The sequence below is a fragment of the Folsomia candida genome, unplaced genomic scaffold (assembly GCF_002217175.1).
Source record: "Folsomia candida strain VU population unplaced genomic scaffold, ASM221717v1 Fcan01_Sc010, whole genome shotgun sequence".
NCBI lineage: Eukaryota > Metazoa > Arthropoda > Collembola > Entomobryomorpha > Isotomidae > Folsomia > Folsomia candida.
In genome coordinates, this window is record NW_019091202.1 from 3,696,353 (window position 1) to 3,768,441 (window position 72,089).

The 72,089-nt window shown below is 36.7% G+C and overlaps 5 protein-coding genes and 1 long non-coding RNA gene across 8 annotated transcripts; 2 read left to right on the forward strand and 4 right to left on the reverse strand.

The window, feature by feature from the left end:
• Window positions 1-797: 797 nt before the first annotated feature.
• LOC110854668 lies at window positions 798-4,431 on the reverse strand. The gene is made up of 4 exons (XM_035855404.1): window positions 2,903-4,431; window positions 1,455-1,579; window positions 984-1,089; window positions 798-906 (listed from the first exon to the last, which is right to left on the reverse strand). The coding sequence occupies exons 1-4, from the start codon at window positions 3,037-3,039 to the stop codon at window positions 888-890; spliced, it is 387 nt and encodes a 128-aa protein (XP_035711297.1). The 5' UTR covers window positions 3,040-4,431; the 3' UTR covers window positions 798-887.
• A 2,907-nt stretch (window positions 4,432-7,338) lies between these two features.
• Window positions 7,339-15,431, forward strand: LOC118436752. 2 transcript variants are annotated; one of them, XR_004835684.1, is made up of 5 exons: window positions 7,339-7,542; window positions 7,628-7,704; window positions 8,313-8,981; window positions 9,532-10,024; window positions 14,528-15,431. XR_004835684.1 is itself a non-coding variant. In XM_035855339.1 (4 exons), exons 3-4 carry the CDS (start codon window positions 9,892-9,894, stop codon window positions 15,040-15,042), a joined length of 648 nt encoding a protein of 215 aa, XP_035711232.1. In that variant the 5' UTR covers window positions 7,339-7,704; window positions 8,313-8,981; window positions 9,532-9,891; the 3' UTR covers window positions 15,043-15,431. The 2 variants fall into 2 exon arrangements, 1 of the variants encoding a protein (XP_035711232.1); XM_035855339.1 differs by having other exon boundaries at window positions 7,339-7,704.
• On the reverse strand, window positions 12,305-14,049 carry LOC110854743. The gene is made up of 6 exons (XM_035855338.1): window positions 13,576-14,049; window positions 13,277-13,498; window positions 13,074-13,217; window positions 12,800-13,005; window positions 12,571-12,730; window positions 12,305-12,489 (listed from the first exon to the last, which is right to left on the reverse strand). Exons 1-6 carry the CDS (start codon window positions 13,793-13,795, stop codon window positions 12,329-12,331), a joined length of 1,113 nt encoding a protein of 370 aa, XP_035711231.1. The 5' UTR covers window positions 13,796-14,049; the 3' UTR covers window positions 12,305-12,328.
• A 10,884-nt stretch (window positions 15,432-26,315) lies between the features above and the next one.
• Window positions 26,316-29,648, reverse strand: LOC118436721 (gastrula zinc finger protein XlCGF57.1-like). 2 transcript variants are annotated; one of them, XM_035855298.1, is made up of 4 exons: window positions 29,562-29,648; window positions 28,291-28,434; window positions 27,428-27,826; window positions 26,316-26,847 (listed from the first exon to the last, which is right to left on the reverse strand). In XM_035855298.1, the coding sequence occupies exons 2-4, from the start codon at window positions 28,414-28,416 to the stop codon at window positions 26,458-26,460; spliced, it is 915 nt and encodes a 304-aa protein (XP_035711191.1). In that variant the 5' UTR covers window positions 28,417-28,434; window positions 29,562-29,648; the 3' UTR covers window positions 26,316-26,457. The 2 variants fall into 2 exon arrangements, with proteins under 2 accessions (XP_035711191.1, XP_035711189.1); XM_035855296.1 differs by lacking the exon at window positions 29,562-29,648 and having other exon boundaries at window positions 28,291-28,530.
• Window positions 29,649-52,247: 22,599 nt separating this feature from the next.
• LOC118436820 lies at window positions 52,248-53,343 on the reverse strand. The gene is made up of 4 exons (XM_035855449.1): window positions 53,171-53,343; window positions 52,952-53,111; window positions 52,746-52,876; window positions 52,248-52,666 (listed from the first exon to the last, which is right to left on the reverse strand). The coding sequence occupies exons 1-4, from the start codon at window positions 53,270-53,272 to the stop codon at window positions 52,346-52,348; spliced, it is 714 nt and encodes a 237-aa protein (XP_035711342.1). The 5' UTR covers window positions 53,273-53,343; the 3' UTR covers window positions 52,248-52,345.
• A 10,659-nt stretch (window positions 53,344-64,002) lies between these two features.
• Window positions 64,003-64,720, forward strand: LOC110854706. The gene is made up of 2 exons (XR_002548351.2): window positions 64,003-64,352; window positions 64,467-64,720. It is a non-coding gene; the product is annotated as an uncharacterized LOC110854706 (long non-coding RNA).
• The last annotated feature ends 7,369 nt before the right edge of the window (window positions 64,721-72,089 follow it).

Genomic DNA, 72,089 nt, shown 5'->3' on the forward strand with positions numbered 1-72,089 from the left:
GATATATGTGTATGTACATACATACTTTAAAAAAAGGTTCTGCTCTCAGTTATATATTTACTTTTCAAAAGGGAAACATTATCTTTAGGGGTGTAATAGGAGATTTGTCCAACTTAAAAAATCCACATGTCCATCCAGCCTGTCTGTCCCGAACAGACCAGCATTCGAGTGATAAAGGTCGACAAAGTGGGCGTCGCTTTTGTCAATGATCCACTCTTGGGGGAAGGGTAAAATAGTGGACCTGCAGGGTCCAGCCCTGCAAATTTCCAGGATAAAGAACATTTTTAAGTGTTAAATTTATGTCAAAATACACGCGTTGAACCATTTTTGCCATAGTTACGGCCAAATGTATAGATGTCAAGATTTATGTACATATATCCAAGATTATGTAACAATCTGTGAAGAAATTTTCTAAACTTTCCAAAATTGACGTATGGAGAAGATTTGGAACAAGTTTATGCAACAATTTATACAAAAATCATGTGGAGTTTGTAAAACTTTGCGTCAAACTTTATGCAAAAATCTATCTACAAATTTATAAATACAAAAATAAATATGGATAAATTTGAAAATACATAAATGTAGACAAATTTATGAACAAATTTTAAAATATAAAAATATGCACAAATTTATGTCAAAATTTGGACATGAATGACAGATTGTGGACAAATTTATGAAAAAATTCTATCATACACAATTCTGAACAAATTTATGTCTGCATGTATGTACAAATTTGCACATATCTACAAAAAATGAAGATAAATCAATGTCCAAATTTGAATTCACCTGTAATTCGCGGCAGCTTCCTGCCTCCCATCCCGAGCTGGAAATCACTTCCTATCCGTCCCGCAAACTGGGCTCCTAAGGATACTCCAATCACGTGAATTCTATCCAAATCGATGACACCTTCATAGTTGAGCCACTGTATAAAATTGACTGCCCTTTTTGCCGCCGTTTCTATATTATTCTTCGCTATTACATACAACAGGGGTAAGTCGAGAGGTGAAATTACCCGCCCTGAAAGAGCGGACCAATCGACAAAAATAATATTTGGGTTCATCGAGCTCATCTTGTTCTTGATAAAACTTCCTGAAATTAACATATAATGTTTTATGATATTTACAATATCTTGAAGAAACTAAGGTCTTTTGGGGAAGATATGTATGGTCAATGTTAATGAGATATCGAAAAAAGCGGTTTCCATGAATATTTATAATTTTTCAATATATTATCGGACGGTCGCCAAAAGTTGGAATCAGAGTATATATAAATTTGTTAAGGTTCGCGAGACCAAGTAAACTCTTCAGAGCCAAATGTTCCCCGGAATTTAACAAAGCAATATATTCGAAGTTTTAATCCCATGAGTGACATTGAGGAAACTTAAAAAAACATCTCTATTGTCTATCCTTCCCAAACAAGCAGACCATACAAATTTGAAATTTTAGAAATCTTACCACTATTTCCCGTTATATTAACTCTTGTTAGAAACCCATGGATAAGAAAAACTGTTAATTCTCCACGTCTGTAGGGACTCGAATTCAAAGAATTGCTGTCCATGTACCTAATTTCTTCGAGACCACTGCAAAAAAACGAGGAACAATTTTTACTTTCCACATGTAAGGGAGAGCACTCAGAAGGAAGAGGCAACCCTCGTAGGGTTGTAGAGGGAGCGCGACCAAGAGCGTTACGGTTTGTGGTGAAGCGAGTTGAAGGAGAGTGCTACTTACATATAGAGACAGCGAGCGGTTAGAACCCTGTGTCTGCCTGTGAGAGTGAGTAACCAAAGAACAAGTGGAACTTTGGCTCACTGGTTAATAGTTATGGCAATGCTTTTAAGCATGGCTATGTATTTAAGAATGGACCAATGGTGAACGAGAGAGAGCTCAACTGAGCAGTGGCGAAGGGGGTGAGTGCGTATCTTACTCTAGTTATACCGAGTCCTACTCGTGTTATATAAGAGTTATGCGGTGGACTGGAGTCGAATCAGGAAAGTGGTGGTGGCACTGGACAGTAAGTACATACTTAGAGATTTATTTAGGTAAGAGTTATTAGTTAGCAAGAAAGGGGCTTAGAGCCTCTACCTCTGTCCTCAGTGGTAGTGCCAGCCGCTGGCTTGTTAGTAGAGAGAGTAATCATACATACATGTGCATGGAAGTTGACTCGTCGCGAGTCAAGAACATAGTGCTCGGAAATGGGAGCTCGGACGCTCCTTAAATAGTGGGCTGCGGGTATCTCACCCGCATTAACTTAGCTGGCCTTCACGGCCAAGCCAGTCTATGACCTCGTCTAGACTGGTTAATTAATTTAATTAAGTCGACGCGATGGAATTCGCGTTGTGTAGGCTTTCAGCCTTGCACACACTTAAAAATAACGTTACCCTTTTGAAAAATAAATGCACTCTAAATTTTAAATTGAGTTCACTATACTAAATCTACTAGGGTAAAGTTAAATCTTGATCAATTTGACTTTGTACTGGATTTTTGTTTACTTCGTTTAATATCGAATTCGGGGTGCATTTACTTTTCAAAAGCGTGACGTTATTTTTAAGCATGTATTTAATAATCGTGCAATTTCAGGTAAATCACACATAATTTTATAAATATTTATACATTCGGAGGCATATGTTGGAAAACATTGTACAATGGGCCGTCCTTAAATTACGTAAGGCAAAAATATCGGTTTTCTAGACCACCTTTAACATGATTTGCCAGACCCCCTGTCCCACCTTTAACATGTGTAACAGGTACGATATCATTGGAGCCTAGATCCCCCAGCCCCCTCTTGTGTTACCTAATTTATGGACGGCCCCAAAATTGTATTGTATGAATTTATCATGGCTGATACATAAACGGTGATTTCGAGACCCAATACTTTGGTTCCCACGTGGTTTCTATGTACACACCTTTGAGAATTCCTTATGTAGAACTTCACTTCATTCGGATTGAGACTAATTTCAAACGGGAGTAATAAATTTGAACAGCCTGAAAACACACTAAAAGTGAAGCTAACGAAGACAATCCATCCCGGAAAAGAATCCATAGTCGATGTGGAAGCAATTAATCTGCATACTTAATAATTTGGAGACAAATCGTAACTCGTAAGGTGTCTTATTTTTTGGTAATGATTAAGGGGTTGTTTTATTCATCACCAAGGGAAAACATGTCAAAAACTACTGCACGCACATATGTATCATTAAAAATTGAACATTTTTATTATTTGAAAGTAAGATTTTTGTAAGTACTAAATTTTTCTCACATTATTAATTTGGAGGGTGACGATTAAGGAGAAGTTTTATGTATTTATTGCGGATGAAGAAAAATCAGAGCTCATGATCCAAACACAGGTGACGTCGTTGTTACTAAAAAAAACTTGAGTAATCTTGTATAAAAATTTTGAATAATTTTTCTTTAATTTTTCTTTCATTACCAAAAACCTATGCGTACAGCTTTGCTTAGCCCGAACCAGGATTGATTAGTAAACCTATGTTTGTCAGAATATTATACTGTTTTTCACTAATTCGTGCATTAACTAACGTCACTTCAAGTGACTCACTTGGTAGTATTGCTTGGCACCAAATACCACGAGCAGTGGAGGCTGTTCGTATATAAATTTCGAAATTCAACCCTCCTAAATTCTAATCCAAATTTATTTTTCGACTCTACACTAAATTTTAGCTTAACATATAAACTCTTTGAAATCGGTATTAGTAGCCCTTCTGGTTATTTTTTGTACATCTTTCACTCCATTTAATTTCAGAGGAAGCAATTGAAGTATCACCGTTCCGAATTTCGGCTTTTTACGACAAGTTCTGAAAATCGATATGGGGCCCACAACGGGTCCCGGCTTTAAAACCAACTACTAATAGTAGTTGGTACCGGTCATTATGGGGAAATTTTTGTCGATTGCGAATTATTCGCAATCGTCGCTGCAAAATTGCAGCTTCTTTAACCAATTCCAAAAACCCCACTGGGTCCTCCTGGCAAAAAAATCTTAAAGTTTACTTTACATTTATTAAGCTAATCTAACCCTGCAGGACCACGCCAACTTTTAGTCGTCTACGCCCGTTTTCCAAACCAATGGGGGTGACCAGTGTGTGCAAAAAGTCAGCCTTGTTGCTATTTGTTGCTATTTGCCTATTTGCCTTTTTGCGTGCCTTTTTGAACTGTATAGAAAACGCAATGAATAGCTTTCACTTTAATTTTATTTCTTCTCATCTCGCCAATTCAAGTATGACCAATTTCTCGAATATCAGTTACCAATTTTTAAAATAGCTACTTTTAACGGTATGGGTCACCCCCTAGGCTACTCTGGTTCCACTTTGTTCGCTTTTAACTTGATATACTTCCATACGAGACCATTAAGTATCACCATACCGAATTTCATCTTTTTAAGACAATTTATAAAAATCGGTATGGGCCACCCCCTAGGATCGCTCCACATAAAAATTTTACTAATTTAACTTCATATTATTTCATTAGGAGCTATTAGAAACGTCAATGGTAAATTTCAGCTCAATTAAATGATTTTCAAAAATCGATATGGGTCACCCCCTCGGGTCCCTCCAGATAAAAAATTTGACCAATTTCATTTAATGTTCTTCCTTAAACCCCATACGCAACCTATCTACCAAATTTCAACTCGATATGACGATTTTGACAAATCAGTATGGGTCACCCCCTAGGGTCTTTCAAAATAAAATTTTTTCCAACTTAAATTCATACTCTTTCATTAAACACCATTAGCAACCTCAGTGCCAAATTTCTGCCTTCTATGACAATTTTGAAATTTTGATGCATAATACCCCATCCACCTATATGACCCCCACTGGTCAACCACTTGACCGATTTCGCCCATCTTCGAACTTAACTCCTCATTTGCCCCATACTACATGTGTAGCAAATTTCAAGTCGATAGGATGAGTTTAACGAGAGTTATCGTAAGACGGACAGACGGACGGACGGACGGACGGACGGACGGACATGATGGTTCCATAAGCCCTGACTCGGGCTAAAAATTTTTACCAATTTCACTTCATATTCTTCCATTAGGAGCCAGTAGCAACCTCTGTACCAAATTTCAGCTTTCTACGACCATTTTTTGTAATTTTGGTGCATGATACCCCACCCACTCCGATGACCCCCACTGCTCAACAACTTGACCGATGTCGCCCATCTTCGAACTCGTTTCCAAACGTTGTCCAGTATGCATATGGTAAAAACTTCAAGTCAATCGGTTACCTCGTTCGAGAGTTATCGAAAGACAGACAGACAGACAAGCAGACAGGCAGACAGACAGACAGACAGAGGACATGACAATTACATAAGCCCTGGTTCGAGCTAAAAATTGGAGTGTGCGTAACTATGTGTATACCTCCGCCGGTGACGATTTGTCTCCAAGTAAGTGACACTGGGGATTATAATATTTCGATTCTTTTGTACACTCTGAAATATAATGTTACCCTTTTTGAAAGTGAATGCACGCTGAATTCTAAATTAATAAGCTGTTCAACATCCAGCGTAAACTTTACTCTGGATTAAGTCAATTTTACTCTGGATTTAGGTAGAGTAGAATGGTTTAAACAATATTGAATTCAACCTTTCAAGAGGGTAACACTATTTTTAAGGTGGTAAACTCTTAACTCGAAGTAGCGAGAAATTCTCAGGCAGAATTTTCCGATACGAAAAATTATTTGTACAAGTTGACTTTGCCAAGCCTGACTGCAAACTAAAATTTACATATCACCGTTGTCAAATTCGTGTCGTGTTTTTCGATTGATAGTGATAGAGAGTATTGGCTTCTTGCAATAAATATGTGAAACTGGTTTGGGAAAAAAACTTGTCGAAAGGTTAATACATTAAGAAATCCGGTTATAGCGTTACTCAACCAGCTCTGGTGATATGGTTTTTTACCGTGTTGGTGGTGGTGTGCTTCCGTATGGTTATTCAGTACCACTGAGCAGATGGTAGGTTATTTCCATACTTGACCAAGTTGTCACCTATCGGTGGCGTACATATGTTCACTATTCCCATAGAGTCGCATACCGTCATTAACAAAATGGCTGATGCAACGACATATTTGGTATTTCGATAGGATATCATAATTATTCATAGAATTTACATATTTTTGGCCGCTCATTTTGAATCTTATAAAGAATTCTGACCTTTGACCTGTCAGTGACATTCAAAATTGACGAAGCGGAAATTGTCCGTGGATACTTTTGACATTTGATTACGAAGTTCTGAATTCTAAAAGTTATGATATCATATCGAAATAAAAAATATGTCGTTGCACCAGCAATTTTGTTACATACTGTATGCGACTCTATACGGGTAGTATAACTATACACTCTTAGCAAAACGGTATTGAATCTTCACCAAACGGAGTGCATATATGACTTAACCGGAGCGGTGATAACGGGCAACACCGCATAGTGAAAAATATACACAATTTTGTTGTGATGAAAACTCATCACTTGGAATCAAACTATTACCAACCCGGGGAGAAATTATCATCAAATCAATACCATCGCGGAGTGTACATATGACTTCACCACTTTGCTAAGAGTGTATGTACATATTCGCGCAGTGCATATTTTTGTATGTACAGCTACGTACGTCGAATGTTTACTCATGTATCTACATACCCATGTAAATACATAAATATTTAAAAATGTCAATTGTTATTTAACAAAGAGTGAAAAATATTTTTACGAAATAACTAATGATCTCTATACGCGAAACCTTTCACAAGTGCATATTCATATTGAGAATTTTGTAAGCTTTTACTATATATCGTTTTTAAAAGTGGAAGAAATTCGGATTTGTACATTTCTTAAACAGTTGTGAGAAATGTAGCAATGGATAATTTAATGATCAATAAAATCTCAGCAGGTATTAATTTAATGATTAATTGCGTAATATAAAAATAATAATTTTTAAAAGTACATGGGTGCATTCACTTTTTACATGCAAATTTGGTAGGCATAAATTTGTAATTTGGTAAAATTAACTAAATAAATCAATTCCTACGTAAAAATTAGGCCATGCATTTTGTCAATTCCTCCGTCAGTACATACATATTTATATGTTTTGTTCTGTCGCAAGTGGTCGAGCAACAAGTATTACATATGTACATTCATTCCAATACGAATCACAAATGTACATATCATCCCTCTATATTATTCCTACTATATGTATGAAAGGTACAATCCTTTACTTGCTGAACAACTCTGAACCCCTCCAATAAGTTCAACGATATGGGTAGCATATATTCATGCAGTGCATAAATACGTACATATGTATGAACAGCGATATACATACATACATACATAATATGTATGTCAAAATTTGTCCGTTAGAATATAGAATATCAGTGGTTATCTATTTAACAAAGAGTGAAAGATATTTTTCCGACATAACTGATCCAGAAACGTTAAATTTCCACTTTACGTACATACATACATATGTACAAAAACTTGTTCATTAATTTAAATTGTTCATTGAAATTTGCAAAAGTAATATTGAAAAGTACCAATTCCATGAAGTAAATTAAGCATTTGATTACTTATAAGTTCTATTTAATACTGACGTTGACTTGATTATTACTATTTTCTGAATTATTTATCTAGTTTTCCGGTGATCAAAGTGTTGTTTCCGGACTAATTGTTTAACTCGGAGAACTTAATTCTATTTACCCCGACATTTCGTAAGTAAATATATATCTACGTTTTTATGTTTCCCAAGAGGAAATAATTTCGCATTGGTCTTTTCTGCATATGTTTATCAGGGGGTAGACATGTATCTAAGTATTTACGCAAAATACATGAAATATTTATTTAGAAATTTATGAAAAAACTGCTAAAAACTTTTGCGAAAAAAGATAATAAAAATAAGAATTATCGCAAAACCTATATTTTTAAATTTAATGATGAGGTCTTTTTTTATCCGACTTCTTGGAGTAAGATAATTATGTCATATTAAATAGTAGAAAAATTTACAAAATATATATCCATACTTTTTAAAACAATATCGAAAATAAATATGCATGTAACTACGCATTTATGTACAAAATAAAAATAGTAGCAGAAATATTTACAAATATTTCGTCTGTAAAGCTAGAAATATGGATAAATAGTTTGAAATTTTGCAATCTGCTTTTTTTAATCCATTGTACTTACGATAGACAATCGGTCGTCATCAAATGAAAAGGTTAAAATAAATACATATCCATCCTCTGGTATTTTACGCTTAATATACTATTCTAGTTCCCAATTTGAATTTTGCTAATCTCACAAAATAACTCTTATCCAACAGTTCTTCACCACAAAATGTCCACCAACGAAATGAACGAATTGATGAGAAACTTTCCCTCTATGAGACCCTCTACCTGCACAATTAATAACCGTGCGCAGTTAAATGCAGCGCTGGCGATGGAAAAATGTAATATCGAAACCCCCGTCGTTACAAAGGACAAGATTAAACTCTGCACGAACAAAGACCGGCACATTCTTGGGCAAGTACAATACATCCAACAAAACAAGACACGGTCCCCCTTGACGCAAACTATTGTGCGGACGGCGACCACAACGCTGCATAGCCTTCCCGAAAATTACTCCGGAAATTTCGACTTATCCGAAGCAAACCGGGTGGGATTGGCGACATTGGCGAAAAATCGGAATACCGTTCTCTGAGGAAAGTTTCTTCTTTGTCGGACGATTGCGGAAGCGTCGAAAGTCGTTCCGATTGAAACCGTGGTGGAAGATCCGATCGGAAAGTTGGGGATGAGGTTGGCGTTGTATAATTATTCGGTGGAGTGTTCCGGTTCCACTACGGATTTTCAGGAGGTTCTACCCCTCGGGATGTTTCTGGTGGTGAGAAATCCCTGGTTTAAGTCTACCGCGAGTGGGGGACTTGCTCTCAGATGTGATAATCCAGCCGAGGTGGATTTTATGAGTGAAAAGGAGTTGTCTAGACGCTTCCCAGGTTAGTATGGAATAATTTAAGTTCTCATTAACCTCTTCACGACGAAGTACACACATTTTATTTCCCGTTGACGACGGAATACACAAATGTGTGTACTCCATAAATTATGAAATTTCTCAAAAATAATAAAATTTTTTAGTATTTAGTGGAAAACTCGGTGGCAGAATTGTATTTTTTAAATATTTTTCTTCACAAATCACAAAGTTAGTAATTTTGTCTTAACAGACTAATATTAAAAACTGAACTTTTTGTACTTTTCGTCAACAAGTGAAAAATTTGTAACTGGTTAACAATTTTAATTGGTCGCAATTATCTGGATGTGAAGTTAGTAATACAAATCACACTTAATCCAGCAATAAACATTTGTGTATCTCGAAGAAATATAAGAATTTTTAAATTTCGGGTTTTCGAAAGTTGCAATTTCATTAAACTAATTGGTATCAGCAGACCAAGAGCAGCTCATTTATCTTTTACGATTCTTCGTATTAAATTAGCACTTTATAGATAAATAAAGTGATGTTTTTAACTGATTGTCCCACCTTTATTCCAGATCTGACATGGAACGCACCAATTCCATTTCCTTTCCAACATCTTGTACCCTTTTGGGATCAATATTCTACTGATCAAGACCGATTCAAGAATTTGAAAACTTTGGGCAACAAAGCATTCGTCTCCAAAAGATACACTGACGCTGACCGCTTTTACAGTTTGGCGTTGGAGTATTCCAAAGACGATGAACAGAAGGTGATAATATTTAGCAACCGATCTGCCGTCTGTTTAGCGTACGACTGCCTCGGACAAGCCCTTGTCTGGACGGAGAGGGGATTAGAATTGGATAAAACCAACGAAAAGTGTCTTTATCGCAATCGAAGGCATTAATCGGGTTGAATAAAGCAGAGCAAGCGGTCCAATGTGGATCGTGTACGAAAATTATATGGTGATGAGGACCACGAAACCGGTGAAGGAACGGGACGAGCTTCTAGTTAATTATGTTAACTCAACTCAGGATTTCGAGGAGAGAGTGGAATTTTTTGAATCGCATGGTTAGAAATTTGATATTTTGATTAAACTCGTGGTGTGCACACTCTAAATAAAAAGAAGTAAAATTTACTCAAGGTTGAGTAGAAAAGAGGAGGATCCCGATCAACAAAAGCTATCACTTTTACGCAAAAGTCATACAGTTAAATTGCAGCAACTGATGGCCGGCAAAAATCCGTGAAAAGATACTAGATATTTAACGTAAAATAAACTGTCAATATTGCATAGAATTGACAGTCATATTCATGTAATTTAGCCTCAAGAATATTGCGTACAAATAACCGTCAAATTAATGCAATTTAGAGCGTAGAATATTGCGCAAAAGAAACAAATAATTTGATGCAAAACTTGCAGTTAAACTCCATGCAATTACTGCAGTCAAATAACACGAATTATTAATTTTTATCAAAATCATTTATTTCATAGCAAAAATTATATTGTTACATTATACAATGGAATGCAAATGTTTTCATCTATTTTATCCGACGGGAGTAACCAACATTTCTTATCAATATCATTAATACCTATTATGGTTACGCTATTTGATAATTTGCTAACTTTAATTATTCCTAAAATTTTACTTTCACACGGACAAGTGAACAAGTTGTCCGAGTGTTTGAATTTTCTACAATTTATATGTTTTTTATCTTTACTTATACTACTTATAACAACTACTTTCCCATCCTTTAATATAAAGCAATGATCCTTTCCGTTCGATTTTATAATACAGTGTCTATTTAAATTCACAGGGGACTGGTACTTATGATTTTCTCTCTCAGCAGTGCGATTCACAGTTTGCTCAAAAGGTTTATAGTGAGCTCGTAGCGAGCGCTTTATTACTTGCATATTATTTTCGAAATCGAAAGCACTAAAAGAATCTAACGGGCCATGCTTTAAAGCGTCATCACTAATATGTATAAGAGAATGCATATTATATGATAAGAACTCTTCTTCATATAAATTGGGAACATTTTTAACAAACTTCAATAAAAGCTGTCGTGCATAATCGTTCCAATTATTTGCTTGCGCCTTGGTAGTTATAAGAATCGTGACTGCTACGCAAAGATTTAAAAAATGTGTATACTTTTTCGGCGACAATAATCCTTTTAAAGCGACGGGTCCTGTATAAAGAAGAAAAGTTCTAAACTCTGTCGCTTTCCACATATCTAACTCTTTTACTGACCTCGGCTTACGACAAAATTCTTTAGGGCAACTATGCGAAAATAATACTAATTTACTTGATAAAGTTGAAATATCACGAGAAGATAATTTAAATGGCAATGGACCTTTTACCCAACTTCTTAATAGTTTTCTAACCACACCTAAGCAAATGAGGTGCATGTAGTCAAGAGGAACCGAAGAAATCACCAAAATTTTAAGCTCCGTAAACGGGGAAATGCCTACATGGTGGTGTTTATCTTTTTGAACATAAAAATCTTGATCTGTCCTAAGTGGACTATCGAATGTTCTGAAAATTACACGTCCCTTCCAGAAACCTGGATCTATACATTTCTCGCATCCATTGTATGCATTATGACTTTTACATTGCTTTAAAAAACTCCTGGCTGGCGCATCAGCTATTATTTTTGAAACCTTACAAAATATTTTCAAATTATTGTAACTAATCCCAACTCGCAAACTTTTTAACTCTGCTATCAAATCCATCAAGTATTCGTCAATACTTTCTGGTTTTGTCTTGCCATAAAATAAACCCACGACAAATACGCCGTACGTACTTTCTTCACACTTTGCTTGAATTGGCCAAAACTGGTTACTGTTACTCTTAGAAATGGGCAATCCATCAAAACTAAATATAAGGTTTAATTTAATTTCGCTACCAGAAGCAAGAATACAATTGGAATCTATTTGCCGTTTTATATTTTGAATAACATCAAAGTGTGCATATTGACCCTGACCGATAGTTTTCATAGAGTATTTAATTGAGTTTTTAAGCAATGTCCTACTATCCAATGGAAGAAATCTAAATTCTTGATAAAAGTTAAATATGCGTAGAAGATCGTTTAAAGCTACTCCCGTTATGTTATGTCGAAGCGACCAGTCCCTCAAGTCCCGTGTTAAATCTAAAATATTTCTATTATTTTCTACTACACCATTGTCGCTTAGTGAATCGGAAACTAATGGCTCGTCACTATTATGGATAACATTACTGCTTCTATCATTATTGCTAATATTACTACCTGAATCGCTATCCTCAACGACAGAATCACATATATCTAAATTTACAAGATTATTACTAATAGCAGGTATGTTTTTTGCACGAGTGAGATTCTCTCTAACCCGTTTTGCAATTATTCGCCTAATGTTTCTCGGTGATTTTCCATCTCGATACTTTTTGAAGAACGAAACCAATTCATTGCTGCAGTTTGAATTATATCATCGGTGGGAATACGGCCGCTGGGATTTTTGGGATCGGGAACGGACTCAACTGTAAAGACGTTTCGCACGGTTTCTGAAATTTGCAATCCAATTAAACATTAAATAGAGACCAACAATTAGAAAATTTTCTTCATTTTAGAATATATTTTAGCACCTTTTACGACTTCCAATAGTTTTAGGTTTTTCATCGATGTCTTGTTTCCTTTACCCGTAAAATTAATTCGCCTGCCAAATTCATTCGTAAATAATTTTTTCAAGATTTTTCTAGTGCTCGCCTCGATCTGTGTCGCAGTTGAAAATGCCAAATATTCAACCTAGTATCAAATATAAGAAAAAACATTAAAGTTTAATTATGCATGTAAAATATCTCGATTAAATCGTACCAGTAATTCGCGATTTGAATCCACCTCGAGCCAAGATTCAAACTCCGCCAGTGCTACCTCGTTGTCGAGGGGTAATTTTGGAATGGCACTGAAATTGGGAGCCTTCCTACCATCCGGCCTTTGTTTCACATTAATCAGTAAAGCCTTAATGTCTTTAATGTCTTCAGCCTGCTTTTCCAACAAAGTTAGCACACTTTGCGTTGTCCCTGCAACGTGATTACAAAACGTTAACATAATATATCAATTTTAATAAAATTATTTTGCTTGTACTAACTTGAAATCAACAGCCGTAAATCATTTAACTCCTGCGAATTTACAACAACAAAAGAGGTGTCTCCAGTTTCACCTTGATTTCCTACTTGTAGATTGCTTTGCTCTTCAGTTTCGGGAATTATTTCAGGAATGCTCAATGGTTGGTCTAAAAAGTATCACCATAATGATTAGTATAAAATATTTGTGGCAGTATCATAAGCCTACCCAGCTCCAAATTATCCAGAAGTGAGCCAGACGGAGGACTGTTTTTGTTCGCGTCGCTATCCTCCTCATCGGATGAAGACGTTACATCCCCTCGTGTGCTGCTGGGCTGAATATCGGGAATTATCTTCTTGCTCCTTAATCTGCTTTCTGGTTCTGTTTCACTTTCCAAGTTGGAAGTGTCCTCGGCTACTTGAAGTTTTTTTGTCGCAACTTCATAATCATCTAAAATAATGATATTTGTTAGTAAGTGTAAAATAATTGGAATGACTTCTCATAATTTGAATTAAATAGCTATTTACCGTAATTCCCAATAATCCTGGCGTAGCTAACTCTTCCCCACTTGACATCAGGAATAGCAGTGCCCTTTTTTATCAAATTTCTAATACTTGGCCCAGAGTTTGGTGGCCAGAGACAAACTTTCTCTGCGGGGATAACCCAGTGACTTAGAACAAGCTCCACAGGCACTGAATTGTATTTATCAGGGGGGAATTCAATTATGTAATATTTTTTTGGCGACATTGAGACAACAGATAAATTAACAGGGAATTAAATTAACAGGGAATTTACGAGACTGCGAGGGTGGGAGAGAAAAGGAAATACCACGCTTCTCTTAGATTCAAACTCTCGCGCGTTGCCTGTCTCTTCGCACCCACCATTCATTGCGTATAAATTGCATGATTTTAACGCCTCATGTAATGTGGGTATTGACGAGATATTGGTGCGGTATTTTTACGCAATATCTCAGCACGTTTGGGTGCAATAATTTTTCAACCATAGGTTACAGTTTTTTAATGCAAATTTAGCATGTCTCACGGTGCACACCAAACTTAGCACAAAATTTATGCAATAATCACGCCTTTTTTGTTTGTTAAAAATTTTCACCATGGATGCGTTACTTTGACGCAAAAGTAATAATTTTTGTTGATCGGGATACAACCAAAAGGTAAAAGTTATCTAACCGGTGTGCAAAATTTGTCCAAATTTGTGGAAGATTTGACCAAATTTTGCAAAATTTGTCCAAATTTGTGCCAAATTTATCAAACCGGTGTGCAAAATTTGTCAAATTTGTGACAAATTTATCCAACGGGTGGATTAATTATGCACAGCGGTTGATAAATTTTACCTGTTGGTTGTGTCATCCTCTTTTTTCTACTCAACTTGGAGTAAATGTTACTTATTTTTTTAGAGTGCACGCAATTGAATATTTTAAGAAAAAAAGTTATAAAAATTAAAAATTATTTATACTTGCAGAATTTGAATGTGCCTGTACTCTCTGTACGTTGGAGCACGAAGAATCCACAACCTCAAGAAATCTTCGAACTAAGACAATGCAGGAATTACAACTTTTTAGCGACCATGACTACCTTACATATCCCGCAAAAGTTAAGAAGGCTTTAAAGCTTGTAAAAACTTTGCAAGGTTTGGGCAAGTCTGACCCAGCTTATAATGTTTGTCTTTTGCACAAATCCATTCGAATTTTGACTGTATGTCTTTATGAGAATGGAAATTATGGGAAATGTGCAGACCTCCTGGAGAAATGTATTTCTGTCGCGGAAACCGTGGGAGAAGGCGTTCCCGGATTCACGCTTAGGATTAATTTGATTCGATGCTGGATGGAAATGAAGAATATTTTAGAGTTGAAGAAACAGTTGGATATTTTGAAGAAACATGCACTTTGTTGGTTTGGATCCCTAGATGCCATTTCCATTCTTGATGAAGATATGGTCGTAGATTTGGAAGAATTAGGAATTAAGGTTTTTGATTAATTGTAATTAAAATTAAAATTACTAAAAATAAAATATTCTTCGTCGAGTCGGCCAACGTCAACTCATGGTAGTGTTTCTCACGGGTCGGGTTCTTGCAAATCCGAAACCCGAACCCGAACCCGGTACCACTGATCCGAAACCCGAGGCCAACCCGAACCCGAAGAACCCGTACCCGTTTGCAGGGACCCGAACCCGAACCCGAACTGGCGGTTCAAATCCGAAACCCGAACCTGAAAACCCGAAAATATTTTTAATTTTAAGGCATGGGCTGAATTTGTACTTAAAAATTATTTAAAAGCTTAAAAATCAACAATATTTATAATATTTCAAAAACTGCCCCAGAATGGCTTTCCGAGACCTTTAGAAATTTGAAAATCAGTCCAAAATTGGATAATTGTTTCCAGTTTGACGTTTCCAATATTATTACTTATGTAATTAGGTATGATTCAGGTAATTGCATAGCAAAATTAGGATAAAAAGTCGATTTCTTTAATAGTTCGCACCATAACACTAATTGAATCAGGCTCTTGTAAATCGTTTACCTTTTTGGAAACCATTGAAATTAAACGAATTTAAGACAACTAGAAATTGGAATTACTTACTTCAGTATTGCAACCGCTGAAGAACATGTAGTTCAACAATTTTTCTAATATCTTTTTGTGATATCGATCCAAAAAGTTTGAGGTTCTTAATCCGTACCCGAACCCGACCCGAACCCGAAATTTTGACATGACATTTTTCGGACCCGAACCCGAACCCAAAAGTTTCGGGTTCTTAAATTTCGTATCCGAAGCAGAACCCGAACCCGAACCCGAACCCGAAACCCGAAGTAAGGACCCGAACCCGTGAGAAACACTAACTCATGGGAAGAAAACGAGACAACATTTTTTTAACTAGCGGGTCAGCTTAAGGGGACGTACATACATAATGCATTTGATAAATTTTCGGGAAATTTTGACCCCTACCCTTCTGGCGTGACCTATACGCCCCAAGCTTATAATTAACATGGGGAAGATATAATGCTTTGACGGTATGATAGGTGGTTCAATCCTGGCAGTATGTAAATAAGGATGGTGTATCTACAAGGGAGTCGTGGAAGGTGTTATCACAGATTGTTATATTTTTAACCGGTTTGGGGAAGGTAACACGAAACTATGTAAATATGCAGTCTGCCACTTACATATACTTGAAGTACTGTCTCGGCTTCTCCAAGCCGCTTGAAAATTAAAAAAAAATCAGTGATGACGCGTTCCACCATCCCTTCTAAGACACGTAAATTTCTTGTAAAGATTCGCCCAAATTATACTTGATAATAATTTTATTAAATTATTCGTACATACGTCTTTTGGGGACATCCTAGAGGTCATTAATAGCCCTATTTAAAATGACTACTACAATACTTCCAAGTATATTTAATTATTTTCGACTTATTTATGTGTATATTTAATATCAAAAATTTGTTCAATTTCACGAAAACCATATGAAGTCATTCATAATATTTTTAGAAAATAAATAACAAAACCTGACAAATCATGTTTTACACGGGTCATTCATTCTGCACAAATATTTAAGATACACCTAAATCATTGTAAATCTATATATGTAAATGATAGCAAAGTTTGAAGTGTGTCTTAATCTCCCCAAAAATTGATTTCTTGTCGCAAATTTTACTCGCAAGAAATGTAAAGATGCAACAACCTGCTTCTTTCTGTTCCAGTTCATAGGGCGCGTCGCTAGAGATCGTGCGTATTTTGCGGGTTTTTGTTGGGGTTTTTACCATTTTGTGCATTTCTTGTGCAAGGAGCAAAGGCTGATTCCTATTCCAGTACTAACCAAAATCAATTTGCGTGTAGTTATTTAATATTATTTCAGTACTTTGATTATACGGGTTTTATATATTTAAATTTTTCCCTGGAACTGAACGCAGAGAATAAAGATCGTGAAAGCCGTGTTTAACACCTGCAAGAAAAATAATGAGAAATAAATTATACATGCATGCGTATACAATATATTTAGTATAAAATATGTAGTATAAAATATAATATAACAGAGGTTGGGATGAATATGTATGAGGTCACAAGAGACGAAGCTTTGTTCAGAGTAGATTACCGTAACGGGACAAGGTTAATTTGCTATATGGTTAAAACAAAAAGCGCTTCAGCCAAAGTTACGACGTTGGAAAATTCTAAACAATTAGCGGTTAAAATTAAGCCTTCAAAAGGGCAGGAAGTGTTTTTAGAAACGAAAACGTGTTGCAGGCTTGTACTTCGGACTGGGGGACATCACATCGAGAAAATTGATCATAAAAATTCATATGTACATACGTGAGTAAAATTGTTAAAAATTTCTCAAATTAAGTTCCCCATCCTCTGTAATTATCCCAACTAACTACTTTCTTACCGAAATAACCAAGGAATAATTCATGACGAACATTCCCCGTCCACTCAGCCGGACGGGATAATCTGCCAACTCTTGCTTAATTTGCATTGCAATCAACGGAGATATCGTGGAAGCTGATTGGTCTTTTACAAACGTAGCATCCGATTGATTTAATTTGTTGGAAATCCACTTTTTCAATGTTTCTACCTAATCAAGCGCATTAGGGGTACATATCAGTAAAATGAAATAATGACAGTTTTTTATTCAGTGTGGTCCAAAAGAGTGTTACAATGAGGATTGTAAAGTTAGCCCCAGACTTTTCACTTCACCGTCACTTGTTGCCCTAATCCGAATCTTTGAAAATAAGTTTTATAAAAAATTGTAGAATCAATTTTACAAAATCACAAAGACCGAGTTTGGATCCCCTAATCGTAACAGCTTTTTTGACCCACCCAGTATAACATACTTGGACCACCTACGTATAAACACGATTCCGCCGCGAAGTACAATGTGCCAGCATTAATCACCGTACAAGCCAGGAGCAAAATTCGGTCCATGGTTGACTCGTGGCTCACAAGGTCCATCACGTGGGTTGAATAGTATAACAAAATCGCTACCAAGTGCGGAGTTACCAACCGATCAAAGGCCTCGTTTAAAAGGTCTGATAACACCTTTAAATCTCCATATATTTCCAAAACTTGTGGCAAAACGAGATCCTGTCTTGTTATTAGAACATTACCAAAATATCTACACGGCACCCATAAGCCCATGGCAGCGGTTAGCATGAAATGGTCTACGGCATAAAGTATATGCATTCTGGAGATGGAACTCAGAATGGTTAACAGGCCAAGGGATGTGTCAAAACTGATGTGATGATGATAAGTGTCATTGTTATCTAGCGGTAATAATGTGGAATTTAGATTTGACGAGGTTTTAGAGTACTGTTGGAGATTGGAGTAAAAGTTTGTACGAAAAAGAGGAATATGTTTGGGCGGAAGGGCTTCCATTATTCCATCATAGATTGCGAAGGCTTGCCAAATTATCCTTAAGGAGTAAAGGAATGGAAGGCTGCAAATCTGGAATGATAAAAATAGATTTGCAACGCTAAATAATTTATCCCCGCCTCCGGAAACAATAATAATAATTTGGAATCTTACAATTTTAAGTTGCCAAGAATAAGCAAAATTCCAGAATTCCTTACACCTCATTTGATTCAAGTGAGAGAATATTTTTAAAATTTCTCGTTTCTTGTTTGTCATCGTGTACGCGAAAACTGAGAAGATCCAAAGGGACACAGCGTACCTCAAGGTGTACATGTATTCAACAGGATTGTTTCCTAACGGACGGCGCACTTGGAGAATAAATTTCGCTGCATATCCGAAAAACGCCAAGAGATATGTTATGCTACAGATAAGTTTTGGGAACCAGAAAGAAGTTGCGTCAGATAAAGCGGGACTAATTTTAAATGAGCAGCAGCCAGTGTAGTAACCCCAATTAATTAGTGAGCGAAAAATGTTGGATATGTTAGGAGAAGCTGAATATTTTATGGAGTTTGATTTACTCATCTTAAATTATTTGTCATTGGTCCTTAATAACTTAGAATTCAATTAGTTGTAGAGAGGGCCTGATCAAAATTTCCGAGTTACTAAAATTCTCGAAAATGTTCAAATAATATACTGGTCTCCGTACAATTGATTTGCCAAAAAGCAAAATTAATTGTTGTAATTATAGGCTAATTCAGTGGTTTCAAAAGCCACCCTTGCTTTTGAAACACGCAAGATTAAATTGTGTCATTGAGGATAAGGCGCGGCACTGTCATTGCAAAATGGTAATTAAATATATTAATGAGAAATGCGCGTTTATGTCTACTAAAAGGCATTTAATTTAATTATGACGTCATTTCGTTCAATCATAATTGAATTCTATTAACGTTCCTCAAATAGCAGTGGTGCTCCGGCCTTTAATTTATCTAATTCCATTCTTGAAACTGAACACGAAGAAGGAAAATGGTTAAAATTGTGTATTACGCTTGTGCTAAAATAATTTTATCGGATTAATTACTAAAATACTTTCCATTTAACTGATTGCCAATTAATTTCAATTTACGGAAATAACCATAGAATAAACATTTCTCCTACGCAAAGTCCACAAACTTAATTCACAATGGAACCCTCGTCAGTCCACGGCATGAATCTGTATTACACCAAATCTGTATACAGACCAAACGATGGAAATTAAACCCAGAAAGTCGCACCCCTTCAGGGTTTGGCTGGCGGCTTTCAAATTTTTCCAAATGAAGTTTTAGCATGCATTATATCATTTTTTTCTATCTCGATTTGGCGAACGCATTAGGAAATTCGAAACTTTAAAACAAAAACTTTTGAAGGTGTGCCCATTCAATTTAATTTTACGGATGTAATAATGTTTGGTCGGAATTTCCTCATTGGGCTGAGAAAAATGATATGTAGCTCGCCTGCCAGGGTTTTATTGAGTTTAAATAAAATAGGCGCGGAGAACCACACCCGCTGAGCAGTTTGGTTTTAAATTTCGAACTTTCGGTGAATAGTAGCCTCACCTGGTCAAAATTTCATCTTTCAATTTATATTATGATTTTGCATAAATAATTAGCTCCGTATAATTTTGGAATTGCAGTTAGGTCTTTTTCCCCGTTTTTATTGTGCACTTAGGTGGATTTAGAATTAACCACTGACTGCACTTACCCGTGAAACATAAACTAGTCCATAGGATGTCCCACGGACCAAATTTCGGGATTTAATAAAGTCCGTGGGATATCCCGATTATGACATTTAATCCTATGAAACGTCCATGGGACATCCTCCGCATGGCCGAATTTTGCTACTTTTAATACCGATTTGGATGATCCATAACACATCCATTGGATGTCATCTTCCTCCATGTCTACTTGTCCGCTGTACGTCCATTCGATGTCATCGCTTAGATGTATATATGGGCAGTATTTAGTCGCTTATTAAAGTTCACCTCGTATTTTAAATTATATATTGTTTTTTATTGGTGGCATAAATTATAAACGAAAAGTTTATGCAAATACATCGGTAAATTATTCCTTAAAAACTATTTCTAAGAAACATGGGGATGCTGCAGACTTTTCTTTGGCCTCGGATTCGCACGATCTGATGCATGACGAAACCATTCCGAGACAGCATGTTCGATTGATTTTTCGTCCCCTCCCAAGCTTGGTTTACGAAGAACTATATCTAATAAAAAATCTCATGTATGGAATATAATAAATAATTATAATTTTTATAATTTACATACATTTAACCACGCGGTAGAGATTCGTCTCAGAAAAGTTTATGTTATCACGTTTCCCCCAGAGGCTAAAATTCTTTGCCAAAGCGTCAGACATTATTTTCTTTAGCATTCGGCCAACTGTTTCCCCCACAGAGTTCCCACCGCATAACATCAATTTCAGTTTCTACATGTGTTAAGAAAGTTTGATTAGGTTACATAATAATTAATCATGCAATTATGTAATCATATAAACAGTTCCGTTCACTCACCACATCTTTATCAAGATTTTCAATCGATTTATCAAAGGCCAAAAAGGCTTCCAAATCCGTAAATTGGTCGGGAAGTGTAAATTCAGTTCCACCTTTGTCAAGTCCTTCTCCGCTTGATAATCGGGTCACCTTTTTGTCCAAGTTAATCATAAATGTTTTGATCATTTTCACATCCTGCACCAGACTTCTCAAAAGTTCTGAAAGGAGTGTAAATATCTTAATATTAGCTCAATTATATAATTTATCTAACAAATGTAAATAAAAGGCAACAATTTACCTATTGGCGTAGCTTGTTGCCTAGTAAAATCTTCGTTAAAGTCGTTCTCGTCAAAATGGGATGATTCGGGTGACTCATTAAACCGGCGGGTTAATTGGCAAGGTTGCAGGAGCTGGTTTCGGTCCAACATTTGGGATTTAGTTTTTTTGCACGTTGGAGTAGTTTCGTCTTGTGGAAGTCGTGACTCTACGTTGTCGTTTTCCACCTATAATCATAAAAAAATAAATAATGTACAAATTATATAAAACATTGAGAGGCAATTTTAATTGTTTGAAAAAAATAATCAAAGTAAACTTGCAAGTACATTTGGTATCATTCCGTCGGCGTTAAGGTCGGAAGGCAGTAACTGGGCACCTTATCACAATAAATTGTAATAGATTACTTTACAATTGAATATTATAATTTGGCAAACACATACCTGAGCTATAAATAATTTCATCGGAAGGCGTGGAAGTATTCCGGCCATTGCTTGCCCCATTACCATTAACTTCAATATTGGATTCTGAGTCTGGCGATTGAATCTGATTGCTGTCTTCTAGAAATAATTGATGTGATTCAAAAATAAGAAATCAAGGATACGTATACATATTTTTTCATAGATATGTATGCATGTATTTATATATTGATATTTAACTAAGCTGAATACCGTTTGTCGTCCCTGAATATGGTGCAAGGCATAACTTCGGAAAATCCCCCAGTTTTGACGACTTATCCTTGACTCCGTACGAGAATCTTTCAGGGGGTCTTGACACTCGCTTATGCTTCTGTGATGATTCTTCGTCAGATTCTGATGTGACGTCACTCTGCAGTTCATGTTTGGACAAATTTTTTGACGCCTCCTCACAAGTACCTTAAACAGAATAAAGTTTATAAACTTCAAATTTAAAATGCTAAATTAAGATGTTACAAATTTAATCTTACTATACGACTTTAAAATACGAGCTCGACAACGCTGCCAAGAGTCTTGTGGTGATTTGAGTGCTTTCACAAACGTATTTGGATTTCGTACAGGCGGCCAGTAAGATTCTCCGTTTGCTTCAATGTACCAAGACGCCGGAATTATTCCAATTGAGATTCCAGAGTCGTCATGAAATTCCAAAACCTGGAACATTTTTAGGATGTAGATGAACTATGGAGAAGTGGAAAACACACAAGTCCAAATGACTCATTACAAACTTGACACTTGCATAAAATTTCTGAGAAATCCAATTCTGACGCTTCTTCAGATAAATTTGGGAAAACATATATATTTAGAACACTAGAGTCAAATGGTTCTAAAAACAACGGCTGTTTTTGTTTTTGTTGGGCTACAAGTAAAATATATTCCTTTCGTAGCACATCGAAGCATATATTTTTCAAACTGCAGAGCACCAAAGACTTTGTTAAAAAGTAAGAGTCTCGTAACTTAACATTGCTAATAGTGCAAGCACCGAATTTTAATTCTTTATATTGCGATCCACAAACTTTATCTGATAAATATGGACCTACATCGTGCACCCTTGAGAACGGGAAAATAGGGTCAAAACTAATAGACTTTGCTTCAAGTACACTTCGCTCCTGTAATCTTCGAGCCACTTGAATTAATGGTCTCTTGAGAGTTCTTACCATTTTTTTAATTTTAAATAAGTGGTTTTCAAATTTAAACGCACTGTACGAATCTATTGGACCAAGTCTTTTGGAATCAGCTGCTAAATGTAATAAACAATGCACATTATAAGAAACTTGATCCTTTCCGTACATTTTTCCAAAGCCTTCCACAAAAAAGGATAATAATAATTCGGCGTAGTTATTGTATTTTAAATATGTTCTCGGGTTCAGTAATAACGACACTGCGACAAACAGGGATAAATATAATTTGTAGTCATCCGATGAAATTACGTCCCTAAGCACAACTGGACCAACATATAAGCAAAAATTGACGAAACTCCGTAGCTTTCCACCTTGGTAATTCAGTTAAACTTCGTGGCTTTCTCGAAAATTCGCGCACTACTTCGCTTGATTTCAAAATTAAGGAATCTGAGAGTCGTTTAATCTGTACGCCTGAGAGTTTATGGGCACCTGGCTTGTCATCAATCCACACATGTAATAACTTTTTTACTACTCCTAATGCAAGAAGATGCATGCATTCACAAGGAAATTGATCAACAAGATTTAAATCGGGAATCTCTTCTAGTATAGTAGTTCCGGTGTGATGTTCAAAATTGGTCTTCGCTCTAAAACTTGCATCTGTTCTCAACTGAGATTTATTGGATGAAAAGGTCATTCTATTATTTTTATAAACGCCTTCGTCCTGACATTTATCGCAGCCGAAATATCCAGTGTGTCCCTTACAGCATTTTATGCATGATTTTGCAGGAGCATCACATATAAAACTATGAATTTTTATTCGGGGGTTCCCCCCGGCAGTGCACTCTTCTCTTAGTTGATTAAATTCCCTTACAAATGGCTCCAGAAATATGTTAACGTCGCTCGGCTTTTTTATACCAGAATAAAGTCCAATTACAAACGGATATACGGACACATTCACAAAAAAGCCCAGGATTGGCCAAAACTGAAGGGAACTACTCTTAAATATTGGCAAACCATCAATATTAACTTGCAATTCCAAAGTATGATCAAGATTGTTATCTAAGGCGTCGATTTCTCGCCTCACTCCAAAATATAAAAATTCTCCTGGGGGAACTACAACAGGGAATATTTCTTGCGAAGTACGCAATATTGCCCCTGAGGCTGATGGAATTTTCTCAAAACAAGGATGCTGCTTTAAAATCTTCAATAAGGACGTGAACTGCTTCTGATTAACGCAAAATGCTAGTGACCCATCTTTTAGCTTCGAAATAAGATCAAAACTTCTAGACTCCTCAAAATCTACGTCTTCCTCCTCAGAATCTGAATAATTATTCAACGCGTCAGGAAGTGAGTCACAATCATATAACTCACTGTTAAAATCATAACTGTTTTCTACTGCATTATTAATAATTAGCCTGGTTGGAGGTTGCACATTTTCGCCAAAATTATTTACGACTTGGTCTACAAACAATAGATTTGTTTCCCGTCTTGCAATTTGTTGGAGCCTACGGGTTCCAATTACCACCTTCCGCATTTTGAGACTTACGTGATGGGTGGAGTAGAGGTTTTGGGAAAGGTGGGGTCACTTTAAATTAATTTCAAACTATTCGAACTTTTAATCCTTTAGAGACGGAACGAAGGAGATGAGTTTTGTCGCAGCAGTGAGATTGTACTGGTGAAATAAATGTATAGCCATGTGAGAGAGATGCTTTAAGAGTTTATTGCCGTTATGCTGCACTAGATGTCATCGGCCGAAAAATACATCCAAAGTACGTCCACACGAGGTCCACCAGATCTAAATGGTGGATGTCCTATGGATGTTTGAGAGATAAATAGATTTGAAAAAACAAAATATTTATATCTGCAAGATGTCCATTGGATATTGTGTAATGGATGATCCAGAACATCCACTCGTGGAGTAAAATTAGTTTGTCCATGGGATGTGGCATGTTACATGGGTAGGTGGATTTAGAATTAACTATTGACTGCACTTAGGTGGTTTTAGAGTTAGTCCGACGATATATCAAAATGTCCACAATATGTGATGCATGTATGGCGTAAAGTGAGGGAATTTACGTGCACAAATCACCATTCGTCAATCTGTGACGATATTTGTGACGAGCGTGTGATCATGGTTGAGAGGGGGTTCAAGCAGCCAAGCGGGCGACTATGAGATAGCAACGAGCTCTCCCTATTAAAATTCTTAAGTAATATAATTATTTAATTCATACCTTATTCGGAACTCTGGACAAAATGTGGATTAGTGTCGTCATTGGTTAGTGGGTGATAAAATTATAATAGAAATTGAGAATCTTCACCGTTTCCTGATAGGCATAAAATACACCATCAACCACGTCCTATACCATTTCTTTCAAAGGCTTTCCGAGTTTCGTCAACATGAAAACTTCCACTATTTATCAATGTATGTCGCACTGTTTCAGGTTAAGTGTCTGGATGGATATCTTTCCCCATCCAAATCAAATTTTCAGGCGCGTATCTATTCAAAACCAGTCGCACATTTCTAATAATGTCGTCCCCAGACCATAGATCGGATATTTTGCGTAGTCCGCATACTCCGTACTCCGGCCAGCCACGCGTACTCCGTACTCCGGCAAATCTCGCGAACTCCGGCAAGCCATGCGTACTCCGTACTCCGGAAAAATTCGCGTACTCCGGCCTCCGGAGGCCGGAGTACGTACTCCACGCCTGGAGTACTCCGATCTATGCCCCAGACACGTTGCAATTTTTAAATTATAGGATCATATATTGGTTGGTCAACCGATAATTCTTAATCTATGTTTTGCTAATTGCAGCACAGTCTAGCAAATTTTAATTGGGTCTGTCATCATGAATTTTAAATTTGTTCTTTTCGTGTCTTTTCGCACTTTGGTATCGGTAGTGGATTCAACGCGCACATTATGAGTTTGGCACTCCTGATATTGGACAAAATTAATCTGTTGTAAACATATGATGAAGAGGTATGCACACGTTGCTTCCATGTGTGGTTGGTTATTGCCACTTGCCTGGCCATGTTATCGGAAAATATTGTATTCATGTTCATATGCACGAATTTAATACACTCCAAATACACTCTTAGGCAACGGGTATTGAATTATCACGAATAATTACTGGACGGAGTACATAAGTATATGACTCTACTGGCATCGATAATATCAATCGTTACGACATAAATATTTATTTAGTAATGAGCTGGTAATGAAATCTGTACCACTCAGAATACAAACTACATATAACCAATCCGGTAAGGAATTCTGACCAAATCAATACCCGCACGGAGTATATATGTGACTCTACCAGAAGCTCCACAGTGTTCAGTTTAGCAAAATTTGAGGCGACGCAACTTGTTTAAAATATACTCGATAAAGATAAAATTTACCCAAGGTTTAGAGAAAATCATGAATGTAGGATAAATTTTAGCTTTAAAAATTTAAATTCTACACACACAACAAGTTGTTCTTTTTTAAAGTTTCAGGGTATATTTTATTGGAATTTATTTATTTCTGCAACGTTAAAAGAACAGCCATAAATAATTCATTAGCAACGATAAAATATTCCATATCAACCATAAAAAAAAGTACAAGGTTACAAAATATCATTGTAATTCTATTCTAAAATGTACAGGCATATTTATAACTTTTCCCGTGTATGAAATTGACGACAGTGTCTAGCCAATCCGTAAAATGTGGTGAACGTTTTTCCACAGAAATAACACGATTGATTTTTCCTATCAATCTCATGCTTTCGCTTGTGTTGGTCGAAATTACCTTTATAATCAGTTTTATACTCACAGGATCCACAAGAATAGCGAGGATCCTCACTTGATGTGTGTTGCGCATCGATATGAGTTCTCATACAACTTTTTTGTGAAAATTTCCTATTACAAAATTTGCATTGATAATTCCTGTCCTTTCCATGCACACTTTTGACATGACCTGACAAGCTTCTGGTGTAAAGAAATGTCTGGGGGCAAAGGTGACATGTAAATACTTCACGGCTGGTCGGATCTCGATGGGTTTTCTGGAATTTAATGAAAAAACAATCTAATTTTAGCTCATATTTATAAATTCATGTAGTCAGGAAAATGCCGGATGTTGAAAATGTTTTTTTACTGGCAGATCAATCAAAACAAACTCGCAATAATTACAGATTACAGTACATAAAACAAATTCAATATTGGAATTCAGAATGAAATTTTAAACACTTTCATATGTGACTATGTAGGACTATATTTGTGTTTAATAAGTAAACCAAATACGAAACCAGGAGTTATATGTTACTGATACAAACACACTTGGAAATTCAGGTCGCACATGAAAACGCTCAAAATGTCATGCTGAATCGGAACATCTAATCCAATTTAATTTTGATTTTAAAGTTGTAGCTTAAAAAAACTTTTTTTCAGTCTGCCCCAAAATCTTAATAAACGGTGAAGCCCACACAAATCTCATTAAGTTTTGGGGTCACTTTGAGACTTCATACCCCAAAAAGCCGGCCTAGCGTACCCCATAGAGTTTGAGATTTCGAAATAATATTACAACTCTATGCCGTACCCTGCACAATTACAGGCTGAAAATGATTTTTTTAATCAGTTACATACCTCATGTATTTTTCGGGCCCCACTTTGTACAAAACTTTTCTCACAGTGTGCACATTTATGTAGCTTCTCCGTCGTATGAGTGGAAATATGATGTTCCATGTGCTCCTTCCGTTTAAATTCTCTGCCGCAGAGTTGGCACGGAAATCGGGCCGCATTCGGGTCATGTTCCCGTTTAAAATGTGTCAGTACATTGTACTTGGCCAGGAATGATTTTCCGCATCCTGGAAAAGTGCATGGATGCCGGATACGCGACGTGCTATGAACAGCAGCATGGTTTCGTAAATCTGACGGTAGTACAAATTTCCGGTGACAAGTTTGACAAGAGTGCTTGCGTTTGCTGTGAACAAAACTCATATGGCAAATGAGGGTTAAACTATTTTTTAACGCTTTTCCGCAAATCTGCAAATAAATTGGAAAATTTGTTTCTATTTACTAGGTAGATATGTGTTTGAATGTATTTACAAGGCTTATCTATTAAGGGCTAGAAGCTCTTTATAAGATCGTTAGGTCTGTCCATCCGTCTGGATACATTCTGAGAAACCCGGTAACTAAGTTATTACCAGACGGAGTAACTATGTGACTCTACCGCATGGTAATTTATTTATTATTGAGTGGTAGACATTTAATTACCAAACCGGCAATAACCCCGGTAGCGAAGATATTACCAGTTGGTAACGAATTTTCTACCACACAATAATAAATTAATTGCCATGCGGTAGAGTCACATAGATACTCCGCCCGGTAATAACTTCCCTAGTAACCCGGTTTCGGAGAGTGCATACAGTGACAACTGGATATACTGCTTTCACCCCCTTGGTTACATAATATACAAGGATTTATTTACCACCAATTGTTCGTCTTACCCCGCATTTAACTTGAGCATTTGGATCATGTGTGACGACGTGTTTGGCCAGCCTGGACTTACAAGGGAAACTTTTTGGGCAGCTGGGACAGTCCCAACTTTTTCCAGGGGGCACCCTCGATTTCATCCCGCACTGAGCGTGTTACTGAAATTAACCTTCGTTAATTAGAAAGATAAGTGTTTATTGTTTTTCATATTCTCGCACAATATTTGTATTGTTTTATGTAAATAAACCGTCGCAAACGCGCATACGGAAGTAGCTTCAGACGTACTTCACCCCAAACGGTCCCACCACAACTCGGGAACACTTAATTTCACTCTATTTCACCTATAGATTAATTTTTTGTAAAAATCTCATTTTGCCCCGACCACACCCCCTGGCGACGAGGGGGTGTGGAACAACTCGGGAACACTTAATTTCACTCTATTTCACCTATAGATTAATTTTTTATAAAAATCTCATTTTGCCCTAACCACACCCCTGGCGCCTAGGGGGTGTGGCACAACTCCGGAACACATAATTTTACTCTATTTCACCTATAGATTAAATTGCACTAAAAATCTCATTTCGCCCCAACCACACCCCCTGGGGCCGAGGGGGTGTGGCACAATCGGGGAAGCACTTAATTTCACTTAATTTCACTTAATTTCATTTAATTTCACTCAATTTCACTTAATTTTACCCATAGAATAAATTGCACTAAAAATCTCATTTTGCCCCAACCACACCCCCTGGGGCCGAGGGGGTGTGGCACAATCGGGGAAGCACTTAATTTCACTTAATTTCACTTAATTTCATTTAATTTCACTCAATTTCACCTAATTTTACCCATAGATTAAATTGCACTAAAAATCTCATTTTGCCCCAACCACACCCCCTGGCGCCGAGGGGGTGTGGCACAACTCCGGAACACATAATTTTACTCTATTTCACCTATAGATTAAATTGTACTAAAAATCTCATTTTGCCCCGACCACACCCCCTGTCGCCAAAGGGGGTGTGGTCCGGTTGCCCCCAAAAGTTGATAGGATCCTCCCCCTGGGGTCCTATGTATGATGGCGAAAACCGATTTCGATTATCTCGATCCGTTCTCCTGATATCCTGCTGACAGACAGACGGACAGACAGACAGACAGACAGACAGACAGACAGACAGACAGACAGACAGACAGACAGACAGACAGACAGACAGACAGACAGACAGACAGACAGACAGACAGACAAAGTCTTCACATAAAGTAGCTGAAGCTACTTAATAAATTAGAAATTTACGGTGTAATAAGTAGTCTTAATTATCGTCAAAATTTGACTTTCAAATCTTGAGAAAAGTGCAAGGAACCTGTTCGTATGCTGGGTGAGTTGGAGACTGAACTGATTTTCACGGTATTATTTGACCTAAGATTCTGAGGCTCAGAAAGGCTCCCTGTCTCTTGGGGAACGTCCATATGTTACGTCATCATTTTAGCGTGTGTGTGGTTTAGGACTTCCTATCTTCCCCATGTTAAAATTCCCTATCCCTTAATGTATACGTTGGGTGGGTGGGTGCTAAAATGGAGAATTTTTGACGACATAATATATGGCTGGCCCTTTGAGCCAGATCCCATTGTTAGGCTACCCTTAAAGGATGCCTTGGAAAATGTAGCCTTTCAGAAACCTCTTTGGAGTGCAATTGGCGTACGGTACTTATGTGTTTATAACTATGGAACTTTCCGGAAAGGTGTGCATACAACATAATTCTGGGTCGTGAGAAAGGTTTTTGGTGAACCCAGTAGAATTGGGATTTGTACCCAATTTACATACGTACGTATGTATTTTACGAGGAGTGAAGCTCACCAAGGGGCCATACATATATTGCGTCATCAAAAATTTTCGATTTTATCACCCATCCACCCAGCGTATGTAAACATTATGTAAGGGATAGGGTGTTTTAACATGGGGTAGAAGGAGGACCTAAACCACTCACCAAACAAAATGATAACGTAATATATGGACGTTCCTTCAACCCTCCTTCCATACATATATGAGCTATCTGTGAAAGATGTGCTATTATATGTTGAATGATGCGAATGAAGGGTGACTGACTTATTGTCAGTATGAAAAAGAATGAACTTGACTAAAATCATTTATAAATTTATAAGTAAAATTCACTTTCACAGGCATGATTTTACACATATTTTTGTATTATATATGTATAAAGATGTGTTCTATTTCTACGAAGTTGGGTAACCATACGCACATTTGCCTGTTTGCGTATGTGTGACATGTTTTGAAGGCATTTATCATATCTTGGTATCCATAGTATTTTTCGTATCGTAACTTCCGATGCTTATGAGATTTTGTAAGGGTCGTGGAGGACTTTTTCTGATATGGACCCTTAAAACATTTGTACTTAAAATTTTAAAACTTTGAATTTTAGCACGTGAAGTAACTCAATACAATGCAGAAAATGCATGTTCTGCATAGAAATCCACACCTTTACAATAAGAAATACAAATTTTGCCATTTTACCATGCCTCGCTATGATCGAGGCATGATAATTAAGCACATTTCTGTATAAGTAAAGCGTTGAAAGCTACCCTTAAATAATTTAATTTCCTCGATCATATTTAGATACTTATTCGTGCGCTTCGTCCTGTTACACGGCTCAGCTAACCAAATACAAGTCTGATCACCGTGAGTAATACCAAGGATACAAAGAAATACCTACACTAATTAATTATTTGGACAAACTCCAAATATCCAACCTTACATAATTAGAAGTTTCTTCTCCGTAATACAGAACTAACTTAATTAGGGCAATTCCAACCGGAGCAAAATTGTCGTCATAAATTAGGTAAATATACGTAGCAAACAGTACAGAAATAATCTTAACTCCTAAATTCCTTGAAACAGTTAAGGCAGGTATTAAAACTACGCAGTCAATCAGTAGCAATCCGTAAGTTAAACGTCGAGTTATTAAAGCAAATACATATCATTTTGCTTAAGATATGCCAAATTTTTGTTCGAAACTTTCAACATTTATCAAATTCCAACAAAAAATTTGAAGAAATGGTGGTCACACCGCTTATGTGGTCGTCGCTTAGTCGATGTTCCAAATACTATAGGCACTTCTGGACCCAGCCATTCGATTGGGATCCGGAGAAAAACAAGTACATAGTGAATTCGAGATTGGCACAGTTGGTTTTTTATTTTATCTCGATGGTGGCCATTGGATCAATATCTGTCGTCAGTTTGACACTATTAATTGGAACTTCGATGGGCCTTGGAAAGCCCACATTTGTCGAAGTACTCGTAACCGTGTTAGCATTATTAGTTTCAACCATCACTATTGTGATGGAATTATTATTTGCAAATTATTCTGGCGAGATGCAACTTTACAGCAACTATATAATCTGGTTGGATAGTCGAATTCCACGGAAGCTCTCTACAACACTTTTAGAAATCCAGTATTAACAATTGGCGTTCATGTATGACTCGCATACGGTGATACATATTTATAAGAAACACCAGCATCACAGGCCACTATAATTTGAACGGGCATCTGAATAAGATGGGCCTAGTTGAATCTCCATATACTTATATATTGTCCGGCCTACAGGCAGGCCCCGATTTTGGGGGGGGCAAGCGGGGCAATTGCCCAGGGCGCCAAAAAGTCAGGGGCGCCGCGAGGCGCCCGAGCGTACACTAGATAAGATTGAGTGTCACCGTCCCCAGTTTAATCTTGAAATTAATCTTAAAATTAAGAATGAGTGGCGTACTTGGACCCCCTCGTGCCGGAAGAATTTGTGCAGATCCTAGTTTTTATTAATAACTTTGCATTTTCCACGGCTTTATGTCAGTCAATGAATCATAGCGTAGTAAGTTATGCAACATTGTGCTCGCTTTGACACATTTTTAGCCCGAGTCAGGGCTTATGAAATCGTTTTGTCTGTCTGTCCTCTGTCTCCAAGTTTGTGTATTTCTGTTCTACTAGTCAGATCGACTTGAAATTTGGCATGCGCTTAAAAAATGTCAATAGAGACATATTATGGGAAATGTGCCATTCCGCGTTGCATTGATTTCACCAAATTAAATATAAAAAATTGGAAGCAAGCATTAAAAAAGAAACCGGAAAAAATGAGAAAGCCAATTGGGTAACATAAGAATTAGATCCTAACTTGCATTTGAAATTTGAGTTGTCCCATGAATGCGAAGGTTCTCACTACTTCTCACGCATCAAAAGTTACAAAACTCGAAAATCTGCGGTACACAAATAATTAAAAATACTCATGGCTCCCGCACTTTTATTTCTGACAACCGGACGCCAGATTTTTTTCCTTGAGAAGAGATATAATTTCAGCGTCTGTTGTCCGCAGGAAAATTGTGGGTACCAGGAGGTTTTTGAGGTCAAGCGTTCTGAGGGACTGGCTTATACGGAATGTGCCCCAACAAAATGTAGCCAATTAGAAATAGAGAGGCGAAGTGATTCTTATGTGACCCTGACGCGCGATGGTGGTGGAACCCACCAGAATCCGAGTCTCTCTCTGCCTCTTGCTAAATATGGAAACACATTTCCCTCGATATTCCTCAACAGGGAGGCTAAATTCTAAGATGAGTGTCATTGGTTCAGTGGTTAACCCGTGGAGGTCATATTGGTGGGTGGGGTACTATGCACGTAATTTCTAAATAGTCATAGAGAGTTGAAATTTGGTATTGAAGTTAATAAAAGATATATTCGGAGAATATGAAACAAACTTCGAAAGAATTATGGCATCTACGATATTTACGACTAGTGGAAAAACATGAAGTGTAATTGAATTAAAATTAATCATTTATAATTCAACACATTGACTCGGGCTATATGAAGCTGCACTGCGGGTTAAAGTTAGTCTAATTAAGTCACGTCTTATTTCTATTATTAGCTCGCCCTGCGAAGCACGAGAGCTATTGAATTCCTCTTGTCCGTCCGTCCGTCTGTCTGTGTGTTAACGAGTTTTTTGCATCAATTGATGCGAATTAATAATCCCCTTGATCATTAGTGAATACATTAGGCTCACCATTGGTATCAAACAATCCGTGGCGAAAATGGTGCCAATTAATTGTGCAAATGGATCGAGAAAGGACTACAATTTTGGAATAGGTAGCACCGTTGGTACCGAACAATCTGTTATTTAAACTGATGCGAAACAATTGGGGGAATCGATGCGAACCGCACCAAAACTGCAGAATAACTGATGAAAATAGTAACAAAAATTTGACACTACGGTCTCATGATTTCTTGACAAAAAATTTAAATTATGTCAAAATTGGATATTTATTTTGTCGCCTTATTCTACACCATTGGTGCAAAACTACATGACCTGTATTTAGGTATTCTACCAGATTATCCTGCACCATTGTTGCAAAATTTTTTGAAAATTCTACATCTATTTGTTCCATTATTCTGCACCATTGATGCTAAAACATATAAATTTTATACTTGCGGTTATTCAGCACCTTTGGTCCGAATTTAAATCAAAACCATATTAGCTCACCCTGCAAATGCTTATGCACATATTTTGTCGGCTAATTCGGCACCATTGGTGCAAAGTGATATTCAAATTATTGCAGGGTGAGCTACTTCTAACGTTACTACGGTTTATTAGCTCGCCCTGCGAAGCACGAGAGCTATTGAATTCCTCTTGTCCGTCCGTCCGTCTGTCTGTGTGTTAACGAGTTTTTTGCATCAATTGATGCGAATTAATAATCCCCTTGATCATTAGTGAATACATTAGGCTCACCATTGGTATCGAACAATCCGTGGCGAAAATGGTGCCAATTAATTGTGCAAATGGATCGAGAAAGGACTACAATTTTGGAATAGGCTGCACCGTTAGTATCGAACATTCGGTTATCCAAAATGATGCGGAACAATTGGGAGACTAGCTGAAAACCGCACCATTGTTGCAGATTAACCGTCACACACGACATGTTCTTTCTGTCTTCCCTTACCCTTGCAATCATGTCAATTTTTTATTCAATATTTTCCCATTTTTTCTATGCCATTAATGCAAAATCTAATCAAAATCGTGTTTCTCTTTTCTCCGCTTATTCTGTACCATCGGTGTGATGAAATCGTCAAACCATTGCAAAGTCCCGAAAAATGGTGCGAAATAATTGGGGGAATAGGTGCAACCCGCATCAGTGGGACATATTATCCCGTAGTAGTCGTCCGCTCGACGGGTAGAGTGGTCAATCCTGTCCCGCTCTTTTTCCGCTTCACGGTAGATGGTATCCTTTCTGCGCTCGGCTCGTCCCGCTGTATCTCTTTATTAGCTCGCCCTGCGTAGCACGGGAGCTATTGAACTCCTCTTGTCCGTCCGTCCGTCTGTCCGTCTGGTTGTTAACGAATTTTTTGCATCAATTGATGCTAATTAAACAGCCCCTTGACCATTATTGGATACGTTAGGCGCACCATTGGTACTAAACAAACCGAATCAAATTTTTTAACAAGTTAATAGGACCATTGATATCTAACAATCGGGAACACAAAATGATGCGAAATAATTGGAGGCAGGGACGCAAAACGCACCAATAATGCAGAATATCCGGGAGAAATGATCATACAATTTTGACATAAATTTTTCAAAATTATCGTTGTTCGTTGGTAGGTAATTCTGCACCAGTGATGCACAATTTTTGGACTCTTCTCGATGGATAATTATTGATCTATTTTGTTTAATTTATCTGCACCATTGGTGCATAATTGCAAAAAATTATGTATCTATTTTGTTTCATTTTTCTGCACCTTTGGGGCAAGTTATAACCAAACCATTATTACAGGGTGAGCTACTTCTAACGTTACTACGGTTTATTATTTTTACATGCAATTCCATTTCATCAAAGTTAAGGAAAATTGTATGCATTTTGTCTAACCCGACCGCATGTGAAAAAATTTAGCACGAAATTGTCTAACTCTTAATGTGCTTAACAATTAATAAACTGAATAATATGCATATACTTTATATTATTTTTATCTATATTATAAGCTGGAAATGTTTGTCTGCAACGGAAGTGAAAGTAATTTTCCGAAACGGAAGTGAAAGTTAAGTTTCGAATGGCACAAAAATTAAAAAAAAACCTAACTATAAAATAACTAAAAGTCTGATTAAATAATTAAATGTTAACCACCCAAGACAACTACCATGAGACATTTAATTTTCTGAATTTAATTTATATTGAATTTACGTATTATTTACGTGCCACTTGACTTTCTTTACTTTCACGTCCTTTACCGACAGACATTCACAGCTTTTAATTCTGCCTCGCGCCCGGCGGGAGACGGGCTAATACGCAAGTATTAGTATAAAAGCATAAAAAACTAATTTAGCAAGGTAGTCGTGGAAATCTAAGATTTTTGGAGGGATAGGGGCGCCTCATAGGTTTGCCCAGGGCGCCAAAATGCAAGATCGGGCACTGCCTACAGGGCCCTTACACTCTAAACAAAATCATTACCAAATCATTACCAAAATGCACGTATATGACTCTGCAGAAACGGTAATAATAACCACCAGCTGGTAAAGAAATTGATTGAACCCGAAGTGGTAATAAAGAACACTTTTTGGGATAAAATTAATACCATGGTCTATGACAGATGTACTACAATATGTAGTAAAATGTCTACCGCCCGGTAATAATCCGTACCACTTTGTACACGGTGTGCTATTCATACTGGTATTAATGCTTTGTTTTAGTATACCCCATTATTACCAAATGTTGTGCAGATTTCCACCGAAAAGAATAGATTTTTTGCTTTTCTTTACAATAATCTTTCAATCAATTATATTTATTGTAAAATCATTTTGAAACATACTTACATAATTATAACAGTTGAGTATAATGCAAACTATTGAGTTACATACATGCACATGTATACATACATATTTACATGAAACTTAAATCTGCTCCGATTTCCAACTTAAATTTTTGTTTCACTGAAAAAATAAACACAAAAGATTAGTATTAGCTCTTTCCTATGTATAGTGGTGGTGCTCGAGCACCATCTTGATAAGGCGCCTGCATATGATAATTTGATACTTACCTGTTTTCACAAATTTCCAGAAGTTTTAATCAGTTTTTTCACTGATAAAAACTTCTGGACAGAATGGATTAGTTTCGCCATGTTGACTTGAGTTGAGCTGAGCGAAAACTAAAACTGACAAAAGCGCCACTGTGTAGCGTCTCCCAATGCATACCAAATGTATTAAAATTCTTACCATTATGGTAATAAACTACACCAAAATGTAGATCTCAGTAGCACCACGACCGAAAAAATTTGTACTACACTTAATTAAAATTATGGTAAAGAATGATATCTAAATTTGAAGGATATAATTACCGGCTCGTATGAATTTATTACCAAAATTATAAAGATAACTTAAAATATTGCGGTGGAAGGCTAGTTACCCGTTTGGTATTGATACGGTAATAATCCCGTATAATTTTTGTAGGACGCGTAATTACCAAGAGCTCGGTAAAGACGCTTATTAAGAATTCTTTACCAAGTTGCTAAGAGTGTAGAATTTTTCCTCGTTCTACCTAAAGGATGGAGGAAGTATGGCAGTATCATCTCAAAAGTGTACTGGCCTTTTTAACGTGTGGTAAGTTCGCTAACTTTGTAACTGGGGAGTCGAGAGAGGCTCAATAACAACAATCGCATTCGAGTGCATTGAAGTGTCTGTAATAGGTTGAAATGGTTATCTGCGCGACTGGATTACTGCCCCAAATGGCAGGATTCCCTTCGCATCATATGTAACATGTACAAGTAACACCACAATAATTATAGTACAATAATTATAATACCGCGCAATTACTACCGGTGAATCTATAGATTTACTTAATCGATAGCAAATTTTAACGGACCGGTAAAAGTTTACATAATACCAAGCTGAGTCGTAACTTCATGTACAAACAGAGTTCCCCTAGTTTACTGTCAGTACTACTCTAGTACTTATCCAAGTCTCTGATCGTACTATATTCATTTTTTTGTATACGCTAAAGACATAACTAATTGCCCCTTTTTAAGGTACCCGGTCAAAGCCAGACCCGCCAAGAAAGTTGGATCTTTTAGGAGTGTATCTGAACTGTTTAGTGTGCACCTTGGCATCCTTTGCCTGGCTTGGGTTCGCATTTTACATTATATTTGACGCAAAATTGGACCCCATCATTTTAATCATGAAGCACATCTTGCCATATAATCGAGCCCTGTCACACCTACACTACTACATTATTCGACCTTTCCTTATCATTCCGGCTACCCAGTGCAGTCGAACTTTGACGCTTGCCATATTAATGTACCTCATACAAGGTCACCTCATCCTAACCTGTGTCGACTATCTGGACAAAACCGTGCTTCGGGTAGCGAGTCATGTCCGCGCGCGGGTTGACCAATATTTGCGGGATTATAATAACTTGCGGGTTTGTGTCATGATGGTATCATTGACGGCCGGACCATTCACTTCGTTCGGTTTGGTGGCCGGTTTCATCGTGTCGGTGGTATGCAATTATATCTGGATTCAGTTGAGGGATGAAATTCGGATGCCGTTGTACATGGTTTTCCCAGCGATGGGAGTTCTCGTCCCGGCTACCATTCTGATGATGTTCTCGTACATGGTTCCGGTTAACGAGAAGTCCAAAATTATTTTGAGAGGGCAAATTTGTAAGTGGGAGGAGTAAGGAGGTGAGGTATGTGAGACGAAGGTTGTGGGCGATGCAACCACTTTGTATTTATGCGGAAGTTATGGGGACTAGGATAATTAAGTGTGATCGGGCTACTAGGACGGAGTATTTTGCGGCAATGTTGGACTATACGGTGGACGCGGTTATGGTCGGCACGGATGAATGAAGTGTTTTATGTAGGAGGTTGGGAATTTAAATATAATTTTTAAAACTAAATATAATTTGTAATGTCATGTTCCGCACAAAAATACTAAGTAACTAAAATACTATTTAAATAAATTTAAATTGGAATTGGGAATTTAAATAAAGACTTTTAAGTTTAAATAATAAAAATAATTTAATACCATTTTCGTGAACGTAGTAATGTCATATTACATACCGAAATTCTTTCCTACTTTTCCAAAGCTCTAAATATGCAATTCGGTGACAAGGTATCCACAGAGTGAGTATATATTTATAGCAGATGTATGCATGCTTGCTTAGCTTGTACATATGTATGTTTGCCAAAAAAAATTAGCATACTAAGCTGAATTTTTGCAGGGATTTTTACAAACAAACATCGCTCATCTAAATATGTATCTCTTACGTTAACATGTACATGGGAAAATTTATTAATGTACATATTTATTCACACACATTTTCTGTCCATTCCAGATATTTGTCGTGTTTCGCCCTGTAAGCCTTTAATGCAGCGTGCACATAAATACAATAATACATTATGGCTTCCCCTTCACCGTACACTTTAAGAAACTCGGTAACTAAGTTATTACCAGGCGGAGTATCTATGTGACTCTACCGCATGTTAAATAATTTATTATTGAGTGGTAGACATTTTAAATGTCTACCACTTTATTAGAGTGTACAATTTCGTAATTCCCAAGGGTCCTGAAAGCACTATATTTCAAGAGAAAAGTATATTTAGATATTACACACTTTTACAAATAATGTTTCCCTCTGGAAAACTGAACTCAAAATTAATTAAACTAGTAATAGTAAGTTCAGCGTTAGCGTTATTGTTACCATGCGTAATTCTATGCCAATACCGGTATATTTATTACTTTTCCAGTGTATGAAATTTACGACCGTGTGCGGCCAATCCATAAAATGTGGTGAACGATTTGCCACAAAAATAACACAATTGATTTTTTCTATCAACGTCATGCTGTAGCTCGTGTATTACTAAATTACTTTTGTAACAAGTTCTATATTCACACGATCCACAAGAATAGCGGGGATCCTCACGTGACGTGTGTTGCGCGTCGGTATGAGTTTTCAAAGCACTTTTTTGTGAAAATTCCCTACGGCAAAATTTGCATTGGTAATTTCTCTCCTTTCCATGCACCCTCTTGACATGACCTGACAAGCTTCGGGTGTAGAGAAACGTCTGGGGGCACAGGTGACAGGTAAATATTTCACGGCTGAACCGATCTCGATGGGTTTTCTGAAAAACAAATTTGATTTTTTGCTCATTTTGATTTATATAGACAGGCAAACGTGGGGTGTTTGAAATGGTTGTTTGTCAGATTAAAACAAACTTTTTACAATTACGGATTACAGTAGAACAAATTCAATATTGGAATTCAGCATGAAATTTTGAACATTTTCATATGTAACTTGGACTATGTTTGTGCTTTAAACACAAACTTGTCAATAAATAGCTAGTGAACCACAGGATTTGTAAATATGTATGTATGTATATTGATACATACATACGCACTTTGACATTCAGGTCGCACATGAAAATGCTCAAAATTTGATGCTGAATCCGAACATTTAATCCAATTTAAATTTCATCAAATTTTGTTTCAATATGCCCCAAAACCGGGGTAATCCACAAAATTCCTATTAAATTTTGGAGACTCTATGAGATTTTATACCCCAAAAACCCGGCTTAGCATACCCTGTACATGTACAATTAAATATATGTTCAGGATGAAAATGTTGTTTAAATTAGTTACACTCAAAATAAGGTGGTAATGAATCATTACAATTCGGAATGACTATGTGTCTCTACCACGTCGGTTACGATTTGTCGCAGAAATGGTAATAATAAGTTCAGGGAAATTCAAATTTAATACTCAATGGTAGATACTTCTTTAATATTTGGTAATGCATTTGAATTTCCCTGAACTTATTATTACCATTTCTGCGACAAATCGTAACCGACGTGGTAGAGACACATAGTCATTCCGCATTGTAATGATTCATTACCACCTTATTTTGAGTGTACATACATACATACCTCGTGTATTTTAATGGCACCCCCTTGTACGAAACTCTTCTCACAGTGTGCACATTTATGTATGTGGCTTCTCAGTCGTATGAGTGGAAATATGGGCTCCATGTGCTCCTTCCGTTTAAAGTCTATGCCGCAAAGTTGTCACGGAAATCGGGCCGCATTCGGGTCATGATCCCGTTTAAAATGTGTCAGCACACTTTGCTTGGCCAGGAATGATATTCCGCATCGTGGAACCGTGGGGACGGGTAGTAGTGGAGTGAACGTTGTTTCGTAAATCTGAAGGCAGTGCAAACACCCGGTGACAAGGTTTGCAAGAATACTTGCGTTTGCCATGAACATAGCGCATATGGCCAACCAGCGTTAGACTATTTTTTAACGCTTTCCCGCAAATCTGCGAATATATAAATCTGTGAATTTATTCTTCATCTATTAAGCACTTTACAAGACCGTTATGTCTGTCCGGATAGAGAAAGATAAATATATGCACAGACTTCAATTTTTGAAAGTAAGTTCCTTGCGTGAAGGGTTGGGTGTTATTACAACCATTATTAGCTCACCCTGCGTAGCATGAGAGCTATTGAATTCCTCATGTCCGTCCGTCCGTCCGTCCGTCCGTCCGTCCGTCCGTCCGTCCGTCTGTTAACGACTTTTTTGCATCAATTGATGCAAATTAAAATGTACCAGGTCAATTTTTTCATAAATTAATAGCACCGTTGGTATCTGACAATCGGAAACACCAAATGATGCGAAAGAATTAGGGGCTTTGATGCATAACGCACCAATAATGCATACTACTCGGCGGATTTTATTAGACAATTTTGACATAAATTTTTCAAAAATATCGGTGATCGTTGGTAGGTAATTCTGCACCAGTGGTGCACAATTTTTGGACTTTCCTCGATTCATTATTGATCTATTTTGTTTAATTTTTCTGCACCATCTATATTATAATTTCGAAAAGTCCGTCCCGTGAAATTTTCCGTGACATTCCTGCATTCTGATTGGTTGCCGGCTTCCTGGCTCCACCAATCACAGCACAGATAAGATTTCTGATTTCGGTTATGGTTACGGTTGTGATTTCGGTTATGATTTCGGTTATGGTTACGGTTATGATTTCGGTTATGATTATGGTTATGATTTAGGTTATGATTTAGGTTATGATTTTGGTTATGATTTCTGTTATGATTGATTTCGGTTATGATTACGGTTATGATTTCGGTTATGATTTCGGTTATGATTTTGGTTATGATTTCGGTTATGATTACGGTTATGATTTCGGTTATCGTTTCGGTTATGATTACGGTTATGATTTCGGTTATCTTTTCGGTTATGATTACGGTTATGAATTAGGTTATGATTTCGGTTATGATTTCTGTTATGACGTAACGTTAAAAAATTTCCTTCGTAACGTTAAAAAATTTTCTTAGCAACGTTAAAAAATTCTTTAGCAACGTTAAAAAACTTTCTTAGGAACGTTAAAAAATTATCTTAGCAACGTTAAAATAAATCCTTAGCAACGTTAATATAAATTCCTTACCAACGTTAAATAAAATCTTTGGCAACGTTAAATAATTCCTTACAAAGCCGGCAACCATTCATAACGCAGGAATGTCGTGGAAAGCTTAATGGGCCAGGCTTTTCGAAGTTTAAGCATATTTAGATGATTTTTTTCTTTCGTGTTATAATTTCGGTATGGATTAGTGCATCACACCAGTTATGTAATGCCTCCACATAATGGTTTTGGTGGGTTCTAAAAACTTTAGTTCTGGGCCGTCTTTCAGACGGGGTTTTAATCTAGCTGATGCATAATTGCATAAAAATTATTGATCTATTTTGTTGCATTTTTTTTGCACCTTTGGGGCAAGTAAATCATTTTTACAGGGTGAGCTACTTCTAACGTTACTACGGTTTATTATTGATTGAAATAACAAAACTTGTAGTAACGATTTATTTACCACCAATTCTTACCAATTGTTCACCTTACCTTGCATTTGACTTGGGCATTTGTGACAACGTGCTTGGCCAGTCTGGACTTACAATCGAAACGTTTTGGACAGCTAGGGCAATCCCAAGTTGATCCAGGCGGCATCTTCGATTCCACTGTTCCTGAAATTAGAATGAATGTTTATTGTTTTTAATATTCCAGCACTATATTTGTATTGTTTTATGTAAATAAATAATTAGAAATTTACCCTGTAGTAATTTTTTGTAGTTAATTATCGTCAAAATTTCGATCTTCAAATCTTGAGAAAAGTACAAGGAATCTGTTCGTATGCAGAGTAAGTTTGTGACTTAGGTTGGTTCTCACTCATTCCGTAGTTGACTTTAGAAAAGATACCCTTCTCCTCCTGGGGAAGGTCCACATATTGCGGCATCATTCTAGTGGGTGGGAGGTTTAGGTCTTCCTACCTTTCTGTCCCATGTTAAAACTTACTATCTCTAAATGTTTACATACTTAATTTGATAAATGTTTACGGCCGGGTATGCATGTATGTATCTCACTATGATCGAGACAATACATAATTAAGCACATTTCCGTATAAGTAAAGCGTTGAAAGCTGTTCTTAAATAATTTTATGTCCTCGACCATATTTAGATACTTATACGTGCGCTTTGTCCTCTGAAACGGCTCGGATCACCACGAGTGCAAAATCTCATAACCGTGAGGAATTCCAAGGATACGAAGAAATAAGGGGCCGTCCATAAATTACGTAACGCAAAAATCGTCATTTTTTAGACCCCCCGTCCCCTCTCGTAACGGCATCGTAACGCTTCTCGACTGCCCCCCCCCCCTCCCCCTTCGTAACGTAACATAAATTTGATTTCACCGCAGGTGATTTACTTAGCATTCGCAATGCATTGTGGGGAATTTTGGGGCCGCACCGATGAAAGGAAAGGGGGGTATCTCTCATTCTGTTACCACAAAATAGAGCCAAAAATCCAGTTTATTTTTACCTGTATAACCAGGTTATATCGGTTACTCCATTCTGAGATATTTAAGGTCAAACTTTTGACCGCAAACTTTTTTGCATTGAGCTAGAAAATTTGTGACAACTTTGCACTTAAATATTTCAAAATGAAGCAAATGAATTGATCTGGTTGTACATATCTATGTAAAAATAAACTAGATTTTTTGGTATATTTCTTGGTAACAGAATGAACGATGGACTCGTTACCCCCCCCCCCTTTCTTGACCGGTTCCGCCTAAAATTCCCCACTGTAATGCAACCTTTTCTCAATTTACACCTGGAAAACTAATGAAAAATGTATATTTACATGCGTACACTGAAACCCTTTGGATGACATGAATTCAATATGCTCGGCGTATCCTATTTGGCGAATTTTAGTCGAGTTTATTAAATGTGTTACGTAACAAATTTTTTATACCCCCCACCCCCTTTATAACAATTCGTAACGCACTTCCCATGACCCCCCCTCCCCCCCTCTTGCGTTACGTAATTTATGGACGGCCCCTAAGGCATACCTACATTAATTACTTACCTATTTGGGCAAACTCAATATAAAATATCAAACCTTTCACGACTCCAAATTTGTTATTCGTAATACAAAACCAACTTAATTAGGTCAATTGCAACCGGAGCAAAATTGTCGTAATAATTTAAGTATACATATGAAGCAAACAGTACAAAAATAATTTTTAAGTCCTACATAAATTCCTTGAAACATTTAGGCCAGGTATTACTAACGCAGTGAAAAATCAGCAACCCAGTCGAGTCATTACAGTAAATATGTATTATTTTGCTTAAGATTTTTCACATTTTTGTTCGAAACATTTACCCAATTCCACAAAAAATTTGAAGAAATGGTTGTCACACCGCTAATGTGGTCGTCGCTTAGTCGATGTTCCAAATACTACGGGCACTTCTGGGCCCAGCCATTCGACTGGGATCCGGAGAAAAAGAAGTACATAGTGACTTCTATATGGGCAAAGTTAATTTTGTATTTCATCTCAATGGGGGCCATTGGATCAATATCCGTCGTCTGTTTGACACTATTAATTGGAACTTCAATGGGCCTTGGAAAGCCCACCTTTGTCGAAATACTCGTAACCGCATTAGCGTTACTAATCTCAACCATCACAATTGTGATGGAATTATTGTTTGTCAATTATTCGGGCGAGATGTAACTTAATAGTAACTATATAATCCACTTCGAAACTCTGATTCCACGTACGTAACCTCACAACTACACTCTTAGAAATCCACTATTAACAATCGATATTCATATATCATGACTAAGAAGGTGGTACTTACTCACAAGTGACACAGGGCATTGTAATTTGAATGGGCATCTGTATTAGATGACCGTAGTTGAATCTCTTATGAGGAACGTGAGGGGAGGAGAATGAGACAATGGCTCATATACTTACAGATTGTCCAGCCTACAGCGTTCTGAGATTTAGAATCTTTCCTCGTTCTACTTTAAGGATGGGGGAAGTATGTCAGGATCCTCTCAAAGTTTGCTGGGCTTTCTAAGGTCTTGTAGGTTTTCCAGCTTTGTAGCTTGACTCGAGAGAGGCCCCAAAACAATAATCGTATGCGAGTGCATTGAAGTGTCTGCAAATGACCTACGTGGCCGGACTGTGGCCTCTGTGGGCAGAAATTCTTTTCACATAATATGTACTGTACACATAAAAAATCAACTCCATAGTGATTATAATAACCAAATGCTAAAGCTATTGGTCTGCTGTGTGGGTAGCAAATTTAAACTAACCGTTAGAAGTTTAATACCAAGCTGTTTCGTAACTTTGTGTCTAACCCGACTTCTACAATTGTACTGTAAATCCTACTCGAGTACTTATGCAAGTCTGTGATCCTATTTACTATATTCATTTTTTTGGATATGCTGACCACATTAATATTTTCTCGATTTTAAGGTTCCCGGTCAAAGCCAGACCCGCACAGAAAGTTGGATCTTTTAGGAATATATCTAAATTGTATCTTCGCCTTTGCAACCTGTTCTTGGCTTGCGGTTGCTTTCTATATTGCATTCGATATACAATTGGACCCCATAATTTTACTAATGAAATACATCTTGCCCCATAATCGAGTCCTACACTACTACATTATTCGGCCGCTCTATATCATTCCGGCTACACAGTGCGCTCGCACAATGTCCTTTGCCATAATAATGTACCTCATACAAGGTCACCTCATCCTGGGCTGTGTCGACTATCTGGATAAAACCGTGTATCAGGCAACGAGTCATTTCCGCCATGTGATTGACCGATATTTGCAGGAATATAACAACTTGTGGGTTTCCGTAATGATGGTATCACACACGGCCGGACCGTACACATGGTTCGGGTTGACGGCGGGTTTCACCATATCGGTGGTATCCAATTATGTCTGGATTCAGTTGAGAAATGAAATTCGCATGCCGTTGTACATGGTTTTCCCCGCGATTGGAGTAATGACCCCAGCCACGATCGGGCTCATGTTCGCGTACATTATTCCGCTAAACGAGAAGTCGAAAGCTATTTTGAGAAAGGGTAAATTTGTAAGTTGGAAGAGTAACGAGATGAAGTATGTGAGACGCAGGATGTGTGCAATGCAACCGCTTTGCATTTATGCGGAAGTTGTAGGGATTAGGATGGTTAAGTGTGATAGGAGAACGAGGACGGAGTATTTTGCGGCGATGTTGGACTATACGGTGGACGCGGTTATGGTTGGCTCGGATGAATAAAGAGTTTTACGAGGTTGGGAATTTAAATATAATTTTTAAAACTAAATATAATTTGTAATGTCATATTACGCACAAAAATTCTAAGCCTAAATAACTAGAAAGATACCGTCTTATTGAACAGTTGCGGTTGAACCCTGAAAGCTCGTGAATAAATCACTTCAAAAATGTCATCCATGCGGTCCGATAATTCTATCTTAAATACCGTCTTATATCTGATTAGATATCTGGCACTGTTAAGATATAGTTAAAAGAGAAAGGGAAAGAAAACTTTCCCGAGCTAGTTACACACAAATTTTATTAGTAAATGTTTACTGGCAGATTTTTGAGCGTTTGTTGTTCACTAGATTAAGCGCCAGGATAGTTTACCAATTAAGTATGTACATAACTAATACGTCAATCTATATGTATGTAAAGATTTTCTACGAGATGAACAGCAATAATTTATTTGTTCGATTTTGCAATAATTTAAACATCGATGAATCTCATTTTAATAAATTCGCTTATAAATCTTTAATCAGTTTACCAATCACAAAATTGATCCTCAACACGAAATCGACTTGCTTGAAAAACAATATGTAAGTAAATAGATACTTATTCTCAGTGGCCGCGGAAGCCCGGAGACAGAGGGACAATGTCCCCAGGGATGTTCGGTGTCTGCATCATATGCGCGTGTTATGCAAACCCTTCTCATCTTAACCCTACACTTCTACTCTCCCCAGATGGCCCTATGGCTTCCGCGGCCACTACCTATTCTTAAGATATGTATGCTTCTATATGTATAGGCAAGAATATTAAGAAACCTTAGGTCGGGAGCTTCTCTAGTTGCTACCATCCTATTTCCATGCCCGGCGGGCATCCCAGGAGTGAACAGGAAGAATTTGAAAATGTTCCACCACAATCTATTGTAATTAGTATGGCAATACTCCCAGATAATTGATTTCTAATATTTGACACCAAAAATATGCACTTATTACATTCTTTTCACTATACTTAAGACTTATATATTTATGTTACATTGAGTTTCGGATTTCAATTCGTGAGAAAAACACTTACAGAAATTAAAATTCTTGGAAGCCTTCCAATCTCCTCTTATTTATTTATTCACATACATAAATATTTCTGTTGCTAGCTTTGTCATCTTCGCGTAGTTTCGTAATTCGCAAACTAATAAAACTTCATCATGAGGATCTTTTTGAAAATTTTTGCAGATCTTCTGTTCACTGTTCTAAAAATTTCTGACTCCAGGTCACTTGCCCTTCCAACAGGGACAAGTTATCCCGATGTTTTGGACTCCTTGTGGAACTGCGAAGTTCAAATTTACCATGATGGAATTACCTCCGATATGTTCCAGATTTCTAGAAATGCACCAACCAACATTTTGTACAAGATACGCATATCACAAGAATATCTGTACACTAGAAACTATCTAATTCGTGAATTCAGGTGCAAGCTGACTTTCATTCTGTTAACGTATTTAACCTCAAATCCCGGAGAACAAATTCCATGTCAGAACCAATGGGAGTCGTCTGTTCATTTTTACTACTCCAAATTTAAGTATTCATTAATACAAAGAATTACAACCGACAACTTGGTCATAATTCTGGTAACGACATTCACCAGGCCAGATATGATTACCATTTTAAGAAAGTTCTTTACACAAAATCATGAATATCTTGTCATAAATGGGGGAATTTTATATACCAAGTGGTCCATCCTGTGTTTCGAGGGATTCGGAAATGAGTTCGAGAAAGCGCGGTGTGCCGATTATAATACAGAGGGTGTTCTCCCTGTTTTTAACAAACTCGCCCACTCACCCAAATTCCGTAGGTGGGAAATACACATCTACGATCTCGTTATGGAAGGTTTCTATCATGACTTGATTTACGAAGTGTTTCGTAGAACGAACGAATCTCTCTATTTTTATGAGTATCGTTCCATCATGACAATGTTTCCGAACTATATTGAAAGGTTTCCGATTTGGCAGCAAATACCAACCCTGGTCGCGACAAGGTTTCACGGGTATCAATTTTTTACCTGCTACAAACAAAGGTACCTCACCTTTAGCCATTTTATTAAACCGTTCCAATTCGAAATTTGGGGTTTCCTTGGTATCTTCGTGGCGACTTTGGGAATAAGCACCTATGTTTATCTACGATATTCTAAGGAGTTATCCACAATCCGGTTTTCGCCTTCTCTCCAACATGTGTGAGGAAGGGTTCCCCGTTCCGGGTAAATTGGAAAAAACTATATTTTTTCGGACCTCTTTCGGCGCATGGATCTTAATGTCCGTCATTCTGGTAAATTGCTACAATGGGATTATTATAACCGATTTAAATGCTCCACTTCCGGGTGAATCACCCTCTGTATTTAAAGACTTGCTCTGTCAAGGGAAAATCCTAACTAGTGAAGACTACAAAGTGCGTGTCCCGCTCAAATTAGAAGACCGCGAGGCTGACGTTTTTTTTCGAAACGTGGGGACTAAATGATGACGGAAAGATTGCTTCAGTCTATTATCTTATCCTAATGTGCATCTTTACCATGGAATTCGCACTTACGAGTTTTTTAATTTTGTATTCGAAACGACATTATCGTATTGGAGACAATTTGACGAGGACATAATTACTGCCCAAATTCGAGTAATGCTTACATTCTTGACGTCAAAGCAACCCTTCGAAGCTTCCACGGTGATGGAGGAGGAGGCTAAAAAGGCTAATAGGAAGTACCATCTCCCTCATTTGAATAGTTCCATTGAGAATCAAGTCGTCTCTTGTGGCAAATCCGTGCTTATTAGGGAGATTGCGGATATGGAGGCGGAAATGCAATTTTTTAAGAAACACTATTGGATTGAATTTAACAAGGGGGATGAAACCCTGGGGTCAGAACCGTACGGTATTTCCTTCGACAAGGAGGGAGATTCGAATATCCCGAGGAATTTTAAATCCTTGCACGAGACGGGAATCGTGCCTTGGATCGAGGCTAAATTTCACGCGTCTAAATTTGCCGGAAGGAAACCAATAGCTAACGAGAGGAAGGAAATAAACCCCTACATCAAAATCGAGGGGGGAATTGGGACGTTATTCATTTTATTTGTGGCATTAAACTGTGTGGCATTGAGTGCGTTTTTGGTGGAGATTTGCGTCTTGTGTAAAAAGCGTGCGCTTTTATGGACATTATGGTGGTGGCGGAAGTATTTAATGAGAAATGTATGCATTAAATCGTATCGATGTAGTCGGTAGTGCAAAAGTATGTAATAATAAATCTTTCGTTTAAGGATTTCAAATATACCTTGTGTATGTAACTTGTTATATTTATGGACATATATTTGTGAATGATAAATTAAATTTGAATGCGAATTCGATGAGAATATCGAGCACGATTAAGAATACTGAAGTTTTTTATTCTTGTAGACATAGTTCCTTACCAAAGGAATAAGTTATGACTTGAGGGAACCGTCGCCTAGGCTGATTTTTTTGGTTTAAACTCGCAAAAGCTTGCAATATTTCTTTATCATCATCGCCAAATCGTTGTGTCCGATATTTTCAACCGGACATGCCTGCGATGTCGATTACATTAATACCTGTGCTTCATAATTTATGTACCAGATGCCTAACAGTGTAATCACCTCCTAATTTGATTGGCGATCATAAATTAATTTATTCCCGATAATTATACACATTTTATAGCCTGTCATTTAAACAAAACCACAAAATTGATCGACATATCGATCACAATTTTCATAATGATTAACAAATTCTCCGCCGTTATAGCAAAAATCGTGTAACCGTTCACCCCCATGGAAACCCTGATCCGTCTCAAAGCCCGAATTTGTCTCACTTTTACACTCCTTCTCACCTTCGTCCTCTCCAGTTCGCCCACCAAGGCGACAAATCGGTGCAAAATGTCGCCCGAAACTTTGTCACATTTCGACGCGAAAGATAAGAACACGAGCAGCACGAAGAATGCGAACAGACTGACGTCGACCACAATGACGGACAGCATCAGAGGGAGCTTGCCCCACAAGTGGACAGATGTCGCTAACGTAATCATGTAAATTAGTGACGCCGCGCATAACCCGATGGTGACGAAAACCCCGATAAATTCGGGCAGGATGCCATTTATGATAAGCAGGATGACATAACTTGAGAACTGTTGAGTAAATGATTTCCCGCCACGAAATAAACGTTTCGTCGATAAGGAACGTAACGACGTCAAGTATTTCGTTATACCATCGACGTACGTGACACCGACGAGAACGACGAGCCATATCGTGCGGGAGAATTCCAATTCGAATAAAATTGAGAGTAATAGAGGGTGTTCCGGAAGTAATGCAACTTTGGTCAAATACACATATAAACTCAACGAATGAATTTTTTAAAGCGAAATTTTGGTCAGAAAGGGACAAAGGTTAAAGCTAATTAAGTTTTGCTTCCAATGGTCCGTACACCCCTTCCGCCAAATTTGGAGACGTTTTTGTTGGGCGCTCACAATTAGTGCTTCGCCACTGTTTTTGGTCACCTTTTTTGAGATTTTTGACCACATGTGTTGAAATAAGTTCAAATTTTTGACTGAAGTTTTTCGATTACAATATTTTTTCTAGGATAGGAACTAAAATTTTTCAATAGGTCTTGTATTTGGCAAATTTGGGACTCCCATGTTAATTGCATTTGATCCGTTTTAAGGCGGAGCGTGATACTTTGGCTTATATTTGGCTTATAATTTCCAGTTTTGCATAAATGGTTTTCTTGAAGGTGGGAGAGTTGTACTATGTGCAAATAAAAGCATTTTGATAATCTGAGCAGTAAATCGTCTTGTACAGGACGATCAATTTTGGTTAATTTTAATTACTTCAGGTCAAGGATTTTTTCTGCCCTCCTGCTTGCTACTTTTATTTTACTCTTGACTATATTTATAAGCTTCTAGAACCTTCTAGGATTTGATGTCCAACTTCTAAGCTTTCAAATAATGTATGGTGTTCGTTGAGAACTTCAAGTACTTCAGCGAATTTCGCTCCGACATTGCAAATTTCTGTTTTCACGAAGTTTATTACTTTCGGGGCTGCCACACGAATGGGCCGACCAGATATTTTTTTGCGATTAGTAGTTTTTTGCAGCTCATACCTTAGTAGTACACAGCAAATTGTCACTTTTGAAATTTGTTCTTTTTTAAAGTGAACACAGCTCAATTTCTTGGAGCGCGTAACCACTTTTTCGTTATAGTGGCAGACGATGGTTGCGAGTTGCTCGGTGGTATTTGACCTTATTTTGGAACGGATAGAGATATCGACTTCTGGTTTTCGGATTCTACTAGATAAACGTATGGACTACAATATTCACCCTATTTCGAATTTGGGGCAAATTGATACCCTTGGATATATGCATTTTACCAAAGTTGCATTACTTTCGGAACACCCTCTAATTTTGATAGTGAAAAAATCTGTTAAACGATAGAAGAGTTGAGGCCGAAATGGGGACATATGCATTATATATATAAATAGATACAAATTAGTTTGAAAGTTTATGCAAATTTTAGGAGGTGGGCACATGCAAATTTATTCAATTTTTTAAATTGGTGATACAAGGACATATGTATTTATGTAGTTACATACATACTTATAATTGGATGGGTTAGAGAGTCAGTGGCCGCGAAAAAATCGAGGGCACTGTGGAATTTACAATGGACCAGATCATGATTGAAGAAGATATGACGAAATCTGGGTATTTCCTTGTCATCCGTCCCCATCGTTCTGAGGCCACTGGGTTCAGGACGGTTGCAAAATTCATCGATTGCGACCAGGTAGTTACATATAATCGTCAGTAATTGTAGATAATTTACATATGCAAATTGAGAAAACAGGTACACACACATGTGCATGTACGTACACTCTCAAAAAAAAGGTACAAAATTTATACAAGGTTGTATAAAATTTTGTCCAACTTTAATCAAAAAAGAGGATGACACAACCCTTGCTTAAATTTTACTCAACTTTGTTGATCAAAAGTTTTACACAACAATTGGGTAAAAAAAACTCAACAAGTTGTGCAAATTTTAGTCAACCCAAAACCAACAATTCCACAACACAACACTAAAAAATGAGAACTTGAATGATTAAAATTTACTCTTGCGTGTATTTAACTTTATGCTATTGTTTATCAAAGTTTGCATTTAATGTTGATTAAAATATACTCTTGAAATCACTAAAACGCACTTTTATTCATTAATATTTATCCGTCGTTAAAATTTACACATTTAATACTTACAACTTACTAATAATTACTTATTTAGAATAACTATAAATATATAAAACCTTTTATAAATACTGAAAATGAATATTGCTTATTTCGCGTAAGTACTGTAAAATTAAGTTTCGTAAACACACATAAATATGTTAAATTAATTAATCCTAAACCAGTATATTTTATTTTTCTCCATTTTCCAAATTAATTTGGGATCCAAGAAACAAAACTGACGATGATGGTGACTTAATTTCCTTGATTCGAAAGACTGTATGGTCAAAAAAGCACCATACACTAGAGCATTCCTCTGGAAATTGTAGCTGCAGAACGTGGAATATTTTGAAACAAATGTCCACTGCTTTCACGAGGGATTCTGCAAAAATTAGGTGCCTTTCGACCATGACTTGTTGAATTTCCAGATTCTTCAAGTTTCCAACACATAAAACAAACGGCTGCTTTCTCACCGATTCTGACAATCTAAATTCTTCCAAATCGTCATTTGACTGCAGATTAAAATAATAATAAATTAATTAGAATAAACGAATTTCAAATAAAACTAATAGTAAAATGAGGTGAAATCACCTTCACAAATTTAATGAAAAATTCTGAAGATTGCCCGCCTGTAATTTTTCGCCGTTTCTTGTTAACTTTAGAGTACGCAGATTTTGACAATAAATACGGAAGAAGAATTAGGGACCCAACATTTATTTGCTCTGTGAATAAAATAGTAGGTGGAATTAACACAATCAAATTATTTTATATAATGCAAGTATATAATCACTATTTACCTGCAGACCAATCATTAATATTGTAGATAATTCCAATTTCCCTACAAGCGTCTGTTTTTGCATTTTTTGCAAACTTCCAAATTTGCTGCGAAATTGAGTCCCACATGTGAAGCATAATTTCACCTGCGCCAGGATGTCGTACAGCAAAATCTTGATTAATCTGTTGGACAACAACTTTTTTTTACTCAAGTAAAAGATATTGTAAATTATAAATATTACCATCCCCGGAGTATCAATCAACCGAGGCCACTGGCTTAGTGTTACTGACAAATCGTCTGTTTTCATTAACTCGTCTGACCTCAATCGAAAAGTTTGCGCCATATAATCTGCAACTTGATCATAGGGACTCGATGAGTAAGAAAGCCAGGACTTTTTTTCCTCTTCATCCGCAGACGGACCTAAAATTATATTAGAATTAAATAAGCATTTTGATTTTGTACTAAAGAATAATTTCTAAAACTTCATACTTTCCGGCATGGTGTTGTCCACAACCTTGGAGTTACTTCTCCTCCCACACATGTTCTTTCTTCTTAAATATTTTAATCGATCTTCAATTAGGCCGGACGCAGGAGTACGTCTGTGCAGATTAGATTTGTCAGTGATGACTCTTGACTCGCGATAAAATAGATTCTACAAGAAACAAAATAGTTATTTACAGTTAGAGAATTCATTAATTTTTAAATCAATAATTAAGATATTATTTAATTAATTAATTAATAATACCACAATGTCCCTCTGTTGGTCAGTTCGTAGATATTGAAATAGTTGAGCTGCTACACACTCTGCCAAGTTTTGTTTTACAGTTTTGGGTGGACTGTTGAAAATATTAAAATATTGAAACACTTATGCGAGTATTTACAAATTATTAATACGGTAATTATTCTACTAAATTTACTTACAAATAGGTGTATTGCTTCACTAGATAGTTAACAATTCGGCGCTTAATTAGACTTTTTACTTCAAAGGTGATGGCATTTGATTCCAAACATTCGTTTAGTATTTTCTCTCCTTTTTTTGTTCTTTTTTCGCGATCAGAATTCAGGATAATTTGTTTAATATCCTGTTAAAAAATACAAATTAATTGTATACCTTAAAAAAATTATACTTTAATTATGTACTTACAAATAATGGATCGAAAGGTACAAACGAAATTTCAACACCCGACCCACCATCGTCTGGATGACTGTCTCGATTGTCAGAACAAATATTGCTGGAATTATTTTCGAGCTGAAAGAAAACATTTTTAATTGAGCAATTTGATTAATTAAATTGTATAAATCTATGTCAAAATGCTAGACTATTACCAGAACAATGTTCAGCATTTGTCCAAGCGCTTGCTGGTCAGTTTCAGAAATCTGTTTACTTAACTATATATATTCGTATAAAAATCTAGAAATTAGTTGAATAATAACAAAAACTAGCGTATCTCCTAGCTCAGTTCAAATTAACTCAATGGGACAGCAAATCAGACCGTGACCCTGAGGATCTTCTATAGTAATTAAAATCACCAATGGATACTCCAAATCTATGGCGTCGAGGTCAACTAGTAATGGATTTTCAAAATCTATTATTTTGAATACGTGTGAAAAACTAAAATACTCCTCACATTTTACCGGCCTGACAACTAAATAAACTTTGCAATTATGAACTAGACACATGCTAATTTCACAAAATTGTGAACTCAGTGAGGGCTGTTTCAAGATAAAATAATTGCTGGGTTTGACTTTGGTGCCATTAGCGATTACTGAGTCGAGACAAAGTACTTCATCCAACTCATTTTTAGAAAGTTTGGAAAAATCAAAGGACAACTTCATATCTTTGAATGCAATTCTAGGCCCAGATTTATAAGTTACATCCCCTTGTATTTCGCAACCAATCGAAAATGCCAAATTAAGCGCCATTCTTTTTGAAACTGTTTTTGCAATATTGCAAAAATTGTAACAATTCTTTCCAATTGTTTTTGCTAGGCGATGTTTGCCCTCAAACCGCATACACCAATATGGCTTGAGTGGCCCTAGCTGCTCTATTGCGTGAGCATAATGTAATAAATGGTGAAACTTTGGCGTTAAATTATTTTTTGTCAAATTGATGAATGCCTGGTGATGCTCGGATATTAAATACGACAACATATGAACACCTGACCTGCTTATTTGAGGCGCCATTAGAATACGTAATATTCTACGCAGTTTTAAAATAAGGTCCCAGTGCTTATCATGCATGTTAAACTTATCACCAAAGATTGCGGGAAAAATAAGAAAAAAATGGCTCATCTCAGATGCAGAAAAGCAGGATTTTTTTGTCGCCATCAACAAAAGAGTTATCTATTTCTGGCAACTTTGATACTTTATGACTATTCTTTTTGAAAGAAGACGAAAGTCTGTGATTAATTTCGCCAAGTGATAAAATGCGATTTTGTAAAACATGCTTAAGAAACAATTTTAGTTCAATAACACAAATCCCTTCTAAAATATCATGCATAATATCGGGTGCATAGTAATGTGTCACATGAAATCCTTTAATATCATTCAAAATTGATCTTTCTCTGATTCCAGTCAAACTGACATTCGCCACTTCTAAGTCCCTCTCATCATCTGCTAAAAGTCTCCTTTTGTTAACCGACTCCTCTATGGCTGAGAAAGTTTGTTCTTTTTCGAGTTTACAAAATCGACATCTAAAATTTGCATTAAAACTCTCAGTGAAGCCGAAAAGAGTGTGCATTCCCAGATTGTCGCCACAGAACTGAAGAACTTGAACATGACTAAATGGACTGTTTTCCAGAAAGCTTGATTTCTGCGAATTTACAAGTAATGAATTTAATTCACAAACCAATGGGTATAAAATTAAATTCATTCCGTATTCTTTTACAAACTTGGATTTAACAACTATAAGTGGATAAATATTTTCTAGTCGGCAATTTAAATGTGCAGGAAAATTGGCAATAACAAAATAAAACATTGCAAGTTTGTGAATCTTAGCCTTTGTTCCTATAGGGTTACAAATTTCAACATCATCGTAGTAAATCTGCAAACAGAGAGGGTTATTTGCGAAACTCTTAAAAAGTGAACCTGACTTGAAATTCTCAAAGAAATCTGATTCTGAATTTCTGTGTTTACTATCTGCCACTGAATAATATTTCGCAAGAATTATAGGCAGAGTTTTAGACAATTGAAAATGGTAAAGGTTGTCAATTTTTTCTTGCATCATACCTTTATTTTTGTTAAATTTAAAGTGAGACCCTAATTTTATCTCGCTCGCTTCTATTAAGAAAGATTTTTCTTTTAAAAGTTTTTCCAATTTATATTGGGAAGAAGAATTTTCTGGAAAGGGGTCCCTTAAAGTATTAAAATGTGCTAAAAGTTCATCTGGATTTGTGTAAGTTGTCGAAATTGTTTTCGCCATTTCAATAACACTATTGACTAACGTATTGGCAGCAGATAAAATTTCACTAGATTTTGACAAGGAAATTCCACCCGACATTTGTAATGATTTTATAAAAGATAATTTATAGTCTAGGTTAATTTCATGAATGACCTCAGGGGGAAATAATTCCTGGTAAACATTTTCCTCCTTCATATGTCTATCATTATGTGAGGTTAATGGAAATCGACTTGAAACTTTTTGAATAACTGGGCACACTTCTCTTTGGACATGCTTTTGAAGATTTTCAGAGTCAGTGAAAATCATTTTACATAAGGGACAATTTAATCTAACTTTGCCTTTTGTAATTTCGTGATACTCTCTAATGTGTGTCCAATACACTTTAAAAGAATGAAAATTATTTCCACAAATACTACAGTTGAAATTTATCTTGGTGGCCTGGTCTAACTCTAATCTTGACCTACTTACCTCTCGACCAGCCTCTATTAATTTATATCTGTGACCAACAGACGGAACTATTTCTGCCAGCAAACGGTCTTCCACTGAACCAGCAGCACTATCCAGCAATTTCAAGAAAATTGGGTCGTCGACATCGTTTTCTATAAAAAAAATAATTATAAATTAAAATTTCCTTCACCTATTGTTATTTAAATTAATTAAGCTAATAAAGATGAACACAATACTTACCTCGGAACTTATCCTTATACTGAAGTAGACCGGTAATTTGTAGAGCTTTTTCTAAATTTTCAGTCATTTTGTTGGAAAATTTCAAAGAAAAGAGTGGATTTTCTGATAATCCTTTTCCAACCTGAAATAATCAAGTGTGGCGGCACACACGGTGGTGATGAGACGCCAACTTGGGAGAGTAAATTTTACACAACTGTTGTGTAAATAGCAAACCTAGGGTTGGATAAATTTTACACAGCATATAAAAAGGTAAAATTTGTACAAGTCTTGGGTAAAAATTAATCAACTTTTTGGCATTTATTGCCTAACATTGGTGATATTGAGATTTAGTAAACAAAAAACGAAACTTTGTTCAAGCTTGCGTGAAACTGGATTTATACAACGCCATTGAGTAAATTTTACGCCATAGAAGTAAAAAATTTGTGCAAGATTGGGCAAAATCTTATCAACTTTTTTTGCTCAACTGGTTGTGCACAATTTTTTCGAGAGTGTACAAAATATCAAGGTTAAAATGTCAAGAATTATAGAATTCTTGTCCCCATTTCTCATTCTGTTTGTCCGAAACCATGTCCAAGCTGCCCCATTCCAAGAAGTTTCTGCCCATGGTTTCAATCCATTCTATTCCGGGGAAGGATACCACGCCCCAAATCTTTTCTTCGGACCGGACATATTCGACGTCGTATTTGTATCGTATCACGAGACCACTTTCAAGTCTACTTTCTACGCTTCGTTACCCCTTCCCTATATCATACTCGAAGCCAAAAATATTTATAAAGTTTGGCGAACAAATAGCATACAAGCGATGGAGACCTTAGTGACAAACTTAGAGTGATACATATCCACCCAAACTTTTCCGATAAGGTGGCGCACTTACAATTTTATCTCGTTTCAAACCCATACATTTCCTTCTATCGAAGGCATCTAGCACCTTTGCACATTTTCATTTTTTTGACGACACGAAATACAGCTGAATTATCAAAACCTCCAGGAAACGAGTTCATGTGGGGCTAGGGATGGTAATCCGTATCCTAAATTAACCGATCCGTAGGATAGGATCGGATAAATACAGGATCGGATCGGATCGGATCGGATTTGCTCGCTTTAGGATGGGATCGGCTCCCGGTTCTACTCGAAATCCGATGCGATCCGATCCTAGGATCGGATCGATCGTAGGATATCCGCGGATGATCCAACTTGATATGTGTGAGACACCTTGTGTCTAACTATGGAAAAACTTTACCAGCTGCTTTTCTTTATTTACTGGAACGGTTTTTGGTGAGTTCGTCACATGGCGTACATTATCCGAATGAGCCGAATTATTTTATTATTTTACACCAGTTATTTTTATTTCGGCGTTTAAATTATTCAATTTCGTATGATTTCAACGCCAAAATAAAAATAACTGGTGTTAAATAATGACATAATTCGGCTCATTCGGATAATGTACGCCATGTGATGAACTCACCAAATGTGAAACGAGTTTACATCGGATGATCCGAGGATCCTGTGCGATCCTAGGATTTCATCGGTTCGGATCGGATCGGATTGTCTGATCCTCGGATCCTCTATCCGATCCGTGTGAAAATCCGATCCTATCCGAGGTTTTACGATCCTAGGATAGGATCGGTTACGGATTACCATCACTATGTGGGGCATGATAGAATCCCAATTTGATCTCTATGTGTTTACAGTTCGTATCTCCGATGAGATTAGGGGCATCAGCTTGACAAAGTTTTGTAGCCATTGCGCGTCCTTCTCCCGAATTATTTTCCACTCAATTGCCCCCAAGTGTACGTCCAACATGATGAATCACTGCATTTCTAAGGTTACCCTGAATTTCGCCAGGTCGGTTCGAAACGAGAGCAATATTTTTGTCCTGGTTCATATTCAACAAGGAAATACAATATTTTGCAAAAGAGATACAAGAAAATATGATCCTGTAGATTTTCTCAACATCAATTTTCACGGTAGCTTGAACGCACACACGCTCCCGGAGATTATAGCTTTTGAAGCGCTACAACCTTACAGGGAGCGTGTCAATTGCTACTGTTTGGTGCTTAACACCACCCCTGGGAAAATTCATGTAAAGATTCTAATTCAACTTGATTCTCCGTATCCTGGGGAAGGGCAGGGTTTATGGCCTGGCAGCGACAAGAGGAGTTGGAGCTTTATCACGTGTGACGGTGTGTCACAGGGGTATGCTTATTCTGCATACTTGAAGGTGTGTACATATGTATGCAAATGTGTTCCACTATGTTTTATTTCTGTCACCCGGTAGATATTTCTGCACAAAATTCAAGCAATTCAAGGTGGACCAAGTAAGAGCGAATCACCCTTTTGCGCTACACTAAATAAATAATAGGAAATGTCGGGAAAATTTAGCTAGTTTCTTATATTTTTGCGCCCGTGAACATAATAAATTATGGCAGCAAATTCACTGCTGAAAATCTGGTAGCTATATACGTGCAAACATTTTCTGGCCTGGAATTTATTAAGTACCAGTTTGTTTCTAATAAGGGAACATACCGAGGTGTCCAACGAGTTAAGGGTTGACACCTATACCAAAATGACCACAGTACATGACTTATTAAACAAATTAAAGGAATTTCCGTGTTAAATTCACTTTTCGTCACGTTGCGACGATATTTGTGACGAGCGCATGACTATCGGGTTGCCAGCAGGATAGGTCGGCCGCAGAACGATCAGATCGAACACATCTTGTCTTCAGGGATTTCAAATTTCAAATGACATACACACCTCTAATTTTTTTCAATTGGTTTAAAATTTCAAAATTTGTTTAAAATTTCAAAATTTTTACGAAATTTCAAAATTGCTTCAAAATTTCAAAATGGTTTCAAAATTTGAAAATTTGAAATCCTTGAAGACGACATGGAGACGACGACGCTTCTCTGTGGTCGACCTGATCGTTCAGTGGCCGACCTCTCCCGCTGGCAACCCGATGGTCATGCGCTCGTCACAAATATCGTCACAACGTGACGAAAAGTGAATTCTACACGGAAATTCCTTCAGTTTGTTTAATAAGTCTTGTATTGTAGTCATTTTGGTATAGGTGTCGACCCTTAACTCGTTGGACACCTCGGTATGTTCCCTTGTAAGTGGTAAATTTTTCATAACAGACAACAATACAATAAGTAATGCTCATTATTCCCGTGTCGGTAGAGTCGTGTATGTGCATATTCTTGCCTGATGACAATTTTAAATCAGTTTGGTCAATTTCATTAGAGTTATACAGTCTTAATTTGTAAATACAATATATGAATTTTACAAACTAATTGAACAATTTGCTTTAATTTGTATAGCCCCACACTTTGCGCAGCTGGTTGATCATACTTCTAACGGCGGGTGGGGTAGCATTGTTTTTCATGGTCATAACGCATCAAGGGCGCGTCAAGAATGGAGACATGTTACGAGTCAAATTACCCGCGATAATGTTCGTAATCATCCCTCCCCTCATTTCCGTCGGTGTGGCTGCGAACCGACTAAATTTTCTCTGCGATAAGAAAGATTGGCATAAAGCCCAACTCATTCTGTTCCTCTGGTTGTTTAGTTGCATTATTTTAAGCAACGCCTTCATCGGCACCGTAATCACCAGTGTCATCGCTCCACCCGCCGCCGTTCCCAAGTGGAATACTTTTGAAGAAATTGAGGCTGCAAAATTTACAAGGGTAAAGGCTTAATTATACTATTTTATTTTTATGATAATTTTAATTATCATAAAAATAAAATAGCAAAATTATTAACTTTTAAGTTAATAATTTTTCGGTGGTACATATGTAATGTCCTCTCTAAAATTTCAATCCGCGTGAATCACAGTAAATATGTATGTGTACTCCAAATATATCTATATTTTATAATGAATGAACTTGTCACGTATTTAGATTGTAATTCCGGAAGATAACAAAGAGTATTTCAAAAAGCACACCCCCGTTGAAATGCTTATTGGTACAGGCTTGTCTCAATACTGGTACGTCGAATGGCATAAACGATGGATTAAAGAGTATGAGAAACTTGGCGGGGTCTGTACTCCAACAATAAGACAGGAGGAACATGCCGGTAAATATGTATTTGTTTCTGTGTTAACTAAACCAACACTCTAAATAAACGTTCTGCTAAATTTACCTACATAAGGCTGAGTGGGGATGGACAAATTTTACCTTTTGGTTGTGTCATCAGATTTTTTTTTTTACTTAACCCTGAGCAAATTTTACTAACTTTTACTTATCCTTGGAGTGTACGTGTCTGTTATGATACATATTAATAATGATTTCGTTATTATTAGGAGGGTACCTTTCATTTTACACGCTTTAAATGCATGTTCATAGAGTCAGTCCTCAGCGCCGCGAATCATTATGGAGGCAAAACAATCTAATTTTTATTTGTGAATTTCCTCAGGGCTCTGCAAACATGTCTGGGACTCATTCGATGAACTGATTGCTCTTCAAAAACTCGGCAACTACAACGATGCAGCCGGTTTGTTAGAAAATTTGTCAACGTGCAATCGCTCCGCCCTGTTCGATTTTTCGAACCGAATATCCGCCCTACTTCCCATACTCAACGACATATCCGACAGTCAGACATATACTAAAGGACGCCAGTTTGGGGAGCAAAACTACTTTAAGATCTTTAAGGGTTTATCCGTTCTGAGGAAGTGGATGACACCCAGATTACAGATAATGTGGAGTAGCGGAATTTTTGCGAGGTGGGCCGAAATTTGCGAAAGGTTTTGCTACGAAGTACAGAGGCCCACCACAAGAGAGTTTTCCCAGAACCGACAGCGAAACAGCAATTGCTATTCTTGGGGGGTCATGCATGCAATCTTGATCAAAAAGTGGAAGTATTTTTATAAAATCACTCAAGGGGAGAGAAACAACTGCCAATTGAAAAAAAGTCTTTTAAAATCAACTTTTTCGCCGCTAAAGTTCAAAAAAGGGTAAGGAAAATTGTTTTTTGTGGTAAAACCATAATTTTATGTGGCGAAAAGCATTGACCAGTATTCCCCCTAATTATTTATACATTTTTGATGTGTAAGTAAAAATTTTGTAATATTTTAAAATTAGTTGTTGACCCTTCTCATAAGCCGGATTGAGTAAGTTATGCACGGTGCGGTCGAGGCCGAGATGATGAGAAACTCGCGGCCTCCTTCACTCTATGGTCTGGAGGTTTCTAACTCATCCGCACCATGCATAACTTATTCAATCCGGCTTATGAGAAGGGTCAACCACTAATTTCAAAATATTACAAAATTTTGACTTACACATCAAAAATGTATAAATAATTAGGGGGAATACATGTCAATGCTTTTCGCCACATAAAATTATGGTTTTACCACAAAAAACACATTTACTTCCCCTGTTTTGAACTTTAGCGGCGAAAAAATTGATTTTAAAAACTTTTTTTCAATTGGCAGTTGTTTCTCTCCCCTTGAGTGATTTTACAAAAATAATTTCACTTTTTGAACAAGATTGCATGCATGACCCCCCAAGAATAGCAATTGCTGTTTCGCTGTCGGTTCTGGGAAAACTCTCTTGTGGTGGGCCTCTGTAATCCCTCTCAAGCCATTTATGAGCTACGGAAGGAAAAAGTGTCGGATGGGTTTCAAAAACAAACACTTGGGAGAGATTTTGTCACGATTTTTCTAATTTGTTATGTTTCTAGTGGAATTTGTTGTTTAACCCTTTTGTATGAATGGATAAGAGGGGAAGGATATCTGGGAATGATGACTGTTATACGACAAGTGTTACGCAAGATTAAGTTTGAGTTGGGGACCTTTGTAAATTGGGCGCAAGGAAATTTTGGTGAAGTTTTTGGAAGAAAGTTTTGTAAATTGTAAATGTTAAGGCGAAGGTGATGAAGTCTGTCAGTGAATAATTGTATAAGATTTGACATCTAATTTCAGAATTAGAATTACATGCTGGTGTTACAATTCGCACCTTTTTAGCTTCGCTTACATCACTTGGCGTAACGCGGAGGATGAATTTATTACGCACACCTTGAGAAGTAACAACCGATGCTACCACCAACATAAAATTGAATATATGTATGTACTAACTCTATATGTACATATTTATGTAGATAATAAATAGGTACGTAAGTAGAGGTGTCCCACCACGAGAAATGTGGTCAATTGACTTTCTCCAGGTTGATCATGTGCTCATTAAATTTCGTTAATACGAAATGCGATTTCGCTACAGACTCGTGTAAATATTTATGGAACTAATACTCTACTTGTATGTGCAGGTAAAGTTGCATGTTTTTACGTTGACACTACGCGAGGCGTAAGACATGTAAATTTGGTGCGTCTATTTCCATGGTTACAAATTTTGATACTAGGCTATCCTCCCTTATTGAACAAAAAATTCTAAACAAATTAATTAAACCAACCAAACACGTATCAATTTCCTTGTAATTGTAATTTTGTAACCCCTATGACTCCAAATTACAGTTACATAAGCATATTTATGTAGTTTGTATAATGATAGTACTCATGTCCCGTCATATATTTCCTGCCGTAAATATATTCACACCTTTGAGAAAAAGTATCATGGCAAATATCGCAATTTAGAAGGAAAAAAAATCCTATCGCATTATAGCAAAACGTTTTGTGATCCACAATTTTTTGCGAACACATTTTTTGTAACTAATTGTAGAAAAACATGCAACTTTTTTAAGTTGAGGTTTTTATTACGATCTCTGCATGCGAAGGCGAGTCCCAACATTGGGCATACATACTTACGTTTCGCAACGTAATTATTTTCCAAGAAATATGAAGCTAAACGGGTTTAGCAAAGTTCTTTCAGCCTGCATACATCTTAGTGTACACGTGTAAACTACTTCGTTTTTTTGCGTCATGTCTCATTCCTTTTGTTTGTATTACACTAATTGCGTGTATTTACATTGCACACGGTGTTTGACATCATGCTATGCTATAAGCAAATATGTAGTGTGTTTATCAAACCACTGCGAAATACTTCTGTGTGCTTAAGCAATAACTAAACCTGGCCCGATTTCTTGGAAAAATATACGTCTAGCTATGTACATTTCTGTGTGTGCATGTTTACATGTGCATAAAAAGTACCCATTCGTCTTATCATGTATACGTATGTATAAAAGTCGGGGCTGACAATGGCGAAAGATCACATCTCTTTCGTACAATGTACCAAGCACAATTACAGACTTAAAAGTTGGGCATTGTACATTGATTTTATTGAAATCTAAATATTTAGAGCTGAAATGGGGGGAACTTTTAAAGTTGTCATTTTTCTAGTGGCAACACTCACCTTAGCGACTGCAATTAGTCAAGACGGATTAAAACCAAGTACGTAACTTAGTTACATAATTATCAAACCTTTTAGTTCGTTGCCAGTGCAAGAAATGTGGAAAATGTGCAAGAAATCAAAGACTGATCGTTTTATTGTTTTTCTTCATCTAGCCGACTTCGTCTACCTTTGTGACGAAGCTTGCCAAAAACCTGGGAACCTTCATAACGAAGCAGTTCGAAAATGCTGCAAGAACCTTGGCTACAAAAGCAACGGATATTGCAAGGCGAATGATCGGGCGTATTGTATTCGCTAAGCGAGAACAGATCTTATCTTTGCCATTGTAAAATAATGATCAAATTTATAATCAGTTAATGTTTTTAAGCTAGAAATTGAAGTTGTGAATAAATATACATATTTACATAAGTATGCAGTTTTTGAATTTTGTTTTTTTAGGAAATGCGCGAAATTCTAAATATCGCTAATTTTGAAGAAATACCCAAAATTCGAGACTGTGCTCTACTGTTTATACAAATGCATACGGTAAAACACATTGTGTACAAATGTCGATTTTTAACAACCCAACCACCCCTTCCATATATGTACATACTATTTATGTAATCCATTTGTATGTACCGGGTGGCTTAAATGTCATGTTACAATGGAAAATTTTTCAATGGGAAAAATTCGTAAATTTTCCATTAGTTACGGATTTGGGATTGAGATTTTTATTAATTTTTATCAAAATTTATTGAACACTGGTGGCAAAATTCTTAAAATATTGAATTTCAGAGGACAAATTTCTGTAACCAATGGAGATTTGCGAATTTTTCCTATTTAAAAATTTTCCATCGTAACGTGACATTTAAGCTACCCTGTACTTTGCACCGTATCTCTCAGCTTGTGAATAAATTTTACTCAAATTTGTTTACTCACCGTAACAGGTCTTTATTTAATTAATATTTTAATTACATAATCACCCATCGGACAAAGTTGGCTTAAAAATTATCTATTGAATAGCTAATATTTATATTAAACAGTGAGGAGTGCTAAATACATAATTCTAAACTTCTCATCGTGATTCGTACATAGATTATGTCAAACATTATCAATACATGATGCAGTTACGGCCTGAAGTATACAGTACAGGTGAACAATGAGTATTTCGAATAAACATATTTGTAATATAAATTAATTAATGCACGATAAATTATTAATGTTATGAACGCACAAATTTGATCACTAATTAACACAATCATAGAAATTCTATGATTGTGTAACTTTGTTGGAAATTTGCTTTCAAAGGTCTTGCGAATAAAATGCACCGTGCGATAATTATATGGAAGGTGGAAATTTTTTATTTAAGTTAAATTGTTAGTCAACCTATTCATTTTGTGATTTGCAAGGCCTACTGGACATTTATGCAATACATGTATGCAATATATGTACATGTATTCGCATACAAAAATAACTTGTGATTCTGTGAGCCTGGAGCCTTGTAAGAATGTTCAGAATAAATTATTAGTAAACATGTGCCTACATAAGTACACATTTGAATAATACTTATCCCCAAATTATTATTTAGTGTTGGTGCGGTACAATTGCTATGATTACTAATTAGATGTAGTCAATAATTATGTAATTTTGTCAAAATATACTATAGAATAAATAAATAAAAAGTTAAGAAATTCAAAAAGAGTGGTGACATGAAATTTCATAAGAAAAAAAACTGTGCCAATGCTTACAAATATTCTAACTCATCACAATGCCTGACGCGATCAGTCAGTACCACAGATGATCGCGATGATCACCCGAATTTCCTACCTGCAAAATTTGATGTCCACTCTAATTCGTTAGTTCGAAAAATTTCTGACTAAAAACGAAAAGCAGACGAGTAACTCATGTGTTTAATCGGCTCCGAAATATTTTCAGAGAAGACTAGAAAGTAGTAAAACAAAAATGTTGAAGTTATCCTTTCACGACAATGAATATTCTTCCCTTGAGTTACCTCACTAGAGAAAGCTTGCCCGTGATATCTAAGACATTTTTGCGCGTCTATCACAAGTGAAAAGAAATGTCCCCAAAACCAGAATGACGTATTTATGTACATACATAAGAAAATTTCTTCTTACGTGCAAACAATTGCTATTTACCTAGCTTCCAGAAAATCTAAAAATTGAGCCAACCTACCCACCAGATGAAAGATGTAGAAAGTCTTGGTTTTGTACACAGGACCAGATCCACTTGCAACCACAAGTTTAGTTGATCAAAACTTTTTGAAAATGAACACTGAATACCATATTTACAAAAATGTTAAGCAAGGAGTTCCGTCTTGTTGGCGAGGTTGGAAAAATAATTTTGTGGGGTTTGGTGTTTGTTACAAAAAAATGTTTGTTGCTCATGCTTTCAAAATGCTATTTAACTTGCAGCACAGAAATGCTAGGGTTTAATTTTCATTTCGAACCTTTCGTGTAGACTGTCTATTCTAACCCCGAAATCTCCGATGGATGCAGGTACATCTCATTTTATTTCGGAAGGGATTCACATTACGGACAGTAAATAATTTAAGAAATTACAACCAATACAGAATAGGCACTTATTTTTGTTTCTGGCGCACATGATATGTGCAAAATTAATTATCGTTGGATTTTAATCCCTAGTTATTCATTACAAAGAACATTGGGATTTAATGTAAATACTTGAACTAACTGCTTGTTCGGTACGATTTTTATAGGATGAGTTATTGCAACGGTGGAACCGTTATTATTAAGGAACACTGATAGCAGAAAAGTTGTTTCATAGCAGGAAAGGCAGGTCTGGATGTTCGGAATAAGAAATCGGAGGAATCATTTCCACAATATAAAATGGTTGGTTTAAGGCTACGTCTACGATAAACTTGTAGTCTTATTATGAACTAGATCTTAAGTAGTTTCAATTATTTTTCTTGCACGTTTTTTATTACAGGATCTACATATATTAAAACGGAGGTAAAATCGTAGACTTTTGCAGGTTTTATGCTTTTGTATGTGGACTCGGGCATGTGTTAATTCGGGCGGAAACAAAGTTGTGATTGGTATTTGAAGCAATGTCTGCCTGAAATTATTTTGTACCATGTTTACGTGGCAATGATTTATAATTTCTTAGACACCGGATAATTCCTACACGCGTTTACTAGTTTTGACACTAAACAATTAATTTTATATGTAAATCCAATGATTCACAGACAAATGGAGCAACTTTATCTTTTGCTCTCTATCTGAATCAGTCTTTTTGCATACCTTCATCTCATAGCCTTTTTCCTGAATGCATACATTTCGATTTAATCCAAATTTTGGTTAGGGTGTTATAGTTCCAGTTTCAAAATGTCATCAAGACTAGCTGAATTTACTCTTCCAAGAACAAAAAATCTTACAGTTGAATCTAAGGCCAGTTAGTCTCACTGGCCAAGACTTAGGTGGAATTTTCCACCGCTTTGAGTAAGATTAGCAACTAAGTAACGCTGCTAAATCTTTTATTTTTTTCAATTTATTCCAGACTCATGAGCCCAAAGGAAATTCAGCTTCGTTGAATTTAATTCTTTGCCCCACATCACACAATTCAGTTTCCTTTGGCTGTAGAGGTGACCTACGCCATAACGAAATGATATTTATGGATGAAGTCGAGCGATGTGATCCATACTGCAACCTTTTCTCCTGCTTTCTGATTGTTTAAGATATTTTTAGTTTTCTTACATACATTCGCTACGTCGAGTTAAGCAAATATGTGTCAATGAATTAGCTGGACATGCATGGCTGACGGGGCTGTCCGAATCCACCAAGTAAAAAGCATAGACAACTTTTGCCTGCAACTACTAGGATTGTCACCGTTGAAGAGAATAATCTGGACGTCCCAATAACAATTCGCCAACAGCATCCCATCCGGCCTGCTACCAGCCTGTCTGTACATTGGCCAATAGCTTATGTTAGTTGTTTTGGCTAACAGAGTTTATTTCAATGAAAAGTCGCGTGTCAATCGCCAACTCTAAGATGACACCATGGCTCAGGAGATCTTGAAAGCCAATTCACAGCAAATTAATGTAGGTTCAAACACATTGGAAGATATGATCAAAGAAATTAAGATATACACAAAAGTCTTCTCGACATTGAGCTTTAATTACGATTTATTTAAAGACAGCTAAGGTATCTTAGACTCAACAGTGTCGCATCTCCGAGATCTGGTCACACATCTTGCAGCTAGGAAGGTAATTGTATTAGATTTAGAAGGTTCAAATTATTTTAGAATCTCCAAAAGTAATTCCAGGATTAAAATCCGACAATTTATCCTTGCAGAGGGATTTCGGGATTTACCTATTTCTTGTCATTGAGCTCCAGATTATTTGACTTAAATTATACAATTTTGCCTCTTCATGCCGATTGAAATTTCAAAACTAACAGTAGCTAATTCTATGGGCATTACATTTTCTCATTCAATAATTTTAAGCAACAGATAATTAAATTGGTAATGAACAGAGATATTTAAGTGCACAAAAAATCCACAAGTTTTTGAATGTTTGGTCTAGTGACTAGACCACATTAGACTCTAATCTGGTCTGGTCTGATATGAGACAATTATAAGTAATGACAAGCAAGAAATGGTCTCCTTATGACACAGAAGCGAAGAACGTAAAAAGTAAATGAACGACATTGGCATTTATAATGTTGAATTGCCAACCATAGACTGGAAAATGATTTAAACAAAATCCATTTCAAAAATCCGTTCATGCATTTGAATTCATTTAGAAACCTGTTCTGGTTCACATGATTTTTTACAAACTTTTTTTTCAAACTAGATCGAGTTTAAAGAAATATGCGTCCATATTTAATGAAACATTTATGTACTGCAGTGTTTATCATGATTAGTCACAATATTTAACCGCTGGACTACATTCTAAGCCAACATTGGGCACGTACTAAATGCCTGCAGTTCTTCGCGATTTATTATAATGAAAGGACGTTTAAAGAAGAAAGAAGTTTTAAGAACTCTGGATTTGAGTGGATCCCCCTAAACTTTAAAGCTTACAAAAGTGCAATTTAAAATCGCGATGGCAAACCAATGCGGATCTACACGAAAACGCAGCTACCAAAATTAGTTCGCAATAAACACTCGCTTTACTTGAAATTGATCCATAAGTTGTTTAGAATGGTTGGAGGAGCTGCGGCGTCCAGCCAGAAAAACCTGACAGTCTTTTATACATTATCTGCATATGTATCATGATTGTGGCATATTCGTGTAAGCGGTTTATTAGGAAGATTGACATAGACTTTTTTACTTCGACTTCAAAAATAAAGCGAGAAAGGACGAAATAAATGGAGTGAAGGAATGATGTCTGGAGACATTGATTTTTATGCATACAACATGAGACAACTAATTAGCGTGACATTTGAATACCCAGTGATTCATTACAAACGAACACTGGGGTTTAACTTTTACGTTCACTTATAATAAAGTTTTGTTCATCCTTGGTCAACTTACATACCTTGTGCGGAAAGTAAGAAGCACAACGTAAACAAGAGTAGTGAAAGTAATTGCTATCAAAAATGCAGTGGACAAAAAACATGCAATAAAAAACTAAAAACCCATGTGTACCTCATTTGCTGATTAGAAATAGAAGGACCTGCACGTGGGCCTCGAGGTACATCATTGTAAACTTCGCGAAACGAACGGCTTCCTAGTAGAGGAAGCAGTTCATCTTCAGCCGATTCACATACTACTTCTAACCCCGGAATATCAAGTACATCATCAAGTGAAGACGACGAATCGCAACCTAGGCTGGCTGCAGAAGAATTATGTGACCTAAAGGGAATCCTGAAATACCAATTACTCACGCACGTTTCCGCCACGATTATAGGACTGCGTACTAGCGTCAAAATACATTAAAATAGGCCGTCGTGAAAACAGTATCATGCATATACGTACGTCAACCGATATCCAAGATCATAAAGACTACAGACATTCTAAAAATTATTTATTTGATTGCCAAGATCGTGCTTCAGAATTACAAATACCACGCACGGTTGATGGAGCTATTGATTTTTATAAATTGAGATAGCGAAAGTTCTATGTCAGAACATCCTGACATAACTAAACGTATTAATAAATAAAAAGTATCATTATATTCTGCGTTAAGAGTGGATTACACATTTTTGATAATTTTCTAGGTAAAATAAGACCAGCAGTTCTACTATGAATGACCCCTACAGAATATCAAGGCTGCTAATCAAATTTTTTATAGTGATCCTTGCACAGCTGAACCGAACTGAACTGAACAACTTGATAGTTAATCATGAGTACATACGTCGTTGATTTTGCCCGATATAAATTCACTACTATAAACGGGAAAAACTGTCTGATACAATAGAACAAAGCAACCTTAAAGTGCGAAAAATCAACAAATTTGGTTAATAAGACGTTAAAGTCAGTTCCTTAAATCCCTTACATAAGTCCTAATCCTTTAATAATCCTAGCCCTTTCATCTAATCCTTAATTCTTACAGTTAACTAAACAAGTAATGATGCCACATGATGAAGATGGTCGTATACAGACTTCTTCAGTCCAATAAATAAAGATTTTCTACAAAGTGTTACGCGATTTCGATGGTGGTGGGTGGAGAATTAAGGGGTCTCGGGCTATTCTTCCTTGTAATCTTCCTTTATTTCCATTCCACTTACTGACTACTTATCCTAACTTATCCACGACTAACTAATACCGTGGTCCACACCACACTTATCCTAACCCGAAATCCATACTGAACACCCTCTGTCTCTCTCTTTCTCGTCGTCGTATCAGCGCCTAATTATAGATCCTTGTATGTCCCACATACTCGGATCCTTCCGCGTAACACCCCCCAAGTTAACTATAAGTCGGGTCCCTGCCGACTTCTAATTAAAGTGGAGGGGTTATAAGTAGGCCAGAGGAGCTGTTTTATTCCTCGGACTTACATACATATTGTAATGTTACTTACATACATAAATATTTCATAATACTCAAATAACTCTCTAATTAGATCACGCAATAATCACGGTGTAATAGTCGCCTATTTATATACGTACTTATACTAAACATTGATAATTTGAAGTTTATTCGTAATGGAAATTTATGTGGATTGTTGATACTTTCCAGTCATAATTTCTTTACATCGGGTTTCATGTGTATAACTGTATACAGTTATTGTGTGGATATCAGTTTACTATAGTTTTATAACGGTTCTGAAGCATAATCTGATAAGATTATTATTACAAACAATTATTATTAATATTATGACCCATTGGAGTAGTTCAGGTAAACTTTCTTCGTGCTTTGGTTGTCCCAAGTGACGAGCAGGCTTGTGTAGATGACGATGATGCTGAATAAGCAAAATGCGGCTCGAAATTTCACCTATGCATGTTCATTATCAGTCAAGTTTCGTAATGTCATTCGTTTTAGTGGTGATGGGGATCCTAAGATGATAAGTCGGTGATGGAGTTATTCTCATCGACCCTGTCCCCATATAATACGGCTTCAGGTGAGTTAACTCGCCTCCACACTCCTTTGTGTCTCGGCTGATGGAGCGAAGGGATTGAAAGGTGTGTGTAAATTCAACACATCGTTGACGAGGTCAAGAGATTGACGACCAGGAGAAATGTCACGATGTCTTCTATCGAAACGTCTCAGTGTCAACGACGGTGCGCTCAACTCTCATTATTATTTGTTGATAGCATCGGAGAAAGGTGAGATTATGACTATTTAAATTACAAGTTGTCGGAGTACATAGTCAGATA

Coding starts and splice junctions, on each gene's coding strand:
- LOC118436820 (XM_035855449.1), bottom strand. CDS start 53,272: ATGGCGCAAACTTTTCGATTGAGGTCAGACGAGTTAATGAAAACAGAC. Junction 52,877..52,951: donor TATTAATGATTGGTCTGCAG/GTAAATAGTGAT, acceptor TTTTATTCACAG/AGCAAATAAATGTTGGGTCC. Junction 52,667..52,745: donor TTTTCATTAAATTTGTGAAG/GTGATTTCACCT, acceptor TTTAATCTGCAG/TCAAATGACGATTTGGAAGA.
- LOC110854743 (XM_035855338.1), bottom strand. CDS start 13,795: ATGTCGCCAAAAAAATATTACATAATTGAATTCCCCCCTGATAAATAC. Junction 12,731..12,799: donor ATTCAAATCGCGAATTACTG/GTACGATTTAAT, acceptor ATTTGATACTAG/GTTGAATATTTGGCATTTTC. Junction 12,490..12,570: donor ACTATTGGAAGTCGTAAAAG/GTGCTAAAATAT, acceptor TGCAAATTTCAG/AAACCGTGCGAAACGTCTTT.
- LOC118436752 (XM_035855339.1), top strand. CDS start 9,892: ATGTGGATCGTGTACGAAAATTATATGGTGATGAGGACCACGAAACCG. Junction 10,025..14,527: donor GGAATTTTTTGAATCGCATG/GTTAGAAATTTG, acceptor TTATACTTGCAG/AATTTGAATGTGCCTGTACT.
- LOC118436721 (XM_035855298.1), bottom strand. CDS start 28,416: ATGAAATCGAGGGTGCCCCCTGGAAAAAGTTGGGACTGTCCCAGCTGC. Junction 27,827..28,290: donor ATGCTCAAGTTAAATGCGGG/GTAAGACGAACA, acceptor ATTTATTTGCAG/ATTTGCGGAAAAGCGTTAAA. Junction 26,848..27,427: donor GGGCCCGAAAAATACATGAG/GTATGTAACTGA, acceptor ATTAAATTCCAG/AAAACCCATCGAGATCCGAC.
- LOC110854668 (XM_035855404.1), bottom strand. CDS start 3,039: ATGGATTCTTTTCCGGGATGGATTGTCTTCGTTAGCTTCACTTTTAGT. Junction 1,580..2,902: donor TACATAAGGAATTCTCAAAG/GTGTGTACATAG, acceptor GTTTTTTTGCAG/TGGTCTCGAAGAAATTAGGT. Junction 1,090..1,454: donor TAATATAACGGGAAATAGTG/GTAAGATTTCTA, acceptor TGTTAATTTCAG/GAAGTTTTATCAAGAACAAG.